General features: G+C 37.0%; 1 protein-coding gene across 1 annotated transcript; it reads right to left on the bottom strand.

Annotated features, from left to right (window-relative positions):
* Positions 1-13951: 13951 nt before the first annotated feature.
* OVCH2 (ovochymase 2) lies at positions 13952-70196 on the bottom strand. Its single transcript, XM_056803793.1, has 22 exons — positions 70100-70196; positions 65443-65552; positions 61339-61430; positions 60835-61007; positions 60228-60323; positions 59920-60071; positions 58508-58717; positions 55925-55934; positions 55695-55785; positions 55447-55580; positions 54384-54524; positions 53859-53989; positions 40735-40828; positions 36095-36226; positions 34895-34984; positions 33301-33487; positions 29858-29927; positions 19419-19614; positions 18434-18585; positions 17912-18077; positions 15344-15393; positions 13952-14215 (listed from the first exon to the last, which is right to left on the bottom strand). The coding sequence occupies exons 1-22, from the start codon at positions 70194-70196 to the stop codon at positions 14204-14206; spliced, it is 2586 nt and encodes an 861-aa protein (XP_056659771.1). The 3' UTR covers positions 13952-14203.
* Positions 70197-72089: the final 1893 nt, after the last annotated feature.

Here is a 72089-nt window from a genome sequence, read left to right as displayed (position 1 = left end):
ACATTTAATTCTCCCCATACAACTACTTTAAACATAAAAATGAACTACGCAAAGCCAGTTAAAGGAGGCCAATTTGCCTTTTTGAAAATCCATTTATTTTTGAAGCAAAATTTCACAGCTGTCTTAGCATCCCATTTTCATTACAACAGGAAGCACCTGCTGATGATGCAGTTATGTGGTCTGTGGCCTCCCCCAAAGAGATTTCTCCTATGAGTACTGCCTCCTATGTTGAGGGGTAGAGGGTGGACCATAACCGGAAAGTGTAAGGGAGGAAACATGGCTGGCTTCCAGGCAGCCAAGATGGGCAGAAACCCAGAAAACTATGATATAAAACTGCTAGGTCCTTTTCCAATTAACTCTCCCAACCATAGGGAGTGCCCCTAGGATGTGCCCAGACCTGTTTGAAATTCAGGGCTGGTCATGATGACCTGAAGAAAGGAAATCCAGGCCCAAGATAAATCATAATTATTATCTTCTTTTATTCTCACAATAACCCTGGGAGATGCTACCATTATCCCCATTTTATAGATGAAGAAAATGACTTTGCACTCCATCCACTGTACCCACCCTGCTGCCTAGCAATGGATAAAAAGAAAAGAGGAAGATATAGTCGATCACTGTGGTGAAAATAATAATTCCAACATATTTATGAAGTACCTAATGTATGCAGAGTTCTATTTCAGACACTGGGAAGAGAAGAAGGTTCAAATAAGATGCCATCCCTGATCTTAAGGAGTTTATAGCTTAATAGACATTTAAGATATTAGCTGTGTTGGTTTTATATATATATAATATATAGCTATAATTCATAGTAAGTACATTAGAGAAATAAAAAGCAAAGGCCTAAGAGAGGTCTGAGAGGATTAAGAACATGAACAACTTGTTTGGAAAGGGGTAGAAGGAAACTGGCATTTGTGTTGGACTTCCAATTCAGCCAGGGAGAGAAATCATTCCAAGGACAGGCAATGGCCTGAACAAAATCAGAGATATAAAACTGTAGAGTAACATTGGGGGAGGGAGGAGAGAGTTCATGAGAGGGCCAGGAAAAGCAATTGGGGTGGAGCATAGAGTGCCTGGAATGGAACCAAATGAGATAGACTGAGGAATCCCTTCACCTTCTCAAAAAGTTCCAATCATTTTCACTTCACTAATCACTTTGGGGGGGGGGGGGCTCAGAATCAGATCCAAATTATCCATTTCCCTAATCTCTATACTTACCAGAATAAAAAGTGAAATTATAAATGTATTGTATGTAGAGATTGTACTTCCAACTCCACAACTCTTCATGGGCTTTCAGGGATAGAACTGGCTCACTCACACCATTTATATTGATGCTGGAAGGCTGAGGTGGTTCCCTGAAAAGGTGGCCATATGGCTTCAATTCACTCTCAGAATCCTAGAGGCAGCCAGGGAATGGGAAGAAACACAAGCCTATGCTGGTGTCTTTATCTCCCAAGCCCTCACAAATGTGCATACCATTTACACAAATCAGCCAGAATGACACCATTAACTCTTAAACGTGACATCTTTTCTAAACAAGAAAACAAAGCAAGAATAATTAACGCATAGGCATTCACTCATAAACCCAAATCACATCCCACCAATGCCCATGGTATCACTGAGGATATGAGGATGGAGAGCAGACCATAATTTATAGAAGCATACTTTGAGGGACATGAGTAGAGAAAACCTGTGTGCTGGGCAAGAGGGCTTCGAATCATGATTCCGGAATGCAGGTCTTATGTCTAGCACCTCTTTAGGGAGCAATATGTACCACATGTCATCTACTGCTCTTCTAAGCCTCTCTGCTCTCCTGCTGGTCAAAGCCACATCCCTGTTACAATCAAAATAGTTCCCAAAGCAGTTTTTATGCAGTTTGCCAACAAAAAACTCAAAAGGCTTAAAGTCTTATAAGATAATATGCTAGAAAATAACATACAACAGCCATCTCTATAGTCACTCAGCATCCTGTCTCAGAGAGGAACTACTTTATTTCAGGTCCTCGGGATGGTGTGTTTCTCTCTAAGATGATTTTCTCTGTGCTTCTCTTCCTTTTCCCTTTAGTAAATAAGAAGTTTACTTAATAAAGGGGTAGTACTTTACCCAAGCAAATCCAGGCAAGAATTTATCAGAAGTTCAATTTTTAGCAAAAAGAAACCTCCCACAGATTTCTGGTAGTTGAATCCCACCATATTTTTAAGTCAGTTTTGGGATTTGCTTTTTTTTCTGCTTTCACAGAGGTGTTTCTTTAAGTTCAGAGGAGTGTATGAGTCAATTAATCAATAAGAATTCATTATGTCCTTACTATGTTCCAGGTTCCAAGAACTGTGCTAGGCAAAAGAGAAAAATGAAATAGTCCTTATCCTCAAGGAAATGACATTGTAACAAGAGAGAAAGCAGCCCAATAGTTTTCTTCTTATTCACCTCCTTTCAAGGGCTGGGTAGATGTTGGAGTGGGTGTTAGGGGGCAAATAAAGGCTGATCAAGGTGCCAGGGCAGCATAGAGGGGCCAATGGTGATGGTAGCTGTGTCCAAGACACTGGACTGGTGGAGAGTGTGACACAGTACACTATGTACACAATATACAATAGTCTGATGGAAGGTGAAAATCAAATAATGAATTTTTATTAAATGCCTACTATGTGCTGGATAGTGTGTTAGGCTCTGAAGATCCAAAAGAAAAAAAATGTGAGTACACTTTCTAGGATCACTTCCCCAATTTGTACTTGCAATGCGGAATGAGATTACTACCATTCTTAAGGTTCTAAGGGTTACACTTAGGTTCCTTCTAATATTGTTGCTCCTTACTTCCCATCAACAATCAACTAGGAGACAATTAGCTTTTAGCAAAGGCATTTATTTAGAGATTGTGGTAAAAAAAAAAAAACATATGGTTCCCTAGCTGTGTGACCCTAGGCATGTCACATAATCCCAATTACCTAACCCTTACTGTTCTTCTGCCTTGCAAATGATAGTATCAAATCTAAGATAAAAGGTAAGGGTTAAAAAAAAAGGGAACACATAATTCAAATCATTTTCTCTAAGCCCTAGGATGCCTTCTTCCACAATATATATACAATGTCCATGGGAAGAGTGAGTTCAACTTAAAATAATAAGGTACCCATTTGGAGACCATGTGTGGCAAAGTGATCCTAGCCTTGGAAGTGTTTTCTCCTTGGTAGACTCCTCATGAAGCTCCCTTTGATTGTAGCTTTTAGCTGAGTTAACTAGTCATGTGGGGTCCTTGGATATGTGCCTTTGAGTTCAATAATGCTACTCTTCTCCACTAGGAAAGGTCATATTCCCTGAAGTTTCTGACTTTCTTTCTATATCCATCAGTCCTTGACAAGCAGAACAAGCTGGTCACTACTACTCTGGTACACAGTGATTATACCACCAGTCCTCTAGACCTTAAAAACTTCACAAGATTGAAGCCTGAATATTCCATTTTGGGATAGCTAAGATGGGATTTACCCAAGTTCAAGAAAAGGTACTTAGCTCTTACCTTATAGTGAAGCTAGAACTTTAAGCTAAGTCTATTTTTAGATCTTAATGGTGTTAAGTAACTATAAAAGTTAAATTAATCACAAAAAGGTCAAGTAACTAACAAAAGGTGAACTTAACAAAGAAGTGTTAAGTAACTCTAAAGGTATAATCTAATCTAAAATGAGAACTAAAGAATGGGCATTTAGAGGAGGGGACACAAAGGTGAAAGGTCTGTATATTTAGCTCACTTCCTCTCTCCAGGACCTTTGGCGGCAGAGAGGTGGCTGACAGCAGCGTACTGGGCCTTTTGGCATCTTGGCATAGCTACAGCTACTTTCCAGTTCGGTGGTGAGTTTCTGATTGAAGTTTCCCTCCTTTACTTTCCAACTTTATCCTCTTAGAAGCCCCTCATCTTCTTCAGAGACTTAGAGGCAGAGATTTTAATCTCCCCCTGGCACAGGCCAGGAGAGAGAAATCCTATATACTCTTCCCTCCTTCTCCTTAAATTCCTTCTCTCTGTATTAATTAAAATTACCATAAATTTCCAGACTGACTTGGGTATTTTATTTGGGATTTTCCCCTGGCAACCAATTAATTTGAACTTAAGTCAAAATCATAAAATTATCTTTACAGTAGCCTTTTGAGTTTGTTGTGCCAAAATTCGCCAAAAAACTGAGCATAACTCGGGTAATGTTTTACTTCAAGAAAAAAATGTCCTTCTCAGCATGCAGTCCCATACTTCTCTGTATGCAGCTGCATGGGGCCATGTGTCATCAAAAATGGCTATGCTTATCAGTGCTGACACACGTGTCATAGGTTAACCATCACAGTCCTAGGTTCTCAGTTGGTACCACTATCTCTTGAGTAGAGCACCTAGTCTTACAAACTCATACATATTGCAATGCTTAAGACTCAACCTCTGTGGAAAAATAGGCACATTAATACATAGTTGGTGGAACTATGAAATGGCACAGCCATTTTGGAAAACAATTTGGAATTACATAAATAACTAGATAAAAGTAACTAAAATGTCTTAACCTTTGAACAAGGTATTTCATTGCAGACCTAACACCCCAAGGAAGCCATTGATAATGAAAAAGCCCCATATATTACAAAATATTTCCAACAGAACTTTTTTGTAATAGCTATGCATTAGAAGCAAAGTAGATGCCTATAAATTGGAGAATGTCTAAACAAATCATGGTACATGAATGTAATAAAATATTATTATAATTCTATAACAAATAATTTGTGTATACAAAGAAGCTTAGAAAGATCTACATGATGTCATTCAAAGTAAAGTAAGAAGAACCAAGAAAACAACATACAGAGTAACTACAACAATGGAAATTGAAATAACAACAATTCACAAAAAAAAATCAAAAGTAAATATAACAAGATATAAAGATCAAATAAGACATCAGTGAAGTGAGATAAGAAAATGTCTCTAAGTTATCTCATCATGGCTCAAGTCCACATAGGTTACATGCATGTACATTTTAGGATTTTTTTCAATATACCAAACAGTCATTCTGACTTTTATTTTTCTCTTAAAAAATACTATTTGTCAAATGAGTTGGCTCTCTAGGAAAGAAAGGGGAAGGGATACATGAAAAGCAATGGTGACATTGAGAAAAAAAAACAGAAAATATCAATAAAAACTTATTTTATAAAAAGACAACCTCTTAGCAAAGTATCACTGTAGTTTCAAGTTACCAATTATTGAGTCTTGTCAGCTCAGGCTGAATCTTTTATCATCTTCTTTATGTAAAGGAAATAAATAGCTATCCCATGCCTGATTCATATTGTATGAATTGTATTCTATTTTACTTATTCATACTCCTAGTCCCATGGGGAAACCTTTGGTATAACCAAATACAAACTTTAAATAATTTTCCCCAAGACAACAGAAGTGGAATGGATATAAAAAGAAGTCTGACCCTTCTTTTAAGGAATCAGGCTCCCCTCAGACTAAACCCAATCTGGGCTATATGCATGGATCCAGAACAGATGTGTTCCTTTGTGAAGGAAAGGGCTCAGTGCTCTAGTTCCCCTAAGCCCAGCAGTAGTTCTATTGTCAGATTTATACTGATCCATTGATGTTTGAATTTCAATAATTTTTCTAAACCAATGAGTTTTAGCATTATTAGTGTCCTGAGATTACTTAGCTACACCAAGTTAATTATTTTTTCTCATTATATTTTTGCTTATTCCATTTCTTCTTTTAATTCCTTCAGTGTGTTTAATTTCCATCTGGAGAAATTTCTAGCTGCATTTCAGATGATTGTCTTGAAACTAAAATACATTTTCTTCTGAGAGTTTTGCCTCTTTTTATATCTTAATACTTTTTTCATTATGTGAGAGCCTCTCTTTCATTTAAATTGTATCTTTAAAAGAATGATTTAAGTCTTTCTCCTGATTTTATTTGATAGGTTGGAGATGGGGGTTAAAGGAGTTATCCCATCACCACTTTCCTACCAACCACAAACTCTTGTTACATAACCCAACTGGACTTTTTTTGGTTCTTAACAATTTATCTACATTACTCTTATCAGCTCTCATTCACTATAGTACATTTTAAAAACTTTTCTTCCCTTCTTTCTCTCTCAAGTGAACTTGGTTTCTCAAAATTTATAGCCAATAACCTTGCCTCGTATGTCACTAAGAAGATTAAAGTTAGCTAATATAAACTCATTCAGTTCTCCTACTCAGGTCCTCAAGACTTCTCAGCATTATTGCCCTCTTTCCCTTAATTCCTCCCAGGCACAAAAGACAAAATAGCCCTATGTAGCAGTTCACCCCTAGCTATGGGCAAGGGAAACAGTGTGTACAGAGTGGCTTAGAAGAGAGCATGCTCAGTCTTGAGCATGCTCAGTCTTGAGCATGCTCAGTCTTGAGCATGGCTGGGAAAGCCTCTGACCCTTGACCCCAGCTTCCCCCAGGTTAGGTGGGAAAACAGGTTTCTTTGTGTTCACCTGGCTAAGAGAAACCACACCTATACTTTGTCGTTAACCAATGATAATTATCCCTATGTATTGTGTATATTTGCATATCAAAGAGAATAAATACCGGGCCACAGCAAGCTCTGCCCTCTCTTCCTCTCTTGGATCTCAGCTCTCACTGATGTCTGTCCTTGCTGGAGCTTGGCCTCTTGCCAAGCTCTATCTTTAATTCCTTTCCTTATCTACCTCTCCCACCTAGGACCTGGCTTTTTGGCCAGGCACTCTCTTTTCTCTATCATGTCTCCGACCTGTGTGGTATTAAATTTGGATCTTTGGATGGGTATAAGCCTTCTGAGTAGTCCACTGGTCAGAGTTTTTGCTGTGGCTCCTTGATAATTAATAAGGCCTGGATTTCTGACTCATTCCTGCCACCTCATATCTCTAACTTGGCTTCGCCATCCCCCTCGCAGCATCCAGAACTTCTATCCTTCCTCTATCTTCCTACCTTGAGGCTTCTCGCTGGATCGGAAAGCTTCAACTCACTAAGACTAATCTATCTGCCTGGGTCTTTGATTTCTTTCTCTTGCACCCCTTCCAGGACTTTACTTCAGTAGTCATCATCCCTTTCTTTTATTACCAACCTTTGACTCTCCACTAGTTCCCTTTCATCCACCCAATCATAATAAAAAAGTTTTCCTTTAACCTTTCTATTCCATCCAAACACCATCTCATCTGTCTTCAATTCACAAACTTCATAGGAAAAAAGTGGCCTGCAGAACACAGCAAACTTTTCTCACTTTCATAATTTGTTTGTGTTTTCTTCCACAAAAGGGTTCCTATGGGGAAATGTTTTACATGACTGCATATGTAAAATGTATATCATATTGCTTACCATCTCAATAGGAGGGAGGGAAAGGAAGTGGGGAGAGAACTTCAGGCACAAAATTCTTTTTTAAATGTTGGAAACTTTTTTACAATTCAGTGACAGCTGGATTTCCCACTATTGCCTCAAATTCAACCCAGGCCAAGGCTTGGCTAATTATGTTAACATTATCCTCCTGATTTCACTCTTACTGTTCATAGTCATTCATCCTTTCTTCCATAATAATATAGCAGTAACTATGAACTGTGATGCACAGAATTCTATGTGTGACCTTTGCCAGGCTGGAAGTTAGTGGGAGGAGAATGTGTGCTTCCTCTTTGAAAGGAAGGGGCATTGGTTCCTCTCTGATAGCCAAAGGGATGTGCTTTCTGTTTTGCCAGAAGCAGCTTTTGGCAAGCTAAAAACAAGGCATATGAAGCTACTGGAGGCTCCAGTACCCTAGAAGAGCCAGGTGGCCATAAAGAGCACAGGTGCCTGCCAACTCAAAGTTATTACACTATAAAGATACAGAAACGATGGATAGAGAGGTGAGCCAGAAGATGCATGGAACATAGACTAAGAGAGATCCAGGGCACCAGCCCAGCAAAAATGGCAGCAGTACAACAGCAGCAGCAGTGAGATGAAGGCAAGCAGATCACACCAGGAAGCCAATGAATGGAGAAAAATGCTTAGGTTCTCAGTTCTATTCACTAATGATCAGATTATAATGAAGTGGCAGGTTTACATTGATTGGGACAGTGCCCAAATATGAATGAGATAATGGGGATATCTATTTCCTTGAATTGTTAGTGCTCTTTTAATAACCTTGATCTTTCATTGATACACAATAAGTGTTAATGCATTCAGGAGTAGCAGAAAAAATAAGCACTTTAAAGAAGAATGTCAGATTTCTGATGACCTTGGGAGAAACACCCTGAATGGAAGGCTTAAGCCATTTTGTTACTGAAAGAATCCCTAATAGTTGAACCTGGTCAATGTAATCTGATTTTTTAATTCCTGAATCATATTCACAATAGAGTGATCACTGAGGCTTCCTTGACCTTGCTTCTTATATCTAGTCACAAAACCCTCCTCCTCTATATTCCTCCTCTATAACTCTCAAATACATCTTCTTGGACTATATTTATTTAATTTATTTTTACATTTTTAAATTTACTTTCCCTCTTTATTCTCCCCTCCCTTGAAATAGAAAAACAAAATCAAAAACATTGTAACAAATATGCATAATCAAGTAAAAGAAATCATTATGTAGCTATGTCCAAAAATATATCTCACTATATATCCTGAATCCATCACCTTTGTGTTAGATGATAAGTAGCATGCTTTACCTTTAGTCTTCTAGAATCATAGTTGTGGATTATATTGATCAGAATTCCTCAGTCTTCTCAAGCTTTTTGTCTCTACAATGTTGTCCACTTACTTTACTCTTCATTTGTCATGAGAGTCTTCTTACATTTCTCTAAAACCATCCTTTTCATTGTCTTTTATAGGACAATAGTGTTCTATTACATTTGTATTCCAGAATTTGTTGCTATTTCCAGACTGATGAGTATCCCCTTAGTTTCCAATTCTTTACCACCACATATACACACACACAACATAAGTATTTTTGATACATATACAGTCTTTTCTTGACCTCTATGAGGTATAGTGCTACCCTAGGAGTTTATGGAGTGTTCAGGGAGGGGTAGTATCTCTGCTATGGAGGGCTTGTCATGCCCTTCTAGGGCAGCTCTCCAGCCTCTGACTCCCACCTGACTCCCAGCTCTCACTTGTGGCTCCTAGTAGCTGCTAGCATGCGGCAGTGGCCACACCCCGAGCAATAGCTTCAACAGGACGGCTAAACCTTGTGAGAGTAGCCATTGGGTCATAGACCCCTGGTGAACCAGGGCTTTGCTCACCCAGCATGTGAAGACTGCTTCGGCTGAACAGACAAAAGAAACCAATAAGAAGGTTCAACGGCTGAGATGGCGACGCAGCAAAGCACTGTGCTTAGGGGTGTTGGAGTGCTTAGGGCGTGTTGGAGTACAAAAGGCAACACGGCCATCCAATGCAGCTGAGGAAGTCTCCAGGTGTAACGACTTTTCATGCCACTGGACCCAGGCTGGGTCCCAGACCACAGAGTGGGACTGTCTCTGTGCATGGACTTTTCCACTTAAATCTCCTTCACGCACAAGTGTCTTTGTGCACACTCATCTATCATAGATGAAAACTCACAAAGACAATTGTCATCCTCAGTTACTGAGAGACTACTACTAGTGTTATCACTGGGTCAAAGAGTATTGATAATTCCAATGCCAATTTACATACATGCCCCCCACCCCCACCCCATCTCTCTTTTCTTTCCCATCCAGTAAATCCTGCATTGCATTGCCAGGATAATCTTTCTTACATGCAGTTTTAGTAATGTTACTCTGCTCAAAAATTCCCCTGTACTAAGAAGCATTCAGATTCACTGCTTGTGATTCAAGTCCCTCCATAACCTTTCACAACCATACTTTTGCAACCTTATCTCATTGTATTATCCTCTCACCAAATTGGAGCCTCTGCTTGCCACATAAATATCAGTCTTGCATCTTACTGACTTTGCTCACACTTTTCTATACTAAAAGTGTCTTCTTTGACCACTGAATACCTACCTGTTCTCCAAATGTCACCTCTACTAAGAAGACTTCCTTAGTATTCCTACTTGGTGATGACCTTCCCTTTCAGCCCCCACAAATCTTTTATTTTTAATATAAAGCAACTGACAGCTAAAATATTCTTGCTGATATTAAATTCACAGTTGATATTTTTTTTCCTAGCCATTTGAAATAAAATTCACAAAAACTCACCTTTGTCAGAGTCCAGTAAAAACAAAAGGTACATCCCAAAGAATTATATCAATTGAATTGAGGAGAGAGATTTCTGGGAAAGTTCCCTTTGATTCAAAACCAACTTCTCTCATAGAAAATGGAATCACTAACCATCAGTTCCAAAAGAAACTGGATCTTCTCTCTTTGAGGAAATTGGGTTGTGATATTAAATCAAATACAATATTAAACAAAAACTCTAACATATAACGTTACCAGAAGTAGTAAATAAGACTTAAAAATTGTGGTTCTCCATTGGAATTGCTCATCAGATACAGGAGGGGGGAGGGGAAAGGGGAAGGAAAGAACATGAGTCTTGTAACCATGGAAAAATATTCTAAACCACCTAATTAAATAATTTTTTCAAAAAATAAATAAATAAAACTTGTGGTTCTTCAGAGTGATCCTATTTTCTCTTAAGCCAGGGTCTTAGAGGCATCTTGACTCCAATTATATTGTTTATCTTCTTGTTGACATGAGAAGCCTTGCTCTGAGTACTCCATTTTCTTTTTCTATAAGACAAACAGAAGAGCAGAATGTTTTCTTTGTTTTGGCTCTACTCTTTCTGTCTTTTCTTCTCCTGGAAGACAGAAACCACCATGGCTCTTTGCCTTCTTTGTGAGAAGCAATAGATAGAAAGCTGCTCCTCACTAGGAAGAACAACAAATAAACTCCTCTCTGTCTTTCTATCTTTCCTTCTTATGTCAAAGTACTCCCAACTGGATGCATGAATGGCAACCCAATGTGAACTTTTCAGAAGTCAGTGTCATCTTCAAATTTCTTGCTAGGGAATCTTTTTGATTTTTGTCTTAAGAGGCAAATTATTTTAAAGAGCTGAGATTTCATCAATGCAAAAAAAAATTTCATAGTTACCCAGCAAAACTGAATATAATCCTACAAGTTGAGGGGGATGGTGGACCTTTAATAAAAATAAAAGACTCCCAAGGATCCCTGATAAGAAGACTAGTCTCATAGAAATTTTGATGTTCAAACACAGAGTAAAGAAAAACATGAAAAGCTAAATATGAATGATCACAAGGGACTACATGAGGATAAACTATATTTTAATATGAGGAGTTAATGTAAGTGCCATCCCCAAACCCTATCATTATTAGGCGTCCTAGTATAATTAGACAGATGACCTGGGATAGATTCTATTGTCTTAATGATCTTGAAAAAAGAATGGAAAAGGAGGGGAAAACAAAAGGAAAAGGCTGGTTAGAGAAAATTCTCTCATAAAATCAGATGTACAAATAAAAGTCTATTTTAAAAGCCAAGTCCCATAGGCAATTGTTATGGGACTCTCTCCTTACTGGTGGAGATCAATGACCCGTACATGCTTGAGGGTCAGAGTGGAATTGTGAAGAGCAGGAAAGAGGAGAATTCCACTCTCTGGAATTTCAAGTCTCTCCAGTCTCTGTAGTCACTTTGAGACCTCCTGGCTTCTGCCTTTGATAGAAAAAAATGCATGATGCCCACTCAGCTTCAGACTGCTTATGGGAAAATAAGATGCTGGAAAGATACAACATGAAAAGAGTTGGCCATTTCCATCAAATCCATATTGCCAGCTTGCTCTAAAAGACACTTCAGGGAATTTCACATTGGGTGAGATCTGGGACTCTCTCCTTGTTACACTGAGTTACCTTGCTTTCACTGAGAGAGATCTTGAACTCTGTTGTCTGGTATATGTTCTCTTATGTATACTTTCTCTGACTTTTTGTTTTACTATTGACTTAGCTAAACTGATTTTTTAAAGCTATTTGCTATATATCCAGAAAGTGAAACCTTAGATATGAACCTTGATATCCTTTCCCTCTGACAAAACAGTAATCAGTAGTTTAGTTTGAACCTGAAAAACTATATCCACTAGACTAACAATATTTAAGGGAATAAATCTATCTACTTCTAATCCAAGATCTTCTCTCTTTGAGAAAATCAGAATGGCTAAGCTTCTGGGTGTAACCTCCTGTTTCCCCTTTTGGAAGAAATTAAAGTTTCTTTGGCAAATGGAAGGATGATGCCAGAAAGGAATACCTTCTGGCCTCCCTGTGAACCACACCCATGATAGGATATAATATAGGGAACATTCTTCACTATATAAACAAGGAGGGAGTGAGGAAGTGGTTGACACTTGAAACTCTGATGCACATGCACTGGTCAAATGAAGGAAGAATACACACATATTTTGAATATACATACATTTCACTAAACAAGCAAACAGGAGGGAAAGGAAAGAAGGAAAAAGAAAGCTCAAGAGTAAGCATATATTGGGGGCAGCTGGGTAGTTTAGTGACTTGAGAGCCAGGCCTAGAGATGGGAGGTTCTAGGTTCAAATCTGGTCTCAGACACTTCCTAGCTATGTGACCCTGGGCAAGTCACTTAACCGCCATTGCCTAGCCCTTACCACTTTTCTGCCTTAGAAACAATACACAGTATTGATTCCAACATGGAAGGTAAGGGTTTAAAAAAGAAGAAGCATATATTAAAGGAGGAATTTGTACTAAGCAAAAGAAACTCTAAATGAGGATAAACAAAAATATTTATAGCTTTATTGTGGTGACAAAGAATTGGAATTTGGGGAATGGCTGAACAAGTTATGCTACAAAAATTGATAGAAGACTATTGAGTCAAAAGAAATGATGAAAGGAAAGGTTTTAGAGAAATTTTGGAAGACTTGTATGAACCAGTTCAGAATGAACTGAGCAAGATCAGGATAACAATTTATACAATGACAACAATATAGTGAAGACAAACAACTTTGAAAGAACCATGAACCCTGGTCAACATAATGACTAACCATGATTTAGGACTAATGCTGAAACAGTTTACTCACCTAATAGAAAAGAGAAGGACTCGGAAGATTAACAATTTTTAGCATGGGCTAATTTAGAGATTTATTTTGCTCAACTTCATGTTTGCAACAAGGTCTTGTTTGTCTTTCTCACTTGAGTGAAGGGAGGGAGAAAGATGGTTTTTAAAAATCAAACTTAAATTTTTTAACACTCTCCAGTGAGGAAGTTTATCTAAATATGAAGATCAGCACCTTTTGTGCAATTTAAAACCTTAGAGAATTTCCTAGAGCACTGAAGAGTTAGGTGAGGTGGTCTTTTTCACAGAGCCAGTGTATGTCAAAGGTGGGAATTGAAGGAAGGTAAACCTTGTTTTAAGATTGCCTTGCTATCCAATATGCCAAAGGTTCTTAACACAGGGGTCTATGAAATTGGGTTTTTTACATTTTAATAATTGTATTTCCATATGATTAGTTTCTTTTGTAATTATATGTATTATTTTTTGTGTTTCCCTCAAGAAAAAGTCCATAGACATCACTAGAATAACATAGAGGTTCACAACACCAATAAAAATGGTGAAAACCTCTGTACTATGTGACGTTGCATCTCGTATTATTGATTTTATCATCTAAAATTACCTGGAATTGACTGGCATAGCATAGTGAGAAACTAACTCAATTTTTCCTGATCAATGAATCATAGGCTTATTCTCCATTCCAGACACATAATATTAATTTTCTGGAACCTCTAACTTGCTAGTGAATCTTTGTTTGAAACCTGGTAAGTCTGCTGGGCACCAGTAGTCCCATCAGTGAAATTTGTGATTCCCTTTTGAAGTCGTTTCCTCAGCTTTTCATCAAGGGCCTCCACTATAAGCAAGCTGTCTGATTTGAAGGCTCCTGAATACAATATCTGAATAGTTTTGAGATAATAGAAGCAAACACAAATGCACTGGAAGATTATAGTAAAAATAATACAAATCCATAAGGAAAATCTTTATTGAAATTATGTACTTGCATATATGAAGTAGTGTTGCAAGGATACTCAGCCTCTGATCCCAGAGACAAACACAATCAGCCTCTCATAAATATGCACACTTGGAAATGCTCTGAGGGAAGAGAAATAAGGAGGAAATGTTCCCAATTCTCAGTGAACCATCCCAAGTTCTTGTGTTTTTCACAGATCTGTCCTGGCATCTCTTCATACGATATAGTAGGAAGAATCTCTTCCAGAAGGATTTTTGTCAGTTAGTTAATTCACTCCCTAAAAAAAACAGGAACAAATAAAGAAATATTCAGAGAGGTCACATCACATCACAGTGAAGAGAGTACTGAACTTCGCATCTGGAAAATCTGGGCTCAAATTCCATTTCTTATACTTAGTGGTGATGTGAAGATGAACACCTGACAGCATCTCTGAGTCTATTTAATGAGATCCCTTTTATTCCTAAAGTCTTTTAACCTTCCATCCATTCAACAAATACTGATTTACAGTGTGAAGATCACTATAGGAGAGATCCAAAGATGAACCCAAGTGGAAATCAATTTCTGAATCATGGAGCTTGCTACCCTAATAGAATGATGAGAATTCCTAATAATTCATAGTAAGTGCATGAGAAATCAGTAAAATAGATTGTCATTAGAGGTACCAAGTTGTGTCATTCCCCTTGATGATCAGGGAATGGCATCCTGGAGGAAGTGACATTTTATTTAATTTTTAAAAGAATTCAATAAGCAAAGAAGGGCATCTCTTCCTCCCGGCTTTCTTTAAGTCCCAACTAAAATCTTATCTTCTATGGGAAGCCTTTCCAAACCTCTCTTAATTCTAATGCCTTTCCTTTATTAATTACTTCCTATTTATCCTGTATATAGGTTATATTGTCTCCCCCCCCCCATTAGATTGTACACTCCTTGAAGACAGGGAGTATCTTTTGCTTTATTTTTTTGTATCTCCATGGATTAGCACAGCACCTTACATATAGAAGGTGCTTAATAAATGTTTATTGACTAATGAATGGCAGAAAAAACTAGCTATGGTCAGCATGAGCATAGAGGTCAGAGAGTATATATGTATATATATACATATATATGCAGTATATATATATATGTATACACACACACACACACACACACACACACACATACTCTTTAGACCCAGCTATGTTTCTACATCCCAAGTCAGTTTTTGTTACTAGCAATATTTCCCCATCTTGTGTCTTCATTCCCACTTTGACCATCCATTCATTCATCCAGGGGGAAAAAAGTCTGTGACCTTTCCTTTTGTTCTTGGTATTTTTTACAACAATCCAACTATTCTGTGGACAAGAATATCCTCTATCTATTCTCAAATCTAATATCATTTCCATATTACTACTTATACTCTGCTACTTACAATCTGGAGTCTCATATCTCTTCTCCGTGAATGTGGTCTGGTTGCTCCAACTATAGAAATAGTCCACAAAGATATTTTTACACAACATAAGGTATGTTTCAGATCTTTTACAAAATCTGGCATTCTGGGACAGCTACATGGCTTGGTCAATAGAGTGATAGGGGTGGAAGTGGGAGGACCTGGTTTCAAGTCTGACCTCAGAAACTTCTTATCTGTGTGATCTCACTGAGCAGGTTATTTAATCCCAATTGCCTAGTCCCTTGCTTCTCTTCTGCCTTAGAAGTAATACTTAGTATTGATTCTAGAATAGTAAGCAAGGATTTTTATTTTTAAAAATCTAACTCTCCTTAGGACCAAATCTAAGATGTAAATGGCTAAAATTACGCATAGTCTCTAAGTTTAAGTCCTCCTCCTCTTTTATCATTCTTTTCCTACATACTGTTCCAGTGCTTATAACCATGAATCTACTTCCAAACACAGGCTATCTAAAACCTGATCATAGTTTTAGTGTCCAGTGAAATTAAATCAAATTTTATAAGTCAAGTCAAGGGTTCCCAGGCTATATCACTGGTTGATACATGCAATCCCAAGGAGTTCCACCAGGTTTTCATTATGGACCATGCCAACTAATCCTTTATAATCTGGATATATTTTCAATTTAGTCTATCTGACCTTAAAATAAATCCCAAGTAATGTTACCAGAAAATAATAGAAGAAACATCTCTCCAACTTACAGCATAAAGACAAAATGACATGTCAAGGTTGATATATCACCTATAGAATAATCCTTTTTCTGCTTATGGTGTGATAATGCAAAAATACATCAAAGAAGATAAGATATATTGATTCAGAAAGTCAGTAAAGAGATCATTAATAAAATGTTTAAATGTTTCCAGGGGGCTGGCCAACCTACAATGCTGAAAGTAGGATCTATAGCAGATGGAAAACCTATGGCATGGGTGCCAAATTTGGCACACAGAACATTCTCTGTGGGCATTCAGCTGCCATCCCCCTCCGTTCATTATTAGAAAAGCAAAGGAACTCAGGTGGAGCTGCTTCCCTCCCTGTCTTCACCATGCCTGACATTTTTTCCTATCACCCATCCTTCTGTCCAGCAGCCCAATGGGAGCTCACAGAGGGTAAGGTGAGCAACTCATAGACAGCAGAGTTGGAGGGAGCAGAGTGCTTAGGTCACTCTCTTTCCCCTCTCTACATGTGCTAAGGACATTCTTCACTCCACCCACCCCTCTGCCCAGCAGCCCAATAAGAGTGCTTCGTCCCTCCTATGTGTGTGGGACAAGGCAGGGTAGGGCATGCCCAGCACTTGGTAGAGGGAGGGGCATGGCAGCTGGTCTTGGTGGTAGGGGGATGCACAGTACATGGTCTGGGGGGGTGGGTGGAGGTGGGGCCTGGCACTCCATCACTGAAAGTTTTGCCATCACTGATCTATAGTGTTCAAATCTCTTGGCAAGGTTATCTAGCTTTCATATCTTTCCCTAAATGCTCACAAGAACAAAATCCTTCAGTTAATTCAGTTTACAAATATTCACCACCACCCCCAATTTGGCTAAATCTCCATTTGTCCCAGATCTCTCTCTCTTCACACCTAGGTCCTACTCCCTTTCTGAGAATAAAATTTTCCCTTCCTGGGATGAAGGTGGTCAAATAAATACCGTCTCCCAACTTTCTTGAATGAATATACACAGGTTTCAGTTGTTTGGACAATTATGTATATAATTCAACTGATGGAGCAGGAAAATTCCACAGCTGAGATCAGTTGGACAAACATAATCCCAGTGTAGTAGTGTAGTATCTAAACATCAATAAATCCAGAGCCTTTGGTGGTATTTGAGATCTTTAGTCCTTCCTTGTTTCTATTAGTCCTAGGAAAGTTTTATAGGGTGAATTTAAATAAGACTGAAGCTCCTTGCTTAAGAAATTACATTAATCCATGACCCATTCAATATGGAGATAGTTGTCCTACCAAGTCAACACCACTTTGTCACCTTTGTCACACCACATCTGTCAAATGACCTCCCCCAGTACATCAGCAGGAGAAGGGAAGGAGCCCCAGAATTCTGCAACTGAATCACATTCAAGCTTCCCAAAGATTCTTTGACTTTCACTCCTGCATTTTCCTATACACCAAGCCATGAATTTCACAAAAGTAAGCAAGTGTTAAATTATACAGTAGTACTGAAGGCAATACAAACCTAGTTTAAATGCATGACTCAACCCAATCATAGATGCATTTGGGGCCTCCAAAACTTACAAATGTTGTATGAGTTCAACTGTGCTCCTCAACCACCCTAAATATTGCTAAAAGAAGTGAGGAATGAAAGGGCCCTACAAGTGCATATATTGTCTGCAACAAGATGTTTTCTGTGCCTGGGAGCCAATATGTACCATATTGATCAAAGGGAGATAGGCAAACCTATGGGTGCTTGGAAAGCTTCTGATCTGCTGCTTGGGGACTAAGTAGAGGTTGAAATGAGTACTTTCTTCTTTGGTTGGGAATCTGGATGGAACAAGTCTGGGGAATAGGAATGGTTTCCTCTTCATACATACCAGTATCACTAAGATGCTCTTTAATCCAATCAGTGAAGACAGTGACACTGGTGTAGACACCTGGGTAATTAATCCTTCCACAGCCAAAGCCCCAACTGGTTATGCCAAAAAGGACATAAAGACTTGATTCTTCAAGGGAGCAAACTAAAGGACCACCTGAATCACCCTAGGTATATGAAAGGGAAAAAAGTGATTAAATAACAAGAGTGGCTAGCTTATGGAATTAGAATGCCATAGATCACTTCATTCCTATATATCCCATTGAGTCCAAAGGCATACATTCAGAGAGGTCCTTGCAATCCCAACTCAATTCCTTGTTCCTTCAGAATTCCAAGCAAAAAAAGTGCAAGACCATCTCCTTTTTTCTTACTCTCCGTCCCCTACCCCACATCCTGAAATGGAAATTTTCTATGGATTCTCTGTACCCTAAGAGGGAAAATTCTTTAGAAAAGGTTCAACTATCCCAAATAAACATACAGATAGATGTGTGTAGCTTGAGAACTGAATATGGCATGAACTTACCGAGCAAGAATCTTGGTCTCCTTTAGAAGGAAACCCAGCACAGAACATTCTCTGGGATATCCCCACAAAGAGATTTTGATAATACTCCTGACAAATATCAGATTCGAGGATGGGAATTTCAAGTTGCTGCAGTTTGTTAGATTTTTCTCCATCTGAAAAGCAAAATTTTGGCTAATGACCAAAAGTGCTATCTCTACCATATTGGCTTCTATAACTTGATCCAGATATAATTTACACAATGGCCCAGATTGACCTCATTTCAATTCCCTTCATCTCCCATAACTTTATAAAACAGCCTCACTTTTCTTCCAGGAATAAAAATTTACCTTCTCCCAATACTGTCTCTGCTCATAACTATCTCTCACCTCTTTATCCAGTCTACTTTTCAAGGCTCTGTTGCCTAACCAACCTAAGTCTTTTCCCTTTCGCTTATCCAGCACTCCTTAAGACTGACATGATTCTCAGCTCCATATGTTACTGCTTCCAGTTCTTGACTTTACCAGACTATCAAAACTCTCCTCTCACATCTGAATGCTCCATTCAGCATTCTGAGAAGAGGCATTCTACTTTTGAAAACACTTTAAGGGTCAGAAGAAGGGGATTTCATGCCATAAGGTTGGGGCACAACTCCATACATAATTATTTTAGGAAAATTAAAGGCACAACTGAGTTTTAAAGGCAATATTTTAAAAGAAAAGCTATCATCCTTGGCCACAAATTAATCCCTCTCCCCCATACCTCTGTTGGAAACAAAACACTGGACTAATCAGAAGCATTATGGGTCTGGTTTTGTGTGCCATTCTCAAATTGTTGCACTACAGAAGCAGAAGCAGGAAGGTAAATTTTTACTTTATGTGGTTCACTATAGCATGGCAGTAAAAAGAATTATGGGAGTGTTTCATAGACTGGCTAAAATGGGCAATATCTCACCTAGCCATGAAATTGATCTAGATGTGGACAGAAGCAGAAGAGATGCCATACAGACCTGGATTATCAAACCCCCATCCTGTGACCACACACATGCTGGAAGATGGTATCTCTTGACCTTTCTCAGGAAGACACACTGGACGAACATAGAGATTGAATTGAAATGGTTCATCCATTTGCAATAGAGCAATATCATAATCCATTGTGGTGCTGTCAAAGGCTGGGTGAATCAAAATGTGCTTTATTGATCTTTTCTAGGAAGAAGAAAGAAGCAAAATGAAAAATCCTCCAAAGGAATGAGCCCTAGGGATGTTATTGCTGACTCAGTACCTAATGAAGCTCATACATACAAATGTTAAACCAGCATAGCCATCCTCACATCTGCAAAACACTGGCTAATGGGATGTGGATTTGATTTTTTGTCTTCATTTTTTGGCCTATAACTGTGATTCCATCAATGTGGAGAACTGTTGAGACTTCCCTAACAATTTATTTAGATCAGCAATTCATCATTATAGACCTAGAGTTGGAAGAAAACTTATAGATCATTTAGTCCAAGTTCTCATTTGAAAGAAGGAAGTGAGGAACAAAGGTTACATAGGTGATAAGATAATGGCAGTCAAGATTCAAATACACACATTCTGACAAAAAATCAAATATATTTTCCACTGTACTGGTGTAGGAAATTCCCTCTTGAGAAAATGCTATGTCCCTTGGAAAGGGATGGCCTAGTAATGAAATGCTTCCCTTGGTCACAGAATTACCATGTGTCACAGCCAACATTCTAACTACATTACTGTACTTTCTTCCATTACTGTCTTTATCATCATTAATAGGATAAAGATTGAAATTTTTACTTCATTGCTATAGAAAATTTCTACGTGAGGAAATTCCCTTTATCAATGAAAACTGGCACCTTCTCTTCAAGTCATAGTTTTAAAAACATTAAATGGCTTGCCCATGACCAAATAGCGAGGATGTGTCAGTGACAGAACTTAACCAAATCCCCCCCAGCTCCAGCTATACTTCTCTATCCCCTATACCACACTGCTTGTCATATCATCATTAACATGAGAATTAAATGTCTAAAAACTCCTGTATAAAATTATTTCCACCTCTTAAAGTTCAAATATAATATAGACTAGAAGAAAATGACAACTGGATCTAACCATTTCTGTCTCTTGCCACATGTCAGCATAAAATTCATAAAAGTTGGAACCCAGGTAATATTTTCCTGTAGGGTTTTTGAGAAATGTTACTCTTTAGGATTTGCATCTTATGAACTTATTTTTCCCTTAAAAACTTTTTTACATTTAAATACCAAGTTAACACCACTCCTCCCTCATTTGACAAAAAGATATGTAGATATAAATACACTATGTCTTACTTATTTCTATTTATCAGTTCTTTCTGTGGAGGTGGACATACAAAAGTCATTCTTCAAACAATATGTCTTTTGCTGTATATAATGTTCTCTTGGTTCTGCTCATTTCACTCTTCATGATTTCATGTAGGTCTTTTCATGTTTTTCCAAAATTAATCTATTCATCATTTCTTATGGACCAGTAGTGTTCCATCACAATCATAGACCACAACTTGTTTAGCTATTTCCCCAGTTGATGAATATCTCTTCAATTTCCACTTGTTTATCACCACAAAGAGAGATGCTATAAATATTTTGGAACTTAGAGGTTCTTTTCCTTTTTCCCTGATCACCTTTGGAAATAAACCTAATAGTGGTATTGCTGTCAAAAAGTATATACAGTGTTAGAATTCTTTGAGCATAATTCTGGACGATTCTCCAAAATAATTGAGTCAGTTCAGTTTGACCAAAAGCATTTTAGTGTCCCCATTTCTATATCCCCTCCAACATCCACCATTTTGCCTTTTCTTCACTTTATCCAGGCTGATAGGTATAAGATGGTATCCAGAGTTTTTTGGCTTTCATTTCTCTAATCAATAATGATTTGGAGCATTTTTTCATATACTTATATATGCCTTTGATTTCTTCATCCAAAAACTGTTCATATCTTTTAACCTTTATCAATTGGGGAATGGCTCATATTCTTACATATTTGACAAAGTTCTATAAATATTTTAGATATGAGACATATCTGAGAAACTATAAAAATTCTTTCCCAATTTTGTGCTTTCCTTCTAATCTCAGCTATATTAGTTTATTTGTACAAAACCTTTTGAATCTAATGTATTAAAAGTTATTCATTTTTCATTTCACTATGCTTTCTATCTCTTATTGAATAATAAATTCTTTTCCAATCCATAAGTCTGATAAGCTACATATTCCCTATTCCTCAAATTTGCTTATATCTCCCTTAATGCCTAGGTCATGTATTCATTTTGATCTTGTCTTGGTAAATGGAGTAAGATATTGGTCTATATCTAGTTTCTCCCAGATTGCTTTTCAGTTTTTCCCAAAATTTTTACCAAATAGTGAATTCTTATTCCAAAGACTTGGATCTTTATTTTTCTCAAACATGAGGCTATTATTATCTTTTAAAACTGTTTTTTCTAGGTCTGTTATATTCCACTGATCTACTATTTCATTTCTTAGCACATACCAGATAGTTTTGATAATTACTACTTTATAATATAGTTCAAAATCTTGTACTACTATACTATCTTTCTTTACATTTTGTATTAATTACTTTAAAATTCTTGAACTTTTGTCTTTCCAAATGAATTGTATTATTATTTTTCTAGTTCATTAAAATACTTTTTAGTAATTTAGTTAGGATGGCATTGAATAAGTTGATTAGTATAGGAAGTATTGTCATTTTGATTATGTTGACTCTATCCATTCATGAATATTTCTCCAATTATTTAGATCTGACTTTATTTGTATAAAAAGTATTTTATGATTATATTCATAAGGTTTCTGGCTTTGCTTTGCCAGGTATATTTCTAGGTATTTTATTCTATCTATGATTATTTTAAATGGGTTATCTCTTATTATCTCTTCTTGCAGGACATTGTTGATGATATATAGAAATACTGCTGGATTTATGTGGGTTTATTTTATATTCTGACACTTTGCTAAAATTATCAAAAGTTTCAACTAATTTTTAGTCAAATCTCTAGGATTTTATGTATATATATAATATATCATCATATTGTCTGTGAAAAGAGATCGTTTTATTACTTCTTTACCCATTCTTATTCCTTCAATTAATTTTTCTTCTCTTGTTGCCATTGCTAGCATTTCCAACATATTATTAAATAATATTGGTAGTAATAGGCATCCTTGTTTGACTCTTTATCTTTCTATTTCTTATTTTTCTTTTCTATTGATATAATCATATGATTTTGTCATATTTGATAAAATCAGTTATGTTAATAGTTTTCCTTATATTAAATAATCCCTACATACCTGATATAAATTCTATTTGGTCTTAATGTATAATCTTTGTGATATATTGTTATATTTCTTTGCTAATATTTTATTTAGGATTTTTGCATGGATTTTCATTAACAAAATTGGCCTATAATTTTCTTTCTTTGTTTTTACTCTTCCTGATATAGATATCAGCATCATATTTGTTTCCTAAAAGGATTTTGGCTGGTCTCCCTTTTTACCAATTGTCTAAAATAAATTATTTATTATTAGAAATAGAGGATCTTTAAATATTTGATAAAACTCACTTGTAAATCTATCCAGTTACATTGCTTTTGTCTTAGGAAGTTCATTTATGACCTGTTCAATTTCTTCTTCTAAAACAGGTTTTTTACACATTCTATTTCTTCGTCCATTAGTCAAGCCAATTTATATTGTTTTAGTATTTATTCATTTCACCTAAATTGTTAAATTTATTAGCCTATAGTTGAGCAAAATAATTCCTGATTGCTTTGATTTCATCTTCATTAGTGGTAAATTGACTCTTTTCATTTTTGATGTTGGTGTTTTGGTTTTCTTCTCTCTCCTTTTTAATCATATTAACCAATGGTTTATCTATTTTTCTTGGTCTTTTCATAAAATCAGTTCTTAGTTTTATTTATTAACTAATCATTTTCTTACATTCAATTTTGTTCATCTCATCATTACATTTTAGGATTTCCAATTTAGCATTGAGTTGGAGATTTTAATTTGTTCTTTTTCTAGTTTTTTAAAATTCAATTCCCAATTCACTGATCTGTTCTTCCTCTATTTAATAGATATAAGCAGTTTGCAACCTAAATTTTCCTCTAATTACTATTTTTTTTGGTATCCTGTAGGTTTTTATGTTACCTTATCATTTTCTTTAAAATAATTATTTATAATTTCTATAACTCTTCTTTAACTCATTCCTTCTTTAATTAAGTTATTGAGTCTCCAATTAATTTTTATTCTGTTTCCTTGTCCCTTATTAAATAAATCTTATTACATGATAATCTGAAAAGGATGCATTTGATATTTCTGCTTTTCTGCATTTAACTATAACATTTTTGTGTCCTAATATTTGGTCAATTTTTGAAACATACCATGCACAACTGAGAAAAAGATATATATCTTTCAATTCCCTTTAAGTTCTCTGCAGATATCTAGCATATCTAAATTACCTAAGATGTTATTTATCTTTTTGTCTTCACTGATTTATCTTTTTGTTAGATTTATCCAATTCTGAGAAAAGGATATTAAAATGCCCCCATTGTTATAGTTTTATTTTTTATTTCTACCTGTAACTCTTTTAGCTTTTTCTTTTAAAATCTGAAACCTATAACATTTGGTACACATAGATTTATTACTGATAATGCTTCATTATCTATTGAACCTTTTAAAATGATGTAGTTTCCCTCTTCATCTCTTTTTTTTCCTTTTACAACCCTTACCTTCCATCTTGGAGTCAATATTGGCTCCAAGGCAGAAGAGTGGTAAGGGCTAGGCAATGGGGGTCAAGTGACTTGCCCAGGGTCACACAGCCAGGAAGTGTCTGAGGTCAGATTTGAACCTAGGACCTCTGGTCTCTAGGCCTGGTCCTCAATCCACTGAGCTACCCAGCTGCCCCCCGCCCTTGACCTCTTTTAATTAGATCTATTTTAGTTTTAACTTTTTCCTTAGATAATTATTGCTACCCTTTGGAGGGTTTTGGTCAGCTGAAGCATAATATATTTTACTCTATCTCTCTATTTTTATTCCATATGTGTCTCTCATTTTTAAATGTTTCTTATAAACAACTATTGATGAGTTTGGGGTTTTGATCCCTTCTGCTATCTGTTTCAATTTTATGGATGAATTTACCTCATTCACATTCAAAGTTATAATTTTTAGTTGGGTATTTTCCTCCATTCTATTTTTCCTCACTGTTTTCCTTCTTTGTCTCTACTTTAAAACTATTCCTCATCAGAAATCTAATTTTCCTCTAACCACTACTTCACCAATTCCCACCCCTTCTTCAGTCTCTTTCCTATTTTTCTACCCCACCCTTCTAAGTTTCCATGCCTTATCTCCTCCTCTCACCCTCCTATGTTTAAACCTATTTAAACTTTTGAGTCCCTCCCTTTTTCCTCTCTTACTCTCTTACTTGTTAATATAAATGACCTCAATTATTCTCTTCCTTGTCTTATCTCCTTGCACTCTTTTTTCTTAATCTATATGCCCTTTTAAAATTCCCTCTTAATTTTTATCCCTCCCCATCCTATATAAGTTAAGAAAAATTTTATCCTTCTATATATGTTATTTTATTTTTTGCCCAGATCAATGAGAATAAGGCACTAGCATTATAATACCTTGATCTACCTCTTATATATGAGATGATTGTTCCATTTTATCATTTTATGCCTTCCCATACTCTTTTATTTTATTTTATGACTTGTTCTATTATATTTCATTTGGCTTTGAAGCTTCTATCAATAAATACCTCTTCAAACCATCCAATGAATGATTCATTCATAAGGCTTAAATATACTATTTCCCCATATAAGAAGTAAACAGTTGGATCTTATTAAATCTTTTGTAATTGGTCTTTCATGTTATCTTCTTATGTTTCATCTAATTCTTGTGGATCAAATTTTCCATTCATTTCTAGTCTTTTCTTCAAGAATGTTTGAGTCTTTTATTTCATTAAATAACAATTTTTTTCTTGTGTGATAATCCTGAACTTTCCTGGGTAGGTAATTCTTGGTTGTAAACCCTGATCCTTTGCTCTTCAAAATATTATATTCCATTACCTTCATTGTTTTAATGTAGAAGCTGCTAAATTTTATGTTACCCTAATTGTAGATCCACAGTATTTAAACTGTTCTTTCTAGTTACTTGTAGTATATATCTCCTTAACCTGGGAGTTACAAAACTTAGCTATAATGTTCCTCTGAGTTTTCCTGTTGGAATCTCTTACAGGTGGTAATTGATGAATTCATTCAAGTTTTACTTTATCTTCCAGTTCCAAAATTTCAGGGAAATTTTCATTAGTAATTTCTTGAAGTATAATGTTTAAACTATTTTATCATCATAACTTTCAGGAAGTCCAACAATTTTCATTGTCTCTTCTCAATCTGTTTGCCAGGCCAGTTGTTTTTTGTAATAATATGTTTCCTATCCTTTTCTATTTTTTGTTTTTAAGTTTTTATTATTTCTTATTGTCTTGGGAAGTTATTAGCTTCCTCTTGACCAATTCTAATTTTTAATGAATTGTTGTCTTCAATGAGATACATGAATCTGACTACATAAAGCCAAGTATCAGGGAAGTGATAACAATATATTCTGGAGCCAGTGCACATGTCCTGTTCATCCATTTAACTCAGAACAATAAAAGCTCCTACAACATTCCCAAAACTCTTTATGGTAGCATGTTACAAGTTGGACTGCCTACATCCTACTAGTGGTCTGATGGAAAATGAAGCTTTCTGAGATGATTCTGAATTTCTGGGATGGCTCTTTTCCACTTCAAAGAACAGTAACAATCTCCTCTACCATTCTGAGCAATGCCATGATCATTGAAATCCCCCATCACTTTTATATCATACCTCTAATATAGGCTTGTGATTGGCTTCCCATACTCTTTCTCCATTTCCTCTTTGTTTGTTGGTAGTTTTAGCACACTCTCCTGCACAATATTTCTCACACATATCCACTTCTCTATTCAAAGATAGCCACCACCCTAGTTCAAAGCCAATATCATTTGTGCCTATTTTTTCTTTTAACATTAAGTGGCATTTTATTATGACATAAAACAATTATGGAATGAGACAAAAGCTCTTTTTGAAAGGAGGAGGGTAAGTGCCTGGTATGCTTCTATCCCACACCCCTCCCTGGCTTCCCATTTCAAAGGGAAAGCCTTTTACATACATTAGCTTCAACAAAAATATTTAAAAACATGCCCTCCTGTCCCTGAAATACTATCATTCCTATGGAGATGCCACAGGAAGAAATTAAAACCATCAGAACATTCATGGATTCCAACTTCATATTTCCAATGTCTCCAAAGCAGAGAGTGAATGAGAACATTTGATTTCAAGTACAAACTTTCTTGGTTGCACTGACATCTAATTTTCAAAGAATCTCATTGGACCTCTTCATTTCTGCTACTCACCCAACACAGTCCCAGTTACAGAGTGTTACAAGAGTAAACATCCCCGAGAATAAATAAATAAAGTTTAGCAATTGAAAAAATAGCCTTCCATTTGTTAGTCTATATTTATTTTTTCTTTAAAACAATCACAATCTTCCTTTGGAAAGGCACTCCACTGAGAAAAGATCCAAGGGCTGGTATTATTCAATGGATAGAACACAGATCCAAATAGGGAAAACATCAAATCATAACATTAACATCTACAAGTAGGATATAATAAACACAGTCAGTCAGCTGCTGGAGGGGTTAAGGAATTGATCTTCATTCAAATGTTCTTCATCATGCTTTCCCTTTGACATCTTCACATCAGTATATCTTCTTAATATACAAGGCTTCTCTCTGCCCACTCAGCCATGTTTACCTATTTTGTTCTCTTTAATTAAAGCATGCTCTTCCAGAGTCATGTTCTCATGATGTTTCACAGTCCACTAGAACTCAACAATACCTATATCACAGTTGCCTATCTTTGATAGGATCTCTAGCTCATTTTGAGTTTTCCCTATACATTATATTTATGCATCTCTCTAAACACATCTTAGCTCATGATTATTGAATTTGTCTCTTGGGAATTTCTGCGCATCTCTACTACTGTCCTTCTTCCTACATTACAGTTATTCTCCAGGCCAGAGATTCCTAACATTTGTCCATCATGGAGTGGCAATCGGGTGATGCCTATGGACCCCATCTCAGAATGTTTTTAAGTACATAAAATAAAATACATCTAGGATTACAAAGAGAACCAATTGCAATGAATTAGAGTTATCAAAATATTGTTTAAAAACAATATACATTTATGTATAAACATAAATATAAGACCATTTTTCTCTCTTCCTTCCTTTTCAATTTAAAGCCCTTAGATTAGATTTATAAGACTTCAGGGAAATGCATATTTACTAGTCCTCCTTAGGAACATTGCATCTCTAAACAGGAACCTGTCACAGCTATATATTAAATTATGGTCCAGAAATCCAAAACTCATTTTCCAACACCAGTAAGCTATTCCCTTCCCAGATCTTACTACTCTTCTTATGCTGTGGTATTTTAAATGTGCAAAATCATAAGAGATCATTCTCACATAAATCAACAATAATCACATTGCTTCTTCCACATAAATATATTGAACTCATGCCACTGTCTAATGCCTTAACCCTTGCCTTGGCACCATACTGCCTTTATCTTTCCTAGGCCTTTCCTCTGAATTGATTATTCTCTGAAATGTTGGACTGGGTGATTGGAGACACTGGCCATAGAGAACCCAAGATTGCTATCCCTTGTGAGATTAGAACTTCCCTGCAAACTACTAGATATCTGAGATCTGTGCTTTCGTAGAACTCCATAAACTTCATACACTCTTTATATGCCTAAACCTCACCCCTCTCCCAGTCTTCCAAGTAATCAGTAACAAAATATTATTGGACCTGTTAAGATATCTACAAATGTTTCAATTCAACAAATGTGTATTTAAATGCCTACAAAATTAAAACCATTTTACTAGGCCTTGAGAAAGATAAAAACAAATCAGTTCCTGCCCTCAAGAAGCTTCCACTCTCTCAGAGAGTTTCATTTCATATGCTGAAACAGATACACAAAATAGTTTCAAATAGGAAAGAATTAATAACTGGGAAGCATCAAGAAAAGCCTCATATAGGAAAACACCAACATCGATACTTTGGAAATCCCTAAAGCATTTTAGAGTTAAGAGACAATTGCAGACATGGAGGATCACCCATGCCAGTAGATACTATAAAATATTACTAGACTTTAATGAATTAAAAGTGTAGCTCTGACAGTCAATCTTTCAGATCCTCTCAACTCTCTTTTGAATATTTTCATCCATATAGTATCTTCTCAGCCTACACTACTGATATTGATTATCACAGAAGACCACCCCAAATCCTGTCCAAAAGACAGAATTACCATGTTTATGTCACAGTCAAAAACTTCTAAATTCACTCTTAAATGATTATTCTCCAGTAGAGAGAACTATTTGTACAGCCTAGTCAATATAGGATAACATGCTCCAATTTTTCAATAATAGAACCACTCCCTCACCCAACTTAGTCTTATATAATTGCTCAAGACAAGTTTTAAAGTACTAACTTTCTTTGGGCAATGAAGTATTTTTGACCCTGGCACCCCTCAGACATCTGGGAATATGATAGTGGTCTCAGATGGTAAAAATGTGGCTATAGCCAGAAATACTATACCATATGTAACCAATGTTATATATCCAGTAATTAGTCATACTAGAACATATACAATGAATAACATTGTATTTTCTGTGTATTATTCAATTCATCCCCCTTTGTGGGTACAAATAAGGTGAGGACATAAGAGGCATTACAAGGCTTCATGGTCCTAATTCTGACTTTTTTTCCACATTAAAAGGACAAGGAAGAGGTTTCATCTAGGATAATCTGTCTCAATCTATTCACAAGGCAGGATGGGAGAAGAGTCAACATTAATGCTTAAGGGACTGGCTTTTTAATATACCCAGTCTATCAATAATTAGTATCAAGAGGATCTCCAGGAAAAATAGGTATAATTGGTTCACTGTTGGTGAATTTGGAAATTAGCATAACTCTCTGAAAAAAAGAAAGTTTAATGATGCCCAGAAAAGCCACTATATTCTCCTACCACTTGACCCAACAATACTATTACTATCCCAGAGAGATCAGAGAAAGAACTATATGTACAAAAACATGTCTAACCATTCTTTGGTTGTGGCAGAAAAGAAATGGAAACTAAGGGGGTTATTATGATATTTGAACATAACAGAATGCTATTGTGCTGCAAGAAAAAAAGAGATGGTTGCAGAGAAACTGAGAAAGACTTTTATGAACTGATACAGGATGAAGTGAGAAGAATAAGAATGATTTATACTAAAATAATATTATAAAAATGAACTTTTTAAAAACTCAAGATTTCTCCCTACCTGTAGATTATTTCGCTCAGTCAAATCATGGGCTCCAGCAATTACCATCCACAGAGGCACATGCTGCTTCCTTGACAAAAGAAAAGGGAAAATTCTAAAGATTTTTCACTTATAGGCTCCATATCTTCTGGAAACAGACTACAGTGCCATAAATAAAAGTCACATGATTTCCTCTGAGTTTTATGACATACTTCTCTCAAAGGTATTTAACGGCCACTATAAACTGACTTTAGCCTGCCTTTTCAGGCTTTTATTTTTATATTCTCAGCACCTAGGATAGTACCTCACAGAGACATTTAATTCATGCTTTCGTGTGATTAGATTTGTTTCTGTATCAGTCAATGGAAGGATGAGATTCTCTTGAAACCATTGATATAATGAAAATGAAAATAAAATTGCTAATAGTATGTGCATGTATGTGTGAATGTGTTTTCATGATGTTATCCTAAAAACAACTCTCATCATGTCAACAATCCTATAAAATAGTTTCAATGAGTGTGAAATTCCAGTGGTTGTTAGCCAATAATAATAGTAATAAGCTGGCATTTATATAGCACTTTAACATTTAACAAGAGCATTATATACACTATTTCACTTAGTCATCATGTTCTTCCTTAATATAGGTATAGAAAGTCTAGCTATCTTCAATTTAAAAGTGAGGAAGCTGAGGCTCCAAAGAATAGGGATTAATTAATAGAAGATCATACACATGGTAAAGCTGGTATTCAAATTTACATCTTCTGACTGGAAGTTCAATGTTGTTTCCCCTACACCAAGTAGTCCCTAAATATTAGAGTCCACAGGCTCAAATAATCATGTGTTTCCTGACTGTCTTTTATGGTGATCAATTTAATCAGTTAAATAGAATAACAATGATACAAATAATATGGCAGAAAGGATTGTATGGACTGTAATTCTAGGTCTCAGAGAAACCACACTGAATGTGTATATTGATCATCATGCAGTGATCATGATTGATGAGACATTTAAAATAAAGTACTGAATCAGCACTGGAAAAAGATAAGGATACAAATTATACAAATCCAGAGGAGAACCTATTCCTGTATCTGAACCTCTCCTTCTCTGACAATGTATTGCATATAGGTCATATCACTCACATCACTCACAATGTTCCCATGAGATCTCAACATGTATGTAAGGCAACATCCCAAGAAATGTTCTTGCCACTGAGCCAGAATCCCTCTCCCCAGAGGATTACTTGATAAATGGTAGCAATAAAAGAGACAGAGAAAATGAATATTTAAATGGCACTCCAGGATTGGAAACTTGGAGTTCAGCAGAGAAAATGTTTCCATTCTCCCAGAGGTTTTTAGTTCTAGAAGGTGGTGCCAGAGTAGTAGCAGATAGTGCCACAGAAGAGATATAAGATCCTAATTTTCTGTCATGAGGTATTACTTTTAGAGCCAGTTGAAAGATAATTTCCAGGGTCCCATAAGGATATCAAAAGGTGCCCATAGCAGTAAGAACCTCTAAGCCCTAAACTTGTCTCCAACATGCTACTCCATACATCAGTGTATTCTTCATTTAGAACTCTACTTGTGTCTAAATTCACTTGGATAACCTCCTTAATTTTATTTATAATTATATGTTTTTCCAGAGATCAGCTAACTTTTAATAAGGCAGAATCACAGGGTGATGCAGTTGGAAGGCCAACCCTTGCTGAATGAGGAAACAGACCTACTAATGCAAAAGGGCTTGGCTCAAGGGCATAAAGAGTGTATGGCAGGGCTGCCTCCTCAGTGCCATGCTCCACTCAATACACTACACTGTTTCTCAGTTCTAAGTTAGCTGCTGCAAACCCTAACGCATGCTGCAGGTCCTAAGGATGAAAACTAAAAGCTATCTACAGACTACACACTTTCCTTTCATCATGTCCAGGCCTGGCTTTGAGTTCATTTCTTAAAGAGCAAAAGCTACTGGAGTCTTTGGATGATAGAGGCTCACACTTGGGCTGCTCTAACCACCAAGAATACATAATGGATCATATTCTGGCCTCTAACTCCCAGCTAGTCTATGAAAGGCAACCCACTCACCCAGGCTAGCAGGGCTCTCACCCTCCTCTCCTGTCCCCTTTTCTCCATAGGAAAATGGGAAGAGACCACCAACATGGCTCTTTGGGGAAGGAATGAGTTCAGAACAAGTAGATCTGGTTTTATCAAAAGAGAAGAGGTGAGAGAGAAGCTGGTCTCCCACTGGATAGGGGCCAGAAGGCTGGTTATAATACTGCACATGTTATACAAAGGGAGATGCTCAATAATGCTTTTATCTTAATGACAGTCCATTGAATAAATAGGTTCAAAGTAAGATAAGAAAAAAACAAGAACTGCATGCATTGGCCTAGTTGTTGACAGGGCCATAGGGGCTGCCAACATTCTAAGGATGAGGAGACCTGCTCCTTTCCTTATCCTTTGGTATATTAGTGTAATTGTTGCTGGCCTCATTGGTGTGGCCTGGGGATGGATGTAATCCATGTATTATTCTCTAATACTTTCATGTTGAAGAATTTTGTCTTCATGATGGCAAGAGCAATACAGTAAAAATAAAGAGGAGTTTGGAGTCAGAGAAGGAAACTGCTAAGACTGTTTTGATGAGCCCATGACAGCAAAGATGAAGGAAATGTGGAGATCTACAAGAAAAAACAAGACAAGACACCACAGGGTGGGACTGTTGGCCCAAGTGGTTCTGAGTGCTATCAGTTTTCAGAGGATCCTTGTGTGTAAAGGAAACTCCTTCCTCCCAGGGTTGAGAACTTTCTTCACTTCAGGCCCATCCCATTAGCATGGCTTGAATGCTCCAAACAGAGGTCACAGGTTAAGAGCTCTAGGAACATGACCCAGAACTAAGGGTTATGAGTCTAGGTCAGAGAGACTTTGATTGGTTCCTGAAATGTGATAGACCAGCTCAGAGAGACAGGAAGTGACATGGAGAAAAGGGCTATAAAAGAAGAGACTCTAGAGAAGACTGAGGTCTTTGGCATGAGTTTTCTGGGATTGATTTTTCTCCATTCAGCAATGGTGGCTCAGGCGAAAGATACCCTCGTGGGCTGGTAAGACTCTTGCTCCAAAGAGACTACTGGACTTCTATGTGGAGATCAGAACCTTGTCAGGGAGTGAGCAGAAATTCTATGGCTCAGACTTTAGGGTGGTAGACTAGGAAATAATTTTCTACTTACTTTCTAATTTCTTTCTTATATTATATTTATATTAAATTAAATTGTTAAAAGCTACTATCATCCTCGAGTTAATTTTATAAATAGTGACCACAACAATTTTTTACTAATATTATTTAACAAAACCAATTTCTAAACATTACATGTAGCATTTTAATCATTACATGTTACATTTTTTTTATTATTACACTTGGAGATCTGAGGGCTAGAGAATGCCCTGCATAAATCCACCAGACTTTCCCATTGTACTTACTTATCAATAAAACAGTGGGCAGCTGTGACAACCCAACTCTTCCCAATGATGGTTCCCCCACAAAGATGTTCTGCAGCAATCTGCAGGCTAACTTGCCAGGGCCAAGACCTGGCTGCTGCTTGCTGTCCTCCCACAATCCTGTTGAAAAGAAACCTAGGAGGCTTGGAAGCTACTCCACAGTGGCCACCTAAGAAGAGGGGAATAGAATGGTAGATATTAATATTGTCCATCAATTACTGAGGGGCTGATATATGGGGCCCCTTCCCAAAACCCAGAGTCAAAGAAGAATAAGGTAGCCCCTGTACTCTAAATTAGAGTAAAATGAATAAGATGAAATTGATATTCAAGGAAATACAATATAAGGCAGCAGTTAATGATTCTCAGGCACCCCACTTCACAGGCATCTCTCCTCTCTCACTGTCACTTCAGCCTATCATGTCCTGAATCTTCTATATCAGGGATTCTTAATCTAGGGTCCAGGAACTTGAATAGCAAGAAAAATTAAATGAAATTTAGCATTTCCTTTAATTTTGAATTTAAAACAAACATTATTCTGAAAAGGAGCCCACAGGTTTCACCAAACTACTAATGAAGTCCACAATACCAAATTAAAAAATTAAACCCTTACTCTGGAAAATTCATTCCAAATATTCCTCCTGTCTCTTATCAATCATAATACCACACCATAGTTCTGGCATTTATCATCTCTTGACTAAACTATAATTATCTAACTAGTCTCCTTTTCCTTTCTCCCCCTGCCATTCAATCTCACTAATTTCAGATAAATATGAGAATTGTAGAATGTGTCAACTCAAAAGGACTTTAAGGATCATCTAGATTAGGAGCTCTTAATGTTTTTTGTATCATGGATATCTCTAGCAGGCTAGGAAACTATTCTCAGAATTATTTTCTAAATGCATAAAATAAAATACATATCACATAGAAAACCAATTACACAGAAATTTTCACCAAAAGTCTTAAGTTCATAGACTCCAGATTAAAAACCCCTGCTCTCCATTTCCTAGCTATGTGATTCTGGTCACTTAACCCCAAATACCTATTCCTTTCTACTCTTCTGACTTGGAAAAATATAGTATTGGTTCTAAAATAGAATATAAGGGTTTTAAAAAATAAACCAAACTTCTGATCTAGACCAACTTGTTTTACAGAGGAGGAAACTGCAAGACAAGGAGGAAAGTCAGTTGTCAAAGATCATATAGTGACAGAGTGGCCCTAACTCACTAGAGTAAGATGTCCTGGCTCTCAAATCAGCACATGCTCTCTTAACTAGACCATAATCCAAGGAACATAGACTCTCAGGGTTGACTGGGTCCACAGGAGTATTCTTGTACAAACTGAACCCAAACAGAAATTTTCCAAAACATTGCAAACAAGTGCCCATCTAGACCCTCTACTTTAAGACTTGTGGTGATGAAAAAAATCACTACATTCCAAGAATTTAAGACAATTTGAAAGTCATATTTATATTTTGGCAATGCAAAGTTCTCAGAATTCAAAATTCCAATTGAGCTTTATTCCAGATATTCTTTGTGGGTCTTCACTGGAGTTCTCAACAGGCTTCCAAGTGACTCACCTGGTGCCCTTGAATCTGTAGCTGTGTGATGGCCAGCTGAAGGAAGCTCAGATTCATCCTCTGTGCCTGAGAGATTTAAATCTGGGCAGAAAAAAAAGAACAATAAAAAGAGTGCAGAGAAAATGAAGTGCCTTCTTTCCTGAACTTATAAAACAAGGTTTTAGGATTCAACAGGAAATCACCACTAGTAAGACCATGCACTATGCTAAGACTAGGGAACCAAAGCTATTTCAGTCTTTTTAGTAGAATTCTTTAATTGAATTGAATTGTGTTGAGAACTCCTGATAGAAGGACCATTGCCTAAGCATTACAGCAATCAAAGAGGCAAGTGGCTTTGAAAGGGGATTGAAAGATGGGAGCTAGGCAGTTGGAGCATTGGGGGACTATGGGCTCCCCAGTCAAGGGTTTGCTACTGTGAAAAATGAATTAATTTCCCTTTGTTTTTTTTTTAATTTAATCAATCAGGGACTTGGACTTCCCCTCCCTTTGTTTTAATTTAATTTTAAAAGTACCTGGAGTTCCTTTACCTTGGAATGTGCAGAGATAGACCAACCCACAGTGAAAGGGGGGAGAAACCAATGAGATAGAAAATTGATCCCACAAATACTGCCCCACTGGGTGGTGACAGGCAAATTAAGGAACTATGATTGGTTCCTAAGATGTGACATGAGAGAGCTAGTGGGTGGAGAAAAGGCTTATAAAGGTATGACCAGAGGTCTGAAGAGGCATTTGGATTCATTCCTGGGTTGGTGACTCAAGCTGAAGGGACATGGTGCCACTGGTGACTCTTGCTGAAGAGACTCTCACAGACTTCTGGCTGGAGATTGGAACTCTGTTGGGGGTGAGCTTTATTTCATAGGAATGGCATTCAGGATGGTAGGCTAGGCAACTCTCTACCTCCTTCCTATATTTCCCCCTCTTTCCTATCTCTACTTTGATTAAACTAAACTGTTAAAGCTACTAATAGCCTCATAACAATTTTAATTATTACAATTTGGCAACCTTTTAATTGTTACAATTTGGCAACCTTTTTTTTTAAACCCTTACCTTCCATCTTGGAGTCAATACTGTGTATTGGCTCCAAGGCAGAAGAGTGGTAAGGGCTAGGCAATGGGGGTCAACTGACTTGCCCAGGGTCACACAGCTAGGAAGTAGCTGAGGCCATTGGCAACCCTTTTTAACTATTACACTATTATATACCTGCTTCAGAGATGAAAGAGATGGTGGCCTGGAATCCCCTGAAGACCCGACTTTCATCTGCCTGGAAGCTGATTAGCATCACGCTGGAGGAGCTCAGCACAGGTTGGGGTACATCAAAGCCACAGTACCGAGCTAACCCAATCCCAGCCCAGAAAAGCCAGGAGCATCATTCACATTCCCCTCACCAAGGAGAGGGACAGAAGACATGAAAACAAGAAAAAGAAAAGAGAGATATTTCTTAAAAGCAATTATTAGAAAAAATAAATTCAGATAATCAGAAATATCTTCAGCCAGGAAAGAAGAAAAATTCAAGTTATATATTAGTATCAGTTCTTTTAAATAGGTTTTAACCTTCTCCCTGCCCCTAACAATGTCCACTGTGGCTTAATCTATTAGAAGTTAAAAACAAAAAAAGCTCTCATATCATCTGCTACAACCCTTCATTTTATAAGTGAGGAAACTGAGATCACAGTAAGTAAATGGTACATTGAAGGTCACAATAACAAAACCAAACTCCATTATTCTCTCTACCACAGAGTTCTAAATAGTTCATTTCAAAGATCTAGTCATGATTTATTTCATTTTATTTTTCCCAATTAAATGTAAAAAAGTTCCCAATGTTTTTAAAAGACTTTTGAGTCTCAAATTCTCTCCCTCCCTCAAATCTCCCAAGATGGTAAGCATATATACAGAGAGATTTTACATGTGAAATCATGTAAGACCTTTTCCATGTTAATCCTTTTGTGGAAGGAAACTTGAACCCCACCCCAAAATCAAGAAAGGCTATTTTTGAAATTTGGTCTGGATTCAGACCCCATAAATTCTTACTCTGGAAGCAAGTGGCATCTCTTATCAAGTCCTTTGTGATTGTTTTGGATTATTATTTTGCTGAGAATAGCTAAATTATTCACAGGTGTTCATCATACATCACACAGTGTTCCTAACACTGTGTAAAATGTTCTCCTAGTTCTGCTTATTTCATTCTGCTTCAGTTCATGTAAGTATATTTTTCTGAGCTTCTCCTGCTCATCATTTCTTATAGTATCATAGTATTCCATTACAATCATATACTATAACTTATAATTCTTTTCCCCATAAAGAGAGATGACTTTAATATTTTTACATATAAGTCACTGGGAAATGGTGAACCTTTTAGAGACTGTGCCATGCCCTGTCCCCCAAGTGTCGGGCATATACCCCCTTTTCCCCACATGGGAGGGAGAAAGCATTCCCATTGGGTTGTTGGGTAAAGGAGTAGGGGAAGTGAAAAAAAGTGCCCTCAGTGAAGGTGAAGAGGGGGAGGGGAGGGGCCCAAGAGCTCTGCTCCCCTATAGCTCTGCTACCTGTAAGCCACCTGCCTTACCCTCTGTGTGCTCCCATTGGGCTGCTGGGCAGAGGTAGGTGAAGTGAGTAATGTGCTCAGTACACAGAAAGGGGGGGGTGGTAAACCACTCCCATTGGTCTCATGGGAAGAGGGGTAGGGAAGCATGGAGGAGAGGGGAGGGAAGCAGCTCTGCCTGAGTCCCTCTACCATTCTAGTAACAAACCGAGGGGGCAGCAATGTACCCTCAGAGAGCACTCTGTATGCCATATTTGGCATGCATACCATAGATTCGCCATCACTAATATAGGTCCTGCCCCTTTTTGCTTTTTATCTTTTTGAGATACAAACCTAGAAATGGTATTGCTATGTACAAAGTACTGTTTTATAGCCCTTTAGGCAAAGGTCCAAATTATTCTCCAGAATGGTTGAATCCATTCACAACTCTGCCAACAGTTCATTAATGTAACAATTTTCCCACAATCCCTTCAAGTTCCATCATTTTCCTTTTCTGTCATCATAGTCAATCTGATAGGTGTGGGGTGATACCTCAGCGTTATTTTATTATTAAAATAATAATAATAATGTTGTTATATTATTATTATATTTGTTATTAAAATAATAATGATCTAATTCCAGTAAGAGTAAGGTTTAGGTGTTCCTCTCCCTATCTCTCCTCTTCCCCTCCCCTGTAAAAGCTCTTTCATGCCTCTTTTATGTGTGATAATATACCACATTCTATTTTTCCTTCCCCTTTCTCCCAAAGCATTCTTTTTCTCATGCCTTAATTTTATTGTTTTAATTATCATCCCATCATATTCAACTCACACCCATGCTCTCTATCTATATACACTCCCTCCAACTGCCCAAATAATGATAAAGATTTTAGGAATTATAAGAATAATCTTCCCAAATAGGTATGTAAATAGCTTAACATTATTGAATGTCTTGATTTCTCTTTTCTTTTCACCTTTTTTGCTTTCTCTTAAATCTTGTATTTGATAATTATATTTTCTAGCAGCTCTGGTCTTTTTTATCAGGAATGTTTGAAAGCTTTCTATTTCATTGAATACCCATTTTCCTCTGCAGGTAATGCTCAATTTTGCTGGGTTAGTGATTCTTGGTTGAAGTTCTAATTCCTTTGCCCTCTGGAACATCAGATTTCTGGCCCTTTGATCCCTTAATGTAGAAGCAACTGTTGTACTTACTGTGGCTCATAATATTGAATTATTTCCTTTAGGCTTCTTATAATATTTTCTCCTTGAACTTGAAGTTTCAGAATTTGGCTGTAATATTCTTGGAAGTTATTCTTTTAGGATCTCTTTTAAGAGGTGATCATTGCATTCTTTCCATTTCTATTTTGCCCACAGATTCTAGAATATCAGGGTAATTTTCATTGAAAATTTCTTGAAAGATGATGTTTTAGCTCTTTTTCTGGTCATGGCTTTCAGATGGTCTAAATTTTTAAATTATCTTTCCTGGATTTATTTTCCAGGTCAGTTGTTTTTTCAAGAAGCTTTTTCACATTTTCCTCTATTTTTTCATTCTTTTGACTTTGTTTGATCATTTCTTAATGTCTCATGGAGTCATTACCTTCCACTTGCCCAATTCTAATTTTTTTTTAAGAACCCTTACCTTCCGTCTTGGAGTCAATACTGTGTATTGGCTCCAAGGCAGAAGAGTGGTAAGGGCTAGGCAATGGGGGTCAAGTGACTTGCCCAGGGTCACACAGCTGGGAAGTGTCTGAGGCCAGATTTGAACCTAGGACCTCCCATCTCTAGGTCTGGCTCTCAATCCACTGAGCTACCCAGCTGCCCCCTCCAATTCTAATTTTTAAGACCTGTTCTTCTTGAGTGATCTTTTGTAACTCCTTTTCTATTTAGCCAGTTCTGCTTTTTAAAGAGTTCTTTTCCTCAGGGAATTTTTTTACCTCTTTTTCTATATGGCCAGTCCTGTCTTTTAAGAAATTCTTCTCTTTTCAGTGCATTTTTGTATAACATTTTTCGATTGACAAATTCTGCTTGGATCTGCATATGGGCAATGTGAAAGAGTCTTGCACACAGAGCCAGCCAAGGGGCACTTGTAATCTCCTTCTGAGCAGTTTTCTGCCCCCTATCCTACAGTCTATGGCTGAAAGCTCTGGAAGCTTTTGCTGTGGATTCAGCTGCCTACAAAGCCTGTGGCTGTGGTGAGACCTATGCTGGAGTGCTACTTTGTGCTCCACTTACACCTGGGTGCATTAGATATTTTATGCTGGTCTTCTAAGTTGTTTGGGGTTGAAGAATTATTTTATTCTGTCTTTTTGTAGATTGTGCTGCCTCAGAATTCATTTTTGCATATTATATCATAATTTTAGAGGGGAATTTGGTAGAAATCAGTTGGATTTGTGTGCCTTCTCCACCATCTTGGCTCTTCCCCTTGGTCATAATTTTTTGTAGCTTATCCCCAACACAAATACTATCGAAAAACATTCCATTTCATTGTCACTCAATTTGAAAAGCACAATAAAACTTGTAAAGTGCTCTATACTATATAATATATACATATATATTATATATACTATATAATATATTTTTTTATCAAATCATTATAATACTTTCCCTCTCTGGATTATCTCTAATTTATCCCATCTTATTTATATACATGTGAGGTTTGTCTTCCCCCCTTAGACTGTGTACTACCCAAAAGCAAGGATTGTGTTTTACTTTCCATGTGTCACCAGTACTTAGCATAGTACCTAACATACACTAGACTTTTAATAAATATTTATTGACTGGTCTTCATAATCCTTATGACTTTTGTCAGTAAGGTGCTATTTTTATCTCTATTTTACAAATGAGGAATCCCAGTCAGAGAGGTTAGGTGACTTGCTAAGGAGACTTTCCACTATTCCATGCATGTCTTTCTTTATGATTAAGAATTAGTGGTGCAGGATCAAAGGAGGGGAAAAGGAAGGGTATTCTCCTAGGGATACTATTCACAGTCATAAAAAAAAAAAGAACATTGGGTATGAATAGGATATTAGACACTAGTTTAATATTCTTGTTTTATAGATAGGAAAACCGAAGCTCTCATCTTACTCCTTCATAAGTACAAACAGTTCATGAGCACACTCTTCCCACTCCCCTTCTCAATAATCTACCTTTCATCAAAAGCAAGAGATAAATATGGATATAGATAATATAAAATATGGTCAGAAAAAGCTTGTTGATGAAAAAAGAAATATTCCAATTCTGGGCACATTTCAAACCCTGGTCATCATCCATTATCTATCCTAAAAAATAGAAACAAAGATCAAAAATAAAAATGAGACACTAACCTGTTTCCTCCTTCCCTTCCACATCATCATATACTGTCACTGAGTCTGAGAGGCAGTCATCACTTTCTTCTAACTCAAAGTTCTGAAATTCAAGCTGAAAAAATGTAAAATTATATAAAAGTCAACATCATGAATAGTTAATTTATAAGTTAGGCTAAAAGATAGAATTTCATCACTTCTCTGAAGAATGAGATCAGATAATAAATGGAACAATTCCAATCCAAAAAGCATTCATTAAGCACCTACTATAGACAAAGCACTGTGCTAAGTGAAGGGCAAAAGAAAAAAATTAGGACTAGTGCTATGACTTCACTGATATAGGGAATTACTAGATAATAATAACAGGTGATGATGATAGCTACCCTTTATAGAGCACTTTACCATTTTGAAAGTACTTTACAAATATCTTATTTGGTTCTTACAATGATTGGGGGTAGGTATTATCCTATCCCCATTTTCCAGATGAGGAAGCTGAAGTGAGGCACAGAGGGGTTAAATTACTTGCCCAGAGTCACATGACTAATTAAGAGTTTGAGGTGGGATTTAAACTCAGGACTTCCCAACCCCAAATCTAACACTCTTTGAAGAAACTATCCTAATCAATATAGGGTAGAGTAGGCAAAGGCAAAACCAAAAATAGTCCATAACTTCAAAGAGCTTAAATTCTGCTCTTATGTGACCGTTATCTTTTCCCAAGAAGTTTTATGAATAACTCTCTAAGTGCCTACCAATGGTGTTCAAAAATGTTCCATTGACTTTTTCCCCCTAATTAAAGTCAATATTGAGTTCAGAGAAGCAATGGTTTGATAAACTCCCACTCCCATTGGTACCTGATTTTCAAAGAGGAGTCATTTTAGAGTTTAATCTCTGGGGAAATCTGGATCAGTGCACATCTCTGGCTCAGGGAGTTGAAAGAAAACTTAAGAAATCATCTAGTTCAAAATAGCTCCTAAATAGTAAGACTAAGGATTCAGCCCAAGGTTTATGGCTCCAAATGCAATCTTCTTTCTACACTATAACATCACTTCCCTTTTAGAAGGATTTCCAATGTTGCTAGCTTTAAAACTGAAGAAAAATATATTTCTCAAGTGTATTCCAGGCAATCATTAAAAAAAAAAAAACCTTCTAAATGTGATAAAGATTACCAGGGGGGAAAAAAAACAGCCTCAAAATAGTACACCTAGAAGGAACTTGATGTGTGATCTCTTCCAACCACTCTTTTTACATGTAAGGACACAGGCTCATAGATATGAAGTGACTTGCCTGATGTCTCAGACCTAGCAAGTAGCAGAAGTGGAATTCAGAATAGGATCGTCTAAATTCTAGGCCAGTGCTCTATTACATAAACCACACTGACATAATTATGTCTTAATCCTGTGGCCCTGAATGATTGAAGGAAAAGCCCTTGAATACATTCAAGCAGTTAAGCATTTCTGGGATAATCTAATCCAATATCCTCTTTTTATAGAATATAAAACTGAGACCTATAAAGGGGATATGATCTTGCTAGGGTCACAATAAATAGCAGAACTGGGGCATTTTTAAATTTGGAGTTCCAGCAATGCTTGTACTTCAAAAATATTTTCTTTCAAATTTTTTATCTCTTACTCAACTTCCTTCTTTATTTATTTTTTAGTTTTTAAATGTTTCGTTCTTTTTTTTTTTTGGATGGACTAGAAATAACTGTTTTCACTTTGACAAAAAAAAAAAAAGTTATCCCAGTAGATTTTCATGAATGGAAAGTAAATGAAAGGGATTCCTGAAACACCTAAAAAAAAGGATAAAAGCTTAGAAAAAAACAACCTGAATGACAGAATTCAGTTCTTTATATAAATGACTTTATAAATATGCTCTAAATCAATATTAGAGAAATGAACATTAAAATAATTTCTAAACTATCTCATAGCTATCAGACTTGCTGATATGACAGAAAAGGAAAATGGCAAGTGCAAGTGCTGGAATGGATATGGAAAAATTGAGACATTAATGTACTATTGACAGAGTTGTGAATTGGTCCAACCATTCTAGAGAACAATTTAGAATTTTATTGTGCATATTCTTTGACCCAATAATACCACTAAATCTTTATCCCAAAGAGATCAAAGAAAGGGGAAATTATTTATTTGTACAAAAGTATTTATAGCAGATTTTTTGGGGGGGGGACAAAGAATTATTAGAAAGTGAGAAGATGCCCATTGCCTGGGGAATGGCTGAACAACTTGTGACATATGATTATGATAGAATACTATCATGCTATAAGAAATGATGAGCAGGATGGCATTTAAAAAACTTGGAAAGTCATCTATGAATTCATGCAAAATGAGGTAAGAAGAACAGGAGAACATTGAACAAAGTAACAGCAATATTGTAATGATGATCACCTGTGAAAGACCTAGGTATTCTAATCAAGGCAATGATCTTGGGAAATTGCAAAAGGACCCTTGAAGAAAAATGCATTCTGCCTCTAGAGGGATAAATGATAAACTCTTAGTATATATGGAAGCATAGTTTTTATTTTGTTTTTCTGGGGGAGTTGTGTATTCTTTTGTAGCATGCTAATATGGAAATGTGTTTTGCATTGCTTCATATGTATCATTGATGTCAAATTGCTTTTCTTCTCAAGGAAGGGAATAACAGGAGAAAGGTAGAGAATTAGGAACTCAAATTTTTTTAATTAATGTTAAAATTTAATATAATTAGGAAATATATAATGAAATAAAATATTTTTAAATAAAGAACATTAAAAATAAATAACTGAAATAAAAAGTGAAACTCAAAGGAAAGAATGTGGAAAGAACTGAAGGACCAAGGTGGCATATTATTTCTATTGAGTTTGTCCTTGATCTCTTTATCTTCTGATTTTTTCTTTCAGTTTCCTTGCTATTATCTCTTCTAGTTTTAAATCAAATTTATCAGCACTTCTCTTTTTGTCTGGTTCCTTATTTTCCCTCTTCTATCTCATTCTTTCCTTCAAATTTTGTCTTAAATTTATGAGCAGTTCCTACATTTAGTTATCACATTGGCAGCAGTGTATAGGTTTAGATCTTTCATCAGCAAAATAATGTGTGTGTGTGTGTGTTCCAGACCTAAGCCCTATCACTTCCTAAATTAGCCTTAAACTCCACCAATAATGTTAATATTGTGATTTGTGCCAGTTTTTCTCCTTGTGTTCCATTATTTTCACCTCACCAGGCCTTTGTTCTCCCCATTCTGGAAGGTCATTCTCAAATGAAAATTGGAATAGCTTTGCTTTAATCTTAAAGAGTTTCTCTTCATATTTTTCATGGATTCTATCTTCAGGAAAAGAAACTATGAAGTCAAATTGTGGGTTATGGTTCAAGTTATCCTTTTTCTCAATGAAATTGTCATAATCTTCATGAGTTTTCTTGGCATCAAAGCTTGTAATGACAGAAATTCTCTACAGATTATATCTTAATTTTACAATTATTATTTGTTAAATTGTAAAAAGAAAGAGAAGCGTAAGTCATGTAGCTGGCTACCTCTTTCTGCTCCTCCTCCATGAGCACCCTGAGCCAACCCAGAGCCAGACCAAATGCCCTCCTGAGCTCCTGGTTCCAAGAAAAGGACCCAACTTCTAGTCCCTTATTAATTTATGCTCTTTCTGATGTCTGTTTCATAAGCCTCTCTTATTCAACAATTCAGACCTCAATCATGACAGGAAACAACCCATGGCATTTCAGAATGACTACATGGCACATGTGTGTTTTTCCCCATATGGCAAAATATTTCCCAGCAGGGTGGCTAGAGATAGCTGATGTCAATATCTAATGGAATTCTTGTTTATGGATTAACAAAGAGCAGATCTCCATCAGTCCTTACCAAAGACAAGAAACAGACAAAAGGAAAAAGGACTCCTCCCCATGGCTTCAGTCTGGATCTTCATTGCCATACCTGCTATCTTCCACAGGACCTTGCCTTGCAGTTTTATCTGATCATTTTTCTCTCTTCCCTTCAAAATTCAAACTAAAACACTTTTAACTGTTTTGTGGTTCTCCGTGTTCCTGGTATTCTATAAGATACTCTTTTCCTTAGCAGAAGACCAGTCAAATCTTTATCCATATCATCTAAGTTGTCCATTATTTTCTTCTGATGCTACATTTTTCAACTGGAGGAAAAGATGAAAATATTACCTATGCCCAGAAATATTTGAACTTCCTATGAAGGATTTTACAGACACGTGAGATGTTCCCCATATGTCTTCTTCACTCTATCATTCTCTCCACATTGAGTGAACAGACAATGGGTAAATTTGCTGAGCCCTACAGAATCTTTAACATGGTCATTAACACATATTCAAGAAAACTACATATATCTACTATTTGTCACTATCAGGTCTAAGTAAGGTTGACATTCAGTAGAGAGCAGAATGGATTACCAAAAATATTTCTCCTGAGGGCAACAGTGGGAATGACCTGAGGATAACTTTTCTATTCCAAATAAGATTCTAGATATACATGAGAAAGTTCTCTTGAAATGCAAACAAACTTCATTGAATCTTTTGCAAAATTCAATTAAAAAAATTTCTATGGGGGCAGCTGGGTGGCTCAGTGGATTGAGAGTCAGGCCCAGAGATAGAATGTCCTGAGTTCAAATCTGGCCTCAGACATTCCTAGCTGTGTGACCCTGGGCAAGTCACTTGACCCCCATTGCCTAACCCTTACCACTCTTCTGCCTTGGAACCAATACACAGTATTGATTCTAAGACAGAAGGTAAGGGTTTAAAAAAACTCTATTACAGCCTATTATTTTTAAAGCACTATTCTTGACCTGGGAATAAAAAAAATTTTTTTTAAACAACAAGAAAATGGCTACTAACCTTTAGAAGCTTAAAAAGGTATAGTATAACAGGTACAAATATAAGTAAAATGCAATGGACTTTTGAAAACAACGAGAAAATTAGCAAATGAGAGGTTTAGAGAAGGTTATATAGAGAATGTGGTTTGCAATCCAAATTTTAAGATTAGGATTCTATGACATAGAGATGAGAAGAAAGTTCACTCCAAGCATTTCAGACATCTTGTACAAATCTACAGAAGCAGTCTCATTTGGGGAACAGCTGATTGTCAAACTCAACTAGAATGTGCAATGCATAAAGAGGAATAATATGAAATAAAACTGAAGAAAGTAAACAAGGGCCATATTCTAGGGTGCTTTAAATTCTAGACCAAGAAGTTGTTATTTTATACTAAAAGTAAGGGGGAGTCACTGAAAGTTTTTGAATAGTAGAGTAATGCATTTAGATATGTTTCTTTAGAAGATTATTTTAGTAGCTCTGTAGAACAATTGAAGAAGGAAGAAATTAGGAAAAGAGGAGACTATTAAGGAGGCTATACAATAGTCTTGGAGAAAGCAGGTAAGAGTCTGAACTAGCATGACACCCATGTAAATGGTTTAAAAAAAGACTATGCAACATATGCTATGGATGTAAGATTGATAGAATTTGGCAAGTAGTTAGTTATGGGAAATAAGGAACAAGAACCATTCAAGGATGACAAAGGTTTTGAAACTAAGTGATAAATAGTTGGTAATGCCCTTAACAGAAATAGGGAAGTTTGGAGAAGATGTTGAGGTTGAAAATCCAATAGGATATTCAACCAAATAAAGAAATACAAGTGGAGCTCAGTAGGAGAGCTATAGAGATATGGGAGGCAGCTGTATAAAGATGATAATTGTACCCATGGGTGCAAATGAAATCATCGAATGAAACAAAGTGGAAAGTATATGGGGAGATGAGAGAAGAAGGACCTAAACAGACTTTAGAAATAGTCATCCTTGGGATAGAGAGATGACTAATAATTCAGCAAAACATACTGGACAGGTAGGATCAGATAGAATAAAGAACAAAGAGTAATGTTACAAAAATCAGGTGAGGAATGATGGGGAAATATTATATTCTATGGTGATCATGTCTTCTTTCCTAGATTCTAATCATAGTTCTGTTATTGATTCAGGAGCTACTCAACAATTCTGAGGCTTAGTTTTCTTACTTGTGAAATGGGGATAATGGAAGGTATCCTACCCACTTCATTACCTAGCATTTAAAGCCATCAGCAATTAGACTCCTACAACAAATAAATAGTATTATTTAATTATACTCCCTTTCATACATTATCCATTCTGAACCAGCTTACTGATTGTTTCCAGTGCAAAAAATTCCATCTCTTTTTCTCTGTCTTTGCACAAGTGGTTTTCTCTGTTTTAAATATACCACCTTTGCTTCATTGAATCTACAGAAAGCATTATTGCATTGTATGTCTGGAAAATTAGCCCTGTTTATTAGAGTTCATTCTTGTTTAATATTGAACTTGGGACTTAGGTTATGATGACCAGAAACCCAGTCAGATCCAAAGATTGATGCAAGGAATGTAAAATGTTTTCTCCCACTATGTATCTTGAGCAACCTACATGTTTTAACTGAAAAATGCCTCTGTACTGGCTCATCAGTTAATGTTCCCAAATTCCTTTGTTTAAATCTTATATAACATGTAAATTACAGATACTGGTAGGGGAAAGGAAATAGGCCACCCTTTTTTGACTTTCCCCTCTGCTGGACAAATTAATAAGCTTCTTTCTAAATTATTCCAATTTAGGAATCTTTTGTTCTTGGCTAAAAACACAAATGTAATACCAATAACTATCTATAAAGATAAGAAGTAAAAGGATTCAAAAAATTTTCATAAGATTTGTAAGCAATAATCAACCACACAAAAACATGTTCAAAATCATAAATAGTATGCATACTGGAAAAGATGAAAAGAAGTCAATGTTGGAGGGCAATGGGAAGAGAGATGAACTAATATATAGTCGGAGTGGTAAAGTGGTCCAAACATTCTAAATTTCAATCCAGAATTGTAAGTAAAAAAAATAGGACTAATCCTTTCATTTTCTTTGTTCCAGTGATCTTTCTCTTAGACATATACCCCAGAGAGGTCAAAGGCAAAAACAGAAGCCCAATATATACCAAATATTCACAGCAGTCTCCTTTTTGCTAAAAAAACAAACAAAATATATAGTAGGTAAGCATCAAATGTGGATTTGATGGAGAGAAAGACTATGTCATGATAATAAAATGGAATCTTACACTACAATAAGAAATATTAGATATAAGGAATATAGAAAAGGAGGAAGATTTATATGAACTAAGGCAAAGAAAGGACAACCAAGAGAACAATACACACAAATACAACAATAAAATACAAATTATATATATATATATATATATATATATATATGTTAAACTCTAATCCCATTTCAGTGATGCTATATTGCTATTGTCTTTAAAGAACATTTGCTTATGTATGACAAGAGGTAAAGATGCTAATAAACCATGTCACAGTTTTGCATAAAGAAGAAAAGCCCAGAAGGAAGAATGGGAGGTGGAATAGAAGTAACTGAGTAATTCAAAAACTGGAGAGGTGAATGAAAATCAGGGAGTAAATGGAGAACTAGAGGACTATCTCTATAGGGTTACAACAGCAGGAGGCTCTGTTATATTGCAAGTAGTAATAAGATTCTCCTCAATATTCCACTAAATATGAATTGCTGCCTTTTGGGAGATTCAGAAGTATCCTTCCTGGACATTCTATCAAACTGACTCAAAAAAGATGGGGACCTTAAAACTGGGCTACTGGATAACACAATAAATTATCACAGTGAAGAAAAAGGGGGTAAGGAGAGGCATCTAAAGAAATAAATATGACCACACAGGAGCTCTCTAATAAGCTAATATTTTAAAACAACATAGAGAAAAGAAGGAAGGCAAGACATGTAAAAGAAGAGCCAAAATAAAAATGTGCCAAAGAATTATAAGAGTGGTATCAGAAAAGCTAACACTGAATAAGTCATTCTAGAGAGGTTTGAACTAGCTGCCTTCTGTGGGGACCTAAATTGCTTAAAACCATAAGAGTTGTATTTCCTCCCAACTCAAGAAGAGATGAAGATATCATGGGACTGAAAATGGAAAGCAGAGTTTTAAACTACAGCAGGAGTTTTTCATCTCTCTGGAGAGAATTGTAGAAAGATGTGCATCAGCAGCAACCACAACAGCAATAGATGAAGGAGGTTTTCCATGACACTGACTCAAACCCTTGTAGTGGCTAAAGCATGTTCCTTTCCCTGAATCACCAATCAGATTATTAAGAGAATCCTGCAAGGTATAACCAAATTGTGCCTACTGAGAAAAACCTTATGGAACAAAAAAAAATGTATTTCCCCCTTCTGTTATATTGTGTCTTGCAAAAGGAGGCATGGTTAATTACTAAGTGTTTCTCCATTGTTTTAAATTTTTATTGGTTATTCATATTGTCAAATCATTTTTCCTAGCTAAAGATGTAACAATTTTAATTACTTATTGAGTTAGTGCTTTTACTAAAGAGAGTGTAATGGGGCAATGAATCTTTCAATAATTGATTACACAAAATTCAACTGTGGGAAATTTCCTTTCCAGACTAGCAATCAAATAAATCATCTGGGAATTGGAATTTGTATGAATTTTCTCAACAATCTATATTTTTCAGCTCTCTAACTTTGCAGAGAAAACTGAAAGAAGAACTTTGCCCTAGATTAAAACCTTCATGAGTTAATCTCATTATCTCCAAGTACAAAGGCTTACAAAGCATAATAGAGACGCTGAAAATTGCTTTTTAAGCTATATTTGAAGAAATAAGGTCAAATCAGAAAAAAAAATAGAACTATTACCTAGAAAGAAGATTATGTTAGTAGATTAAAGAAGGAAAGCAAAACTCTTTGACCCCTATTTTCTGTCCATATTCTCCATCAAATGCAATTATCTTCAAACTATAAAGGTCAGAACATCATTAATAAGGAACTGAAACCCAACATAAAAGAGCCTCCATCTACTCCATGGACTTGTTAATCTGTTCTATGTCAATGAATCCCAAATCCACATTTTCAACTCTCACTTCAAACTCATCATGACCAAAGCTGAATTCATTATCCTTTCTGCAAAGCCTGTCATTCCAACTAACTTATCTGATTCTGTTAATGATACTATCATTCCCCTTAACCTCTACATTTCAAAACCTTGGAATCATCTTTGATCTTTCCCTCTCCCTCATTTATTTCTGCCATTCATGTCCAATAGGTTTTGGAGATATATTTAACCTAACTTTATATACATAATATACATGCATATATAATGTGTGTATACAGTATAATCTTTATGCATCCCCTTCTCTCCATTCCCACTGTAACCAGTCTAGTTCAGATTCTTATCACATCTTATCTGAACCATTATGATAGTCAACTAATTTGTCTCTCTTCCTCTAATCTCACTTCCTGTCTAAAGCATTCTTCACATAAGCCAAAATAACCTTCCTAATTCAAAGGTCTGAGAATTTCATTGCAGTGCTCAAAAATTTTCCCTCCCATTAATTCCAGAGCCTTCCCTAGAGGAACTTCATTAGTCAAGCCCTATCTGGATTATTGCATTCAGTTGAGGCATTATGATTTAGAAGGAATATTGATGTGTTGGATTCTATCCAGAAGGTAACCAGGGTAGTGGGATGGTTAATCCATTGTTCCTTCTAATACTTTTGTGATATCAGCTGACAATAATAATATGTGAGTCACTTAGAGCTCCTCTGTGACCTGTCCTGAATCTGAGCTTCAACAAAGAGTGAGCCAATTTGAATACACTGGGCCTCCTAGTCCAGCCTTCAAATTCAGGGGGGAAATAGCAATAAAACCACAAAGCAGTAAAGAAGTTTTGTGTCAATCAAAGCAATTTAAAAAGAAGCTAATTTGAATCATATATAACAATGTGCATAGTTGTTAACATGGTCCATGGTAATTAGGCAAAACAGTAAATCATTAAAATAATTCATTGGTATTGCCTTTACACAGTCAAAGACTCAGATTCATGTTGTATAAAAGAAGGGAGCTGGACTACATTCAAGTACTTTTCTCATTCAGAGAAAGAAAGGAAACAGTTGAAAGACAAAATGTCTTCTAAGTTTATCATTTTCCATCATCCCTTTCAGATCCTCTTTCATCTTATTGTGCCATCTCTTAGGGGATATGCTGAAAAATATGTTCAAGATGGAATCAGAGAATAGGTATGTTCAAATTGTATGATGTCAGAGAGCTTAACTCCTCAGAGATCCAATGTCCTTAACTATAAAATGGGGATGAGTAGTTTCAATACCTACATAATAGAGTTGCTATGAAGAAAATATCTTAAAGTTCAACATGAATGTCCATTTATCTTAGATCCCAGGCATCTTGTGTCTTTTCTGTCTAATCTTCTACTTTGTAGTCCCAATCAATTCTGAAGTGAAAATATTTCTCCTTCCCTCCATCCTTCAACAATATTAAACATTTACTATTCTGCTATGTAAAGACCACTCTAATAGATGCTGAAATATGGACAAAGATAAGTAAGGCATACTCTCTCCCATTATGAAACATCCCATTAGAGAATTATACATTTAAAACTGGAAAGACCCTCAGAGTTCCAACCCTCTCATTTTTCAAAGTATCAACATTGGCCTTGGAAAAGTGAAATGACTTACCCAAAGTGACTCTAGTAGTAAGAAACTGAGACAAGATTTGAACCGAGGTCTATGAACCTTAAATCCAGTGCCCTTTTCAGTATACCTTGCCTGTCTCAGGAAGATACTTACTTTGGAATATGGCTCAAAATGAATGCAAACACATCTGAGTGTTAAATTCTAAGAATGAAGTGTGATATTGATTCCATATAGATACTCCTTAAAAAATTCTCTTTGAAAGATAAAAATATGTAAGTTTTCTATAAGCCAGATTTGATGAAGGAAGTTTGGAATATGCTTAAACAATTTAAGAGCATGTCATAATGCAAATAACACAGGTTTTGAAGTCAGAAATCTAGGTTCTAATCTCTATTCTGATACTCTCTTTGTGACCTTTGGAAAAAAATATTTAATCTCTCTTGGTTTCAGTATCATTATCTGGAAAGTAAAGGAGTTAAACTAAATAATCCACATGGTCCTTACAAATTTAATATCTTTTGGAATGTCTTTACCTTCCATGGAACAGCTATCATTTTAGAAATGAAGCTTGCTAACTCAATTTATTTGTAATGGAGTGTATTCACACACACACAAAAAAAATTAGTAAAAAAATAAATTATTCCTGCTGAGTCCCTGAATTTCCTTGTCAATAAATCAGATGAAATTAGTTTTGCAGATGAAAGGACATACCATGGTTACTCCCTACTCACAATCTCTACCTTTTCAAAGGAAGGGTGCTGAGTCAGTTGGGAGAGCAAATCAGGAATGGTAAGGGACTCCTGTTAGCATTTCCCAGAGGTGCTTAAGATATAATGGATTAACTAGAGAGCTATCCATTAAATTCTGGTTGTGTTTTTATCAGCCAGTAGGATAGATAGCTTAACAAAGTATCTTTATCCTATGTGACATCCCAAATGAGATGAAGGGCTAATTACCAAACCAAACCAGAGACAAAGAAGAGCCAAATTCTTGGAAATCCTCTGACTGACTGACTGACTCCATACATCCTAAAGATTAATACTAAAAATTAACCTGTGCTTTCTTTTATATAGGGAATGTCCAGGTAAGCAAATTCTATCTCCTAATGCAGGTCAGCACATTCTCTGCAATTTATGTTAGTCAACAGAGAGTTGCCTAGAGCCCTGGAAGGGTAAATGATTTTCCTAGTCATACATCCAGTATATATCAGAATTAGGACTTGAACAGAGGTCTTCCTGCCAGCTTTCTATCCACTATGCCATGCTACCTCTCAGGAAGCTCAAGCCATAGAGATAAAAAAGAAATGAAAATGATTATAACTGGAGAATTCAGAATATTATTGTTTGCCCTTTGTTTTGAAGAAGGCCAAAGACATCACAAGGTAATGCTATGACTTGCTCATAAATTGGATTAAAGTGAGGAAGAGTTGCACAGCCTTACTCTCTCTTACAGTCCTCAAAGTCCAGTCAAGACAACTTTGGATGGCCTACAATATAGTGAATGATCATTGATATCTGATCAAGCTCTAAGTGCTCTATGGTATCTGCTTCAACTGTCTTCATGACCTAGGAATAAATTGTTTTCATCCACCCATTCTACCAGATGAAGTTTTCACAATACTTGGGGTAGTCATCACCTTACTCACTAACCAGTTTGCATCCTGCCAGTTACCCAGTTACCCTCAACCTGATTTAGCCTATCTGCTGGCATATTTTACTAGGATGTGGCCACTGCGTATGCTACAGCTTCCTGGGATCATGGGAGAGTTGAATGAAAGGTGGGCACCAAAGGTGGATGAGCAGCCCTAAAAAAGACTTGTCAATTCCCAATGCTAGAGTTTCTGGCCCTACCTGAACAAGTCAGAGTAGCGCTGCAGTGATAAATCCAGTGCAAACTGGGTACTCTGTGTCTAAAGTAGCTGAGGGTGCTGCTTCCTAATAATAGAAACCACTTTTTAAATAGCTGTCATAGAGTCTCTCTCTCTCTCTCTCTCTCTCTCTCTCTCTCTCTCTCTCTCTCTCTCTCTCTCTCTCTTTCTCTCTCTCTCTCTCTCTTTCTCTCTCTCTCTCCCCCTCTCCCCCTCTGTGTGTGTGAGTATAAGAGGATGTGTGTATGTCTCTCTCTCTCTCTTCCCCCCTCCTCTCTCTCTCTCTCTCACACACACACACACACTCAAAAGGATCAGATTTTAATAGGACTTTACACTTGGATTAGCACTGAACCCTTTCTTTTACTCTAAAATTGCTGAAGTGGCTGAGATAAAGAGAGGGCAAGGACACTGATAGTGAACTGACTTCACATTGTCCATACTAGCTGGCCATGCCAAACAAGTATAAACTTGTGTATCTCAAGCCACATGCAAAACTCTCACCTTAGTGAGAACTATGCTTGAGGTCATCTTATGTAATGATGGTTCAAGGTGTACATTTGTGGCTGTTTCTGACTTTCTTGGTGACTCCAAAAGCAGAAAGGACTAAGAACTGCTGAGACACATGCCCAGTAACCCAGTTGCAACACCTTGCCTTGAAAGGAAAAAATATTAATTTTTTGCCATCTCATATAGCTGGGCACTAATTCTAGGCAGTAATTACAAGCCCATCTGTAAGACAGTACCTTAATGATATGGTCTTCAAAAGCATGAATAATCCAGCGACAATTGATCAAATTGCTATAGACATCAGGATAGTGCAAACTTTGTATTATCCCTTCTTCAAAAAGGACAGTTAAGGCAACACAACCAGAATCTAAAATTAAAAAAAATAATAAAGTCAACATTTTCTCTCCATCTAATCAGATATGAAGTTACATCTGAGAGCAAATGAGATTGCATTAAATCTTTAACATCTCATCACTACCTGCAAGGGCTGTCATCATTTTGGTAGGCATAGTTTCTTATCAGAATGGTCGCTGGGACAAGGAGACAGAGGGGTATTCAATGTTCTTTGTACTCCCTTGCCTGCCACTAAATTAAATTCAATTTCCATGCTCTGTTTAACAATCAAATAGGCTGGGGAGATAAATGTGTCCCATTTACCTTCACCACTGTGCTCAATGTTAGGACAGACCTACACCTAGGATCCTGCAGCCCCAGTTTTTCACCTGAGTCACAAAACAGCAAAGTGAAGTAAATTACTTTACCAGGAGAAGGGTTTGGTTTAAGACCTTTGTAGGTAAGTGCAAATCCAGTGCCATACTCTGTAGCATCCGAGACAAACTTCAGCCTTACTGAATTGGAGCTAATGAAGATTGGTGAAGGGACAATCACGCCACAGAACTTTCCTGCAACATATCAAAGACTCTCAGTTCAAAACCCAGAGAGGAAAAACAAAAGTATTTCTTCAGTTCATGGATGATCTGAAGAGAAATTGTTTACAAGACTGTACCTCATCCTCTAGGCATTCCTTCCATCTCCTTTCCTGGATTAATTCCTATTGCCACCACCACCTTCGTTCCATTCTAGTACTACGTAAGCACTTAATGTCTACTCAGTACCTCTCTCCATTCTTAAAGAAGGTAGTTTTGGGTCACCTAGGCTGGATCACTCACAAAACTTTATAGGATCAAAGATTTAGAGTTGAATAGTACTTTAGAGGCCATCTAGTTTCATCCTTTTATTTTACAAATGAGGAAACTGAGGCCTAATAGATTAAAAGGTCATACAGGCAGTTAAGGATAGAGCCGTGATTCAAATCCAGGTCTTCTGAATCCACATGCAAAAGCAAAACAACCAAAAAGTAGTTCAGAAAACTAGTTCCTGGTTCAAAATTCCTGGAACAGGCTGGAATTATAATTGCCCTCAGCTGGCAAGCCTGTGGGAGACTTCATGTGAAAGGCAGCATAAATACCAGTCCTTGACAAATAAAGCATATCTCACATTTTACTTTCATAACCATCCTGATGACAAGCTTCTAGATTTTGGAATCAGAAAATTTGAATTTTTAAACTCAGAAAGCTTCAGTTTCCTGACTCTTCCCACTTTACCCAAGCCACCTCTAATCACTTTTCAGCCTGAAAGAAAAACAAGGCTTAAAGATCTAGTGTATTTAAATATACATAAATGGAGTGCTCATAAGCCAACCCAGTGTTAACAACTGTAAGCCATCAAAGGCTTCTGAGTACCAGTGAGTCCAAGCTTTCCCCTCACTACAGAAGTTCAGTGGGTACTGGTTTCCCTGTGGTGGTGCAAAGGAAATCCTCTCACCGATGAGCCTGTCTTCTAATGAATATACAGACAAAGAATCCAGGCGACAGAACTCCTCAAATTCCACATCCAAGTGCGAAAAATTGAGCCAGATGTGCATCTGCCCCATGACATGGACAGTCCAGACACACAACCTATACACACACAGAGAGAAAAAAATGGTTGCTTTCTAAATGGCAGGAGCAGGTGGTGATGATCAAACAGGTGCAGTTGGACCTAGGAAAGGGGGGAAATTGAATAGTGCTTACTCATCACTTCCATAGAACTGGTGGGGACGTCTTGGGAAGTGGAGCTGCCCCTCAGACCCTGGGAGCTGGCCATCTTGTTCACTGCATAGAGCTTGGAAAGGAAGCCAAGGAAGAGTAGCATTGGCCAGTGATGAGGAGCACTACTTGAACACAAATGAACAAACCACTCCAGCTAGTGCTATGGTCTCTGGGTTTGTCTTACTGGTGACATTTTATGTCCTAGGTAAGACAGCGTGGGGACTCTTTGCATCTGACTAGGGCTTGATGCCAAGTGAGAAAAACAAGGGCAGTGAGGCTTAGTTCCTGTTGGATGCAGGTATGCCAAATCCTGCAGGGGACACCTGGTAGAGACCAAGATGAACATGAGAAGTGAGTAGACATGATGCCTTCATAATAAATTCTTACAGGCTAACTCTTAACTCATTTCATCTTTCAGATGTGATAATGGAGGTCATCCTCCTATCCAGACCTGATATTCACTGGGACTAGAAACAGACAGCTGCCGAGTTACAAGACAACTCTCCCCCTCTATTCAGAAATAGGAACGCACTTATTGTTTCAGAGGGCCATAGACTCAGAACGGGAAGTCACCTCAGAGATCATTTATTCCAACACTGCTCATTTCCCAGATGAGGAAACAAAGTCCCAGACAGGTTAAATGAAAATCCAATAATTACACAGGTATTATCTGAGCAGAGATCTGAATTCAGTTCCTCAGACTAAAAAGCCAGCCTTCTTTCCACTTCATCAGTGAGCAACACTTACCAACAAAGCTTTTCATCCTCTGCCCTGGGTAAAGAAAGAAAGTTTTTTACCACAACCACATTTCTGAAAATCCTGCCCCAATCCAGCCAATAGTTTTAGAAATAATAAGTGTAATGTGCATTTATTTAAGTAACAGCTTACAAATAATAATCATGAATATTTATATGACACTTCACAGTTTAAGAATAACTGATATTTATAAAATACTTTAACATCTACATGTGTACATCCCATCATTTTAGCTTCATAATAGCCCTGATGAGATGAGTATTACATATTAAGAATTGTCACAGGATCAGAGAATCATAGATTTTTTCCAAACCCTTACCTTCCGTCTTGGAATCAATACTGTGTATTGGTTCCAAGGCAGAAGAGTGGTAAGGGCTAGGTAATGGGGGTTAAGTGACTTGCCCAGGGTCACACAGCTGGGAAGTGTCTGAGGCCAAATTTGAACCTGGAACCTCCCATCTCTAGGCCTGGCTCGCAATCCACTGAGTTACCCAGCTGCCCCCAGAATTATGGATTTTAAGATGAAAGGGGTCTTGTTTTATGAATTTTATGACTGAGAAAACTGAGGCTCAGTGAGGTCAGATAACTTGCACAAGGTCTCATAGTACCTGCTTCAGTTATCTTTGTGACCATTAAAACAAATTATTCTCATTTGCTCATTCCACTACAGGAACCTTTTTCAGGGCTGCTCATCCACCTTTGGTGTCCACTTTTTACCCAACTCTCACCTGAGGCTCCAAAAAGCTTAGCATATACAGTAGTCACACACTGGTAAAGCCATATCAGGAGGCAGGCTAAACCAGATTGAGGGTAACTTAGCTGGGGGTTAATAGCTAAATGTAGGAAGCAAGGGAGAGGGAAGAATTAAGATAACACCAAGGTTGGGAGCTTGCGATATGCTGCCATAGACAGAAATAGTAATACAAATCAGGTTTGCAGGAGAAAGATAATGAATGAGGTTTGGAATCTGATTGATTTTATTTGGTGGTAGGATATCTAGATGTCACCTGGAGAGGCAAAACTGAATGAAACTCAGAAGAAAGGTAGGAACCAGATATGTTAATCTGATAGTAATCTGAACATATGGACTAGCTGAAGTAATAGGAATAGATGAGGTCATCAGTGAGAGTGAAGGGAAGGGAAGGGAAGGGAAGGGAAGGGAAGGGAAGGGAAGGGAAGGGAAGGGAAGGGAAGGGAAGGGAAGGGAGGGGAAGGGAAGGGGAAGGGAAGGGGAAGGGAAGGGGAAGGGAAGGGAAGGGGAAGGGAAGGGAAGGGGAAGGGAAGGGAAGGGAAGGGAGGGGAGGGGAAGGGAAGGGGAAGGGAAGGGGAAGGGAAGGGGAAGGGAAGGGAAGGGGAAGGGAAGGGGAAGGGAGGGGAAGGGAAGGGGATGGTAGGGGGAGGGGGGAAAGGGAGGGGGAGGGGGGAGGGGAGGGGAGGGGAGGGTGAAGGACAGATTCTTGGGAAACACCCAAAGTGAAGAGTGAGGAAGGAGATGAGACTCCAGCAAGGGAAACCAAGAAAGAATGACTAGAGAGATATCAGAAAAACCAGGAAACTGTAGTATCTCAGAAGCCAAAGAAGGAAGACAGGATCAAAGAAGTCATCAACAGATAATTTAGCAAATTCACATCTATTAGTTGTGACATAAAAACATGTTTCAAAATATTAAAAATAGAAGAGATCTTAGAAATTTCTCATCAGGTCCCTCATTTTATTATAAGGGGTCCTGTGAACTTAATCAAAGAGGAAGGTACAATATAACATCAGAAGTCAGTGTATTCTGAATTATTAGTACAAAACTATTTTTTAATTTAACTAATTCTTAAATTATTACATTAATTTTTCATTGAACCTCTAAATTAAATACATTTTATTCTGGATGGCTATATTTAGGATAAATTATTCCTGTGTGTTCTATGAGGCACAAGAACATAATTTGGAGTGTTCCTCCCCTTAAATTTTTCCATGTCTTTACTTCCAACCCCACGAATTCTTTACCCCTACCAAAACAGTTGTCATAATTTGGGTCTCTACAGAACATGGACTTTATTACCCATTTCAATAGTGTTGTGAATCCAGGGAAGCACCTTACTGAGGTCTGTAAAGACCCCTGGAGTTCCTCTGTAACTGGCAATTTTCTTACGGTTGTGCCTCCAGCTGCGAGCACATCCCATCCCCCATGAAGTCACACCAGCTAGAGTCCAGGCCCCATATCTATTCCTGCACATCAGGGAGCCCCCTGAATCACCCTATAAAAAGAGAAAGGATGTTGTCATCACTGTCAGCATCTGTACCGAGCAGAACTTCTTTTAAAAAAAAAAAAAAAAACCTTCCTCCTGTCTGAGTATCAGTTCTAAACCAGAAGAGGGACAAGGGTTAGGCAATTGGGGTTAAGTGACTTGTCCAGGGTCACACAGGTGTCTGAAGCCATATTTGAATTTAGGCCCACCCATGACTCCAGACCTGATGCTCTATTTGCTGTGCTACTTAGCTCCTCCCTCCCAAGCAGCACTTCAATTCCATTCCTTACCTTAGGACTCCAAAAGGAGCAACCTGAAAGCCTTCTTACCTTCTTAAAGCCTAGATTATATGAGGGTTTGGGGATTGAGGATTGCCCAAATAAATATAATATCCAGATGATCCTCAAAACTTACTATAACCTACACTTTTACCCTCTTTTCTTTTCAGTTGTTTCTTCAGAGCTCTCAGGAAGGAATAAATCTCCCTAAGTAAAATTTCTCTATTTTCCAAATTTTCTTCCTTCCCAGATCCCATGTTTGAAGCTCAGGAAGCAAGGAAACAATGCTAAAATTACTAGATCTGTTTTTAGGATCAGACCTGGCCATAGTAGGTGTTTAATAAATATTCATTGACTTTTTTGGTTCCAAGGCAGAAGAGTGGGGAGGGCTAGGCAATGGGGGCTAAGTGATTTACCCAGGGTCATACAGCTGGGAACTGTCTGAGGTCAGATTTGAATGCAGGACCTCCCATCTCTAGACTTGGCTCTCAATCCACTGAGCCACCCAGCTGCCTCCCCTATTTGTTGACTTATAATCAGGAGACTGGGAGAGTAGTAGGCAAAGGTCTGGATAATTCACAAACTGAATAATCAGCCACCAAAAAAGAGAGCTGGCCATTCTGTGTGTATGGAAGGAGAAATAAGCAACCCATAGCTATTGGTTTCACTAAATATATCTTTGAAAACTGAGTATTCCCTCTCAGCTCCCACCTCTTAATACCTGGAAAAAAAGAGATCAAGTCAACAGTCCAAATATCTTTTTGACTGATCTTTTCCAGCTCTGATTTAACCCACTTGACTCACTAACCTTCAACTCCAGCCCTTATACCCTGCAAGTTATCATAAAAGGTTGGTAAATCCATTTCCCACCAAAAATACATCAGAATAAAGACAGCCTGGCAATGATTGTCAGGCTCTGCCTTCCCTACCAACCTGGCATGCATCCTTTCCTCCATCTGGGAAGCCAGCACAAAGAAGTGTATTGCCCTTGATAGGTCTCTTTAAAGTTAACAGCATAGCTGCACACTTCTTCTTGGTCAGAATGGGCAAGTCCACTTGATGCAAGACTTGTGGGAGACGGCCATCTAGGGGGGAAAAACCAATAGGGAGATATAATGGAGTATAGAGGGCCATAGTCTCTTTCATATAGAGATTGCAGGACTCAGATTCTCAGGGATCATGTTCATGTACTTGTATTGAGTTGTTGGTGGATCCAGTGGAATAAGGTAGGAGTTACTTACTCTCTTCCAGACGACCCCAGCCTGCGGTAGTACAGAAGAATCCTGGCTCAAAAATTTCCCCCCGTTTGGGAAGGCATAAGGGCCCAACAAACTGGCCTGTAGGAAATGATAAGAGGGACTCATCCAAGCCTGGAGAGGACACACAGGCCTCAGCATCCCTGGTAGGACACACAAACCCACCTTTATCTTTAAGGTGCAGCCAGCATCTCTTAGCTTTGCTTTGCCCCCTAAACTTTGTCCTGATGCTCCCTTTAGCAACCATCCTTCCCAAGCCCTTAATTATCATGAGTAACAGAAAAGCCAGACAGGCCAAGCATCTCACAGAGAAACACTGGAGCCAAGGAAAATCTTGGCTCTTCTTTTCCTTTGCTTTCTGAAAACATGGAATTGCAATGAAGAAGAATTATCAGGAAGTGTGACCACTGCCCAGAATACCTCAATCCAACCTTCGGGTCATACCCAGACTTAAAATTAGAGCAGGCTTCATAAACCAGAAACAGTAGCTTTAGCTGGCACTTATGAACCTGTTTGTCAGAACACAAGCTAGCCTGCCCCAGGGGAGCTAAGGGTATGGCAGCCTGGATTCTCTCTAGCCTCAGATGGTTACCAAACTTGAATGTGCCATTCATCTTCAAGAGGGCAATGTCATAGTTCATTGGTTTTCTGAGTGTGAAATAAGGGTGTTTGATGATGGTATCCACAGAAAGAGTCTGCTCTCCTTGCTCTACCAGATTCACATCATGTTCTCCTGCAGTAACATTCAGAATTTTTTTTGCATCCCTATAGAGAAAAAAATGTAGTTTAAGGAAAACAAGTCAACAAGCAACCACAGAAATCCATCAGGTCACAGGTAGCAGATCACGATCACCATTAACCAGTGCTAACAAAATACCTGTGTGGCTAGGTATTTGGACTAGTCTCAGAGGGAATTCCTCCTCTATCCTAGTGTTGAAATTATAAGGTGCCATATAACCAATTCTAGAGAGCTCCATTAGGGCAATATTCCTGCCTATAACTTGGAACCACAGGGGTATTCTATTTCTGACCATTAATTACATGACAAAGGGAGAAAGACCAGCTGACCTCCAACCATGTGACCATCCATTCTTACTTATGTATGACACAGTGAGCAGCTGTGATCACCCATTGGGCAGAGATGATAGTTCCTCCACAGAAATGCTTTTCTCTTCGTTTCAGAGACACCTGTAGAACCAAACCTTTAGATAATAACAATGTCTTTCATTTGAGAATTCTTTCCAGTTTACAAAGTTCTCCCTGAGGAACAACTAGATAGCACAGTGGATAAAGCATTAAGCTCCCAGTTGGGAAGACTTGGGTTCAAATTTGGCCTCAAGCACTTCCTAGCTATGTGACCCAGGGCAAGTCACTTAACCCTAATTGCTCAACCCTTACTGTTCTGCTGTCTTAGATTTGATACTGACAGAAGGTAAAGATGTCTAAAAAGTCCTTTCTCTTTCATAATCTTGTTTGATCTTCATAATAATCCAGTAAACTGGGCAGGGGAGCCAAACTATACAAATGAGGGTTGCAGTTCTCAGAAAGGTAAAGTGCTGTGACCAAAGCCACACAGCCACCAAGTCATTCAGTTATTCAAACTATAGAATCAGAGGTTCAGAAGTGGAAGAGAACCAAAAGGCCATCTAGTCAAACCCCATTTTAAAAATGAGGAGGCTGGGCCTTATAGAGTTAGAAGACTTCTCCAAGACAATACAGGTAGGAAGTGACAGAGGCAGGATTAGAACCCAGGTTTTCTAACTCCAGATAAAATATTTTTCTCCATTCTACTTTACTGTTTCTCTGTTTTCTCCACTATATCATGCTTACTTGTAAAAAGAGGTACAGCAAACAACTACATTCAAGAAACCCCCAAAATAAATGGGCCCCCAAAGAGTGACCCCTACAGGAACCATACTAACAACAGTCTATTTCATCTCAAATAAAATTCCTTTGATATTTTAAAGCCTTTCACAATCTGGCTCTGTGTCCATCTTCCAAGATTTTTGTCATATTATTCTCCCTCATGCAATCTATATTCTAGCCAAACTGGTCTTCCTATTGATTACCATGCATGGCATTCTTCCTCCTGCTTCCATGATTTTGCTCAGATTCTCTCCTTGGAATGTATTCCAGTCTCACGTTTACCTTTTGGAATCTCAAGTTTCCACCAAGATTTAGCAAGTGCCAAATCCTACATAATACCTTTCTTGATTTTTCCCTTCACTGTCAGTGCTCCATCCACCCTCCAAAAGCTACTTTTATTGAATTTAAGAATATATTATAAGGGACAGCTAGGTGGCACAGTAGATATAGTGCTGGGCCTGGACTTAGACTCATCTTCCAGAGTTCAAATCCAGACTCAGAAACTTAGTGACTATCTAGCAAGTCACTTAATGCTGTTTGCCTTTTAAAAAGCAATGCCTGCCATCTGCTAGGAATTCAGAGACGGAGGCAACTAGGTGGCTCACTGGATAGAGAGCCAAGTCTGGAGATGAGACACTCTGGGTTCAAATTTGACCTCAGACTCTTGCTATGTGACCCTGGGCATGTCACTTAACCCAAATTGCCCAGCCCTTGCCAGCTGGTATATATTCTAGGACAGATGGCAAGAGGTTTTTATTATTATTTTATGGGAGGCAGCTAGATAGCACAGTGGATGGAGTGCCAAGGACTTGGGTTCATTTTTGGTCTCACATACTTCTTAGCCATATGACACTGGGCAAGTCACTTAATCCCAATTGCCTAGTCCTTACCACTCTTCTGCCTTAGAATCCATACTTAGCATTAATTCTAAGACAGAAAGTGAGGGTTTTAAAAGAAAAAAATATATTATATATAACTATCCTCATAATAGGATATAAGATCATTGAAGTAGAAAGTGTTTTGTGTTTTTTTCTTTAATTCCTAAAAGCTAATACAATACCTTGTATATAAGAAGTGAATTGAACAACCAGAAATTATGTGCTAGGATATGGCAGACCCCATTATACTCCTAAACCAGGATCTGCTTATGTCACAACGGTAAGTGCTTATTTCCATGATTTTAATCATTCATAATGCTATTTCCATCACTATATGAGAGGATCATGTTCCCAGCCCATCCATTGCCTTCTGGAAATCCAGCTTGATCCTGGTTGGTATCTTATCTACTTCTCTCTTCACATTTGCCTGAACTCAAAGAAAATTAGTAAATGTAAATATAGTTTCTTGTATTTAAGAACCAATCTGGTGGCTCTGAAAAAAGATGATTTTAAATCATGTTTGGAATCTCCTACCATTTCCATGTGCCAAAATAGTTTTATTTAGGATTTACATAAAATAAACATGCAGGAAACCTACCAATACCATGTTTGTGTTTTGAAGAAAAAAGGTTTAAAAATACTAAAGTTATAGTATTTAGAAAGTATTAGAGGATCTGTGGGAAAATACAGGAGGAAAGTATGGAAGCTTTTCCTGCTCCTCCAAAATCACTCCAGATTTCAAATCAAGTGTTCCATTGTTGTCACTTCTCGAACTCTTGATTACTTGACTCTGAAACCCAATACTCATCCCATTCCTTTCATTACTCCATTCTCTACAATATTTCTTAGGTAAAAAATAGTTTTCCAGAGTTCATTTATTCTTGAGAATATGAGTATCTAGATGTCCCTAATCTTGGGCATATCCATGTTTGCTCTGAATTTGAATTAGAAAACAATTTAGATGTGTATGGAAATATATGTCCATCTTTTCTAAATAGAAAAATAGGTGGGAGACACAATGTGGAATGTGGGAAAGACAAGACACATCTACATGAGAGATCAGCTAATCTCTGTAGCCCAGGAGCGACCTTAGTTCCCCCTATGGAGAATGAAGCTAAATGGCAAAAATTGACTTTGTAAAAACTAGATGCCACAATGAGGAGAATTTAAATTGAAATTTTATAGAAAGATAAAAACAGCAATACTTGTTGAAAGGCACAAAAGTGCATAAATAGAAGGACTAGGACAATGAGTTAAATCTCTGGTCAAATATGCTAAGTATGCTAAGTACAGCCAGGAAAATTGGGAATTTAAATCATAGGAGTTTAGTTTTGCTTTGTATTTCCTGAAATACTCTGTAATTCCACTATGTACACATTATCACCAAGGGAATAAAATCATCCATCATATATCAATTTCTCTTTTTCTGGAATATATGTGTTTAGAACTGTTACTATAATCCTGTCTCTGCAACTTTATTTGAGTATCTAGTATTTTATTAGAAAAATTATGAATTTTACTTTGAATATATAAATTTACCTAATTATGATTTGATTATGTTTTCATTTTGTTAGATTTTGTTCTTTGGGAAGGTATGTCCATTTTCATAATTCAATCCCATAAGGAAATAGTTTCAGATACAATAAAATGTCAACAAATATTTATTAAATGAAAAGAACTATTTTAGAAACAGAAATAATTAAGGCATTTACCCTCGCAGAATTCACAGTTTGTCAGGCAATATGACCCAAACACAAATGACTCTCAGAGTCAGTCTGGCACAGGAGAAAAAAAAGACCCTAGGTTCAAATTCAGATTCTGCCATTGGTTACTTAGATAACCATAAGCAAGTGATTTAACCTTTCTGGATGTGTTTCCCCATTTGTGAAATATTACAGGTCAGGTAAGGTCCCTTTTGACTCCAATCTTTGATCCTAGGATTCTATAAACTTGGAATAGTGTATGAAAAGTATGTAAGGAAAGTATGAACCAAAGACTAGTTGAGATCTTATGTATAAAAAGGCAGGTTACTATCTTATCCTAACAAAAGGCAAAGAAAGTTTCATGAAGGAGAAGGCATTTGATATTACTCATAAAGAATGGACAGAGTAAACAGGGTGGAAATAAGATCAGTGGAAGAGTAGTTGAGGGTATTCTTATAGGGACCAAAAAGAACAAAGGCACAATAAAAGATATATATAGAGAGAGATTATATATATATATATATATATATATATATATATATATATATATGTATAGGTAATGGCATTTCTTTTTGAACACATGCCTTTTCAGGAGCGCATCTGGAGGACACAGCAAGGAAAACAGATTTTAGCATGTTCTCAAAGAGAATGATCTATCCCCAAGTTCCCTGCAGCCTCTCAGATGCTATAAATATTTTTTTTTCCCTCAGAGGTCATTCATTCCTTCCAAGACAGTCATTGCCTGTTACTCACCTGCCAGGGATATGTTCCTTTTTCAACTGGGCTTCCTCCAACAATTCGACTGAAATGGCCAAAATAATCCCAAGGCTGGTTGTCTAGTGTACTCCTCCCACATGTGGGACCTAGGAATCCCAGATTAAGAAAATCATGAACAGGCAGTGAGCTCCCTGAAGTTCCAGAATCCTGCAGAGAATCCTCCTAAACCTAAATGTTATGAAGATTAAAATTAATTCTCCCCAGACTAAATGAACACCCTAATACAAATACCAACAACACGGAAATGGGTTTGAATCAAGGACACATGTGATACCCAGTGGAATCGTGCATCAGCTAGGGGAGGGTTGGTGGGAAGGGGGGAGGAAAAGAAAATGATCTTTGTTTCCAAGGAACAATGTTTGAAAATGACAAAATAAAATAATGTTTAAATTGGAAAAAAATTAACTCTCCCCTGATTGTGAAGATTATAATTGTAACCCCTGCCTATTTTTAGATTTAATCACCAAAAGTGTAAATACCCTACTTAAAAGTTGAGTATGGAGATCTGCTCATTTTTAGATCTAATCACCAAAGCTGTAAGCATCCCACTTAATGATTAAGTGGGAGGTCTGTGACCCACGTGTGCAATAGTGGATGATGAATCAGAATTAAACTAGCTGCCCCTGGGCAGTCTTAAAGCAAAATTTCAACTGTGATTGGTAGACATAGAATTAGGGGAAGGCACAAGAAATTACATAAGAGAAAGTGTCTTTAAAAGGGAGTTACAACTTTTTGAATGGAGTTCTACTGACAGTTCTTTATTCTTTGGAAGTGAAGGCTGGAGACAATTCTTCATTCTTTGGAGTGGAGGCTGGACCTGAGACCCCGTTCCTGGTAAGACTGTTGTAAAATCTCTTCCTTTGAGCTTACATATGGTGAGTGAAAAGCTGACTCTTAACTGTTGGATTTTCTGAAAAAACTAACTTCAGGAGAGACTTACCTTATCCTCTCTCTGATTTTATTATTTCACTCATTCTACATTTTGTAAATAAATTATAAATAAATCTCTTTGGAATAAATTAAATTCCTGATTACCACCCTCTTAAATAATCCAGTCCAACCCTTTTAAAATTAACCTCTTTTCCCCAAGGTACAAATCCATTGGAGCAGTATAAAGGTAGGACTCCATTCCACTCACTTAAAAGTAATTTCCATTTTTTTTAAGTAATTACCTTTGTTCCAGAATGAGTCAATTGGACACAACTGAGTCTAAACAAACCCTGTTCACCTCCTTGAAACAATCAAAACTATCATGTTTAAGACTTGGTCATGCCTTTAGGAATCTATATTACCTACTTTAATGGAGTCCCTAGTCTCTTCTCCTTTCCTTTCCACATAACAAAGCAGAGACCTTTGCAAAAGACATGAATGTAATAATAATCTTTGTATATTACTAATAGCTTCCAGAAATGAACTATACCCATAACTAATCACCAAACTAATATGAGCATAGGCATCTCAGAGCTGAAACAGACTTTAGAATTTGTTTAATCCAACCCCTTCATCTTGAAAATTAAGAAACTGGGGGGGGGGGGCACTTCTACAAGTTCACATCCAGAAGAGATGGTTCCCTGCTTAATTAGCACTCTTGCCAATGAATAATAATAATAATAATATCCTGCATTTATAAGGCACTTTAAGTTTTGAAAAGCACTTTTATATATTTTAATAATGTCTTTTATGATATTTGTATTGCTGACCTAACATTTTATCCAACTGACATGTATGTATTAAGGATTTGAAATATATCAAAATGATAATTGCCAGATCTTGAGGGGGGAGAAAATATTTTGTTTCTGCAAAATCTTTCTCCTCCCCCTTACCCAAAATTAATTGATTGGTGTGTGGTATTTTTATGTACTTTTAAGAGGTAGTTTGGCATAATAAAAAGAATATTGATTTTGTGTCATAGAATTAGGTTGAAATCCTCTTTGAATAACTTTGAATAACTTATTCCCTCTGGCCACCATGAGTTGATTATTTTAGGTCTTAATTCTATGACCCTTGTCCAGCAGACCTTAATAAACACTGTCATTTAATAAAACAAAGGACTAGTTTGGTGTAGCAACTATCAGCAAAGCAATACTCATCTAAGTCATTCAGTATTATCAGATATTCACAATCCATATAACTATAACAAAGTTATCCATATAACTTTGCCCATTTACATGAATCCTCTTTCTTCTCTTCTATAGAGTATAAGGAAATGGCAGGACTTAGGGCACTGGAAAAGAGAGAAGTTCAGACATTCAACTTGGGCAGGGGAGTACATTTCCTTCTTTATACTTATAAACCTCTTTCATGTTTAGGTTTCTTTTCTTAAAAATAGTCTCTTGTCCTGAGTGAAAGGGCCACATTTCTTATACATTCTTACTCTCCAGCATATTGGGCAATGCATCAAATACAGAAGATATCTTCCAGCAATAAAATGGGGGAATTAACACTTTTAAAATTTGATGTAAAATGAAGAATCACACTTCAAGTGGCAGTCTCCACTGTATGCTGCTTCTATCTGGGATTCATTGTTTTCCATCACATCTGTCTTCATTCTTGAACACTTTGAGGCAAGCAAAGTAGCAAAATGCAAAAAGAAATATTTTTAATATATTACTCCTCTGTGAGTGTTCTATTTTCCCCTGGGCTGACATAGAAAGTGCCTTCGCTTGCAAAAACTGAAGTTCAGCCTCAGCTCCCTCGATTTATCATAACAACTAAACAATCTGCTCCAGTGCCTGCACCATGTCCACTGACCCTGAGTTCCATAAGCTGATTTCCTCTTTTCTTCCCTCCCCTTAAATAACTCTTTTATGTTTAAATTCCTTTGGAACAGAAGGCAATCCTTAAACAATGACATAGGATGATGTCCTGTGTCTATCATTTGAATGACTTATCTAGAAAATTTTGTAATGCTTTAGAATCTAAATATACTGTTTCCTGAAGTCAAACTCACTGAAGCAAATCCAGGAAACACAATGGTTCTGGGGGCTGGCACCAATGCAATCAGGAAGAAATTTGTCAGGGACCTCTGTTGTCTCATTTTTAAGAGAGAAATGCCATTTGAAAAAGTTAGGGGAGACAAATATTAGGTTTTCCAGAAGGTTGAAACATGACATTTGTCTAAGGTATTGTCTATTTTCCTAGCTAAATGATTAGAAATTATTGTAATTGAGCAGTAACTTCAGATGATGGAAACTACTGCAGATTTACTAAGAAATCTTATTAAAATTCAACTCATCTCTCACCCCTAGTTCAAATGTCAATTCATGAAATGAAAAATAAAACAACAATCTGAGTCAGGAATACTCATACCCTAAATATGCTGCTTTTATTCGCCCAGAGAGCTCCTACAAAGAGATGATGAGCTCTCATCCCAGAACCCTGCACATATTTCTAGGAAGGCCTTCACCAGAAGAAGATACTTATTATCATGGCTCATCTCAATCCTACCTCTCAGAAGAGACTGAAATGTATACTTTCCCACTCCAAAATGGAACATCCCCAGAAGTAAAATCAATTTCCATGCTGTTCCTGGCATTTTAAGGCTGAGACAACTCCCTGAAAGCTCAGGAGAAAGTAGACAGAAAAAAGCCGTGGGAGAGAAGAGCAATAAGCCAATTAAAATGAAGGTTACTTATTAATCCATAGATAAAAGACTCAGCCATGCTTATCCAGCTCTTCTAAATTTGTCCAAGCACAGTGACTTCTTGCTAGGATCATTATAACTCAACATAATCAGAAGCTATCTAAGAAACAGCCTACCAAAGACAAGGAGATGACTAATTTTATAACATTTCATGTTCCAGCAGTCCCATGCCAATCCATTGGTTACACTTACATTTTCATTGCTATCAAGAAGAATAACTTCTAAGAGTTTTATTTTCAGCTTTCACTTAGCATAGTTCACCCCCCTCAACTTACTAAGATGAAACTCTTACTCCCAAGGATGGAGCACTCTCATAATAAAAACAACCAATTCTGAAACATTTTTCAATCTTCTTAATTGAGTGGTAGAAATGTCTTTATCAAAAAAAGAATAGATATTAAAACTAATTGGGGAACAAAAAAAGGAAACCTACTTTCTCCATGAGCTTTGTCACTATGTTCTGCTGGCTTCTAAGGCACTCTCAATATTTCTTTATTACTTCATCCTGTGGAGCACAGTCTTCTAGAGCTCATTCTTAGAATACTTTAATATTACTTCTCCAAAACAACAGTAACTTTCATCTCAGTTGAATTCAAGAGGTAATTATTAAGCCCCTACCAGGAAACATTATTTTGGCATTAAATGAGATATAGATATAAATTATGCATGGTTTTCATCCACAAGGAACTTGTAGTAAAAATAAATGTAATAATAATGGTGTTGCATCAGAAAACAAGGATTTTATTGGCAAAAATTTAGAGGAAGGAAGAATTGAGAGTTACTAATCAAAAATATGCAAAATAATTGAAAACTGGGTAGTTTCCTTGCCTCCTTCACTTTTGTTATGGGACAAATCCATTTTCATTCCAATCCTAAAAGAATCTTAGAAATCAACTCATATTCATATCTTCCACCTCTGAACTTAAGCTAAGCTAACATTTGGATCCTGAGATCCTGCCTGGGCAAATACTGGTCCAAGCCAACCCACACCCCTCAAAACTTCAAAACTGTGGATAAGTCTGGTGTCACAGCCCAGGGCAATCTTGACTGAAGGGGGCTGATTCGTGTGGGCCCAGAGAGAAGCCATGAATCCCAGTCTTGGCTTGGCATGAGGACAAAATCCACAGTTTGGGGTGAGAACACTGTTCAGAGAGGGAACCCCCCCCCCAAGATCTTTTTGTCCAAAACTAAAGGTGGAGCTCCAGGACAGGGCAATCAAGGGTGTGCCTGATTGGATCAAGAACACAGTAAGACCAAAACCTTGATCCCAAACCTGGGGCTAGCAGATAAGCCCTGGACCTAATCAAGTTCATTGTGAGGTCAAAAGCTTATACCCAAGCCTGAGGAAAGTCTTTAAACAATATCAGCATCTCAAGGGTCAATTGAATCAGTAGGGAGAGGAGGTTCTCAGAGCTCTCAGCCCTCAGGCCATCTGATAAATTAGTAACAACCCAAAAAATAAGCTGAGAATAACATCAAGGAAGGACTGAAGTTTAAGAAGGTATCCCAACTTCCCAGAAAACAGAGCCTACCTATAATTAGGAAAAATGAGCAAACAACAAAAAAGGCACCAAACTTCAAAGAATTTTTTATGGAAACAAAGAGCAAGGTACATTCACAGAAGGAGACAGTGAAAGCAAAAGTAACACAAACAAGGTTTTAAAGAAAAATATGGATTGAACACAGAGTCTTGAAAAGCTCAAAAAATATGTCAAAAACCAATTTAGAGAGGCAGAGGAAAAGTGGAGAAGAGATGAAAGTGATGCCAGAAGAAATGGGCCAACTGAAAAAGGAGAACCAAAAACTGACAGAGGAAAATCAGGATGTAAAAATCAGAATTGATTATCTAGAAACTAATGATTTCATGAGAAATCAAGAAACAATAAAGCAGAATCAAGGGAATGAAAAAAAAATAGAGGAAAGCATGAAATATCTTATTGAAAAAAAAAACAACTGACCTAGAAAATAGATTGAGAAGAGACAATTTGAGAATTACTGGACTACCTGAAAGTCATGATCAAGAAAAAATCTTGACCATCATAAGAAATTATCAAAGATTGTGAAAAAAGAAATTATCAAAGATAACTGCCCAGAAATTCTAGAACAAGAAAATAAAATTGAAATTGAAATAATTTACAGATCCTCTCCAGAAAAAAAATCCTCCAATGACAACTTCCAGGTATGTAATAGCTAAATTCAAGAGCCACCAAGTCAAGGAGAAAATACTTCAAACAGCCAGAAAGAAACAATTCAAATACCATTGATCTACAATCAGAATCACACAGGACCTAGCAGCAGATCTTAAAGGATCAAAAGGTATGGAGTATGACATTCAGGAAAGCAAAGATTTGGATTTACAATCTAGAGTCACCTATCCAGCAAAACTGAGTATATTCTTTTGGGGGAAATGGTCACTCAATTAAGATAGAAGATTTCCAAGAATTCCTGTGGAATAAGTCATATCTAAACAAAAAAATTGAAGTTTTCTGGCCAATCCTACCAGAAGTCCAAACATGAGACACAAGAAAAGCCCAAAAAGGTAAATAAGAATGAGAAAGTTTAAGGAACTCATTAAGGTCAACTTGTTTATAAGTCTGCATGGAAAGAGGATTTCTGTCATTCTCAAAAATTACTCTTAGTAGTAGAGAAGATAGAAGGAATTTACTCAGAAAGAGAGTGGAGAAGTAAGATGATTATGATGATATGATGTATATGATGATAAGATGTATATGTAAATTTAATGATTTGGAACAATATGTATGTATGATATAATATGTATACATATTAATGATATGTGAAAAATCAATCAAGGACTGAAAAATGGGTTGTACTGTGAGAAAAGGTAAGGGAGGGATAGAATGGGGTAAATTATATAACATAAAGAGGAGGGAAAAATCATTATAGAGAGAGGAAAATAAGGGTGGTGATGGGCAATGCTTAAACTTTACTCTCATTGTAACTGGCTCAGAGAGAGAAAAAA

The sequence above is a fragment of the Monodelphis domestica genome, chromosome 6 (genome assembly GCF_027887165.1).
Source record: "Monodelphis domestica isolate mMonDom1 chromosome 6, mMonDom1.pri, whole genome shotgun sequence".
Lineage (NCBI taxonomy): Eukaryota > Metazoa > Chordata > Mammalia > Didelphimorphia > Didelphidae > Monodelphis > Monodelphis domestica.
This window is presented reverse-complemented; position numbering and strand designations above follow the sequence as displayed.

What these genes read in the sequence shown, in the direction of transcription:
- OVCH2 (XM_056803793.1), bottom strand. Translation starts at nt 70,196, where the DNA reads ATGGCTTCTCTCTGGGCCCACACGAATCAGCCCCCTTCAGTCAAGATT. An exon ending in AAGGAACATATCCCTGGCAG is followed by an intron (nt 61,431 to 65,442) that starts GTGAGTAACAGG and finishes TTGGTTCTACAG; the next exon opens with GTGTCTCTGAAACGAAGAGA. An exon ending in CTGGGGTCGTCTGGAAGAGA is followed by an intron (nt 60,072 to 60,227) that starts GTAAGTAACTCC and finishes TTTCCCCCCTAG; the next exon opens with ATGGCCGTCTCCCACAAGTC.